The sequence below is a fragment of the Pezoporus wallicus genome, unplaced genomic scaffold (genome assembly GCF_028554395.1).
Source record: "Pezoporus wallicus isolate ANWC-B61680 ecotype Strahan unplaced genomic scaffold, APGP_CSIRO_Pwel_v1 contig_3058, whole genome shotgun sequence".
Classification (NCBI taxonomy): Eukaryota; Metazoa; Chordata; class Aves; order Psittaciformes; family Psittacidae; genus Pezoporus; species Pezoporus wallicus.
Genome location: NW_026641153.1, coordinates 1,970,804 through 2,042,892, shown reverse-complemented (window position 1 = coordinate 2,042,892; position 72,089 = coordinate 1,970,804). Strand labels below are relative to the sequence as shown.

The following is a 72,089-nucleotide window of genomic DNA, read 5'->3' as shown; positions in this document are numbered from 1 at the left end:
GGCCAACATTTTGAGAAAAGACTGTAAGGGGAAGTATAAGGAAACTGGAGTTTTCCTACTGTCAACATATATCCCTAGTTAAGACTGTCATGATGATAATTTTGAGTAGCGTGCATAGCATTTGTGATGATCACCATGAAAATAAATGAATTACTTGAAAGAAGGAGGTGGTATTGTTTTCATCATGAGCATCTTTCTCAAGATGGGAAATGATGTAAACATTCCATATTCACTAAATCATACTGATGCAGTGACTTGCAAGCAAACATGAGATATTTCCACAAGTCATCATAGAATAATACAATCTTAGAATCACAGAATGGTTTGGGTTGGAAGAGACCTTAAAGATCATCTAGTTCTGACACCCCTGCCAGGGGCAGGGACACCTTCCACTAGACTGGGATGCTCCAAGCCCCATCCAACCTGGCCTTGAACACTGCCAAAGATGTGGCAGCGACAGCTTCTCTGGGCAACCTGTGACAGTGTCTCACCAGTCTCATACTAAAGAATTTCTTCCTAATATCTAATCTAAATCTCCCCTATGTCAGTTTAAAGCCTTTCCCTTCAGGGTGGACAGATACTTCAATTACCCTTTTGTGAAGAACAGGAGACAGAGATTGTTAGAAGCTGGAAAATCACAACCTTCTGCTATTCTTTCCAAGTAGGAGGAAGACACTCTGGTGTTCCTTGGGATGATCCCAGAAGAAGTGTCAAGAAGATCTAGTAGGTTTCATGGCAGAGCCCAGAAACTGCAGTGCAAACTACTGCCTCTGTTGGTCACACTGTAATGAAGCAGGGGGGAGGAGAAACTTTGTGTTAATCTATAATCAAATCTGTCATCCCTGCAACAGGAGGTGGACTGGGGACACCTTAAACTGGAAATGAACTGCTTTTAGATGTTCTGGCAGATGCTTGTGCACATTGTAGAGCAACCACCAACTTTCAACACAAATCTGTTTTTTTTCAGGCCAAAGACTACAATTTGCTAAAAGAGAGTATCTCACAAAATTTATACCCAAAGTCTCAGTGTTGTTACTCTTTTACAGAAGTTCCAGAATTTACCGCAGCATAAATAATGCAACTTGCCTTGCTGTGAGGCAAAGCTGGTCTGACAGATTGAAGGCAGTGAGAGGACAGCAAAGGCAAGCACATAGATGGGCAATTGCAGAAGGAATGAATAAACCTCACCTTATGATGCAGAGTTCCTGGAACAAAAGTGGTAGAAGGTAAAGAAAATACTGGGATAAGAACAATCAGAAAAATAAACTGGGCCAGCTTTTGCCTCTGAAGTCTCCATAAGATTTGTTATACCTCCAAGGTGGTATTTTTCAGGTATTCTTTGTGCTAAATGCCAACTCATTTCCAGAGATTTAACAAGTTGCTTCAAACCTGCCATGTCTTTGCCCAGTCTTCAGAGACTTTGCAATGCTGTATGAGTTAGCTTCTGTGCCATACTGTGAAAGCTCTGCTGTAATCACAAAACATTTTTTCCACTGGGAAAAGTGGATCTGGCAATGCATAATCATTAGCTCCCAAAAAATACCCTGCAGAGCAGTGAGAGATTTCCACACACCACATATGTAGCAGCACATGCATGAAGAGCAATCATTTAGTTTGGTTTTGTGGATTAATTTTGTTGTTAACACTGATTTGCGTGTTCAGGTCTACTGCAGAAGAAAATATAATGCTAACTCAAGTATTGTGTACTGTGCAACAGCCAGCCTCATGCGGTGTTAATTGTAAAAACAGTGTCAAACGTCTTCCCCAATACAACTGGCAAGTCAGAAAAGCTAAAAGGCTCTTTTGCCATAAAGTCTACAGGAACCACCAGTGCTCAGTTCTCACTGTAACTCCAGGAGAAACAAAGCAAAAATGGGGAGGATGAGAAGCAAGCAAGACAATAAATGCTTATTTATAGTTCCTTAGCATGGACACGAAATCCAGACTGTCACAATGATTGATTTGTGCTTGGGTTTTTATTGCTGTTCTGGTCTGGAATGGCAGCCTGTATATACCTTTTTTTTAAAAAAGGAGTATTTTTCCTTTTGAATCCTGTGCTGTCAGACATATAACATATACATCTTTAACACTCCTCAGTCTGTACAGCAATTCTTTACATTAGGCTGAAAGTTTTGAAGTGCTTCCTGGAAGAATGACTGGAGGGCAGCATGTCCCTCGCTCAGTGGCATGGCTGACTGCCCCCAGCAGTCTGCAGGGCACACAGGAGGGCTTGGGGACTGAGAGCAGTTGGTGCTGAGGCATTGCCAAAATGAGTGTTTGATATTTGGTGAGAGAAAAACTTCATCCCCAATTTCCATGGATGGCTAAGTGACAAAACCACCTCCAAACTGAGGGTGTTTAGCAGCAGCAGCTTTTTTAGGCTGTACCTGAACTGTGCTCCTGCAGTGCTGACAAACACAAAGTAGTTTTAAACAAATTAAGTTGGTCTCAGAGTCAGCCTGCTCAGATGCAGCCTGCAGTATAGGCACAGCTTTAGACAAATGTTCTGTGTCTCAACAAGATGGAACTGATGTGATGTGCTGTGCTGGAAAATTGGGCAAGTCTCCCACGTATCTTTGAATCAGTTATCCCATCTTCAGGGGAGTTTGCGGGGCTTTCTAACACATCCCAGGCAGAGAGGTACAGACTTACCTCTCTGTACCACAGAGAGCATATAACAACTGATCCTTTGCATGAAATGCTAGCTACAACCGCAAATGGTTGCTACAACCACTACCTACAAATTAGTACTAAGTGCTAAGTATTATCATCTGTTGTTAACACCACTAGAAACTGCAGCAAAATCAGATAGACATGGTAAGTTTCCCATCTGAAGGCCATCCAGGCTTGTAAAGTGTTAGGTGATTTTTGTATCTTTTATTTTGCTGAGCAACACAGGCTTCTCCCCAAAACAGGCTGTTAGATCCATCCGAGCTACTGATCTCCATGCTATGTCCACAATTTTCACTCTGGGTGTTTTGCTGGGGTCACTGTAACAGAACGCATCCAGACAGAGGAAGAATTAAGGATGAGGGAAGCCTGAGGGGAAATAAGTCTGAAGAAATAAGAATGAACATGCAAAAAGTGCTTCTGAGCATAAACAACTGTACAAAAAAAAACTGATGAAAATATTCTTTATGATCAACAGCAGTGTTTAGCAGCTGGGTAACAGAGAGTGTATTCAAGGGAAGCAAAATAGCTGCAAGAAACAGAAGTTACTGGGGATGCATTAGCGAAATCTGGATGTAGGTCCAGAGGTACTTGGTGCAATGATGTCTTGCAGTTTCTGTAAATGTAAAAGACACACAAAAAACAGCTCAGTCCAGTCACATTTGAATAGTCAGAAACACAGGTTGTCTTTAGAAAAAGGGGCATTTGGCATTCACTAAGGACAGTTGAATGAGATTATATGAGACATTTCTCCTTTCATTTCCCTGCTCCCCTGTTTTTTTTAACAAGAATTTGGGAAAAGAAAAAACTTATGTGTGTGTGTGTGTGTGTATATGAAAGAAAAAACATCATGAGAAGTACTACCTTCTTTTACTGCTATGAGGCATTCATTTCAAAGCACTGGGTCTTTCAATCACCCCGTCATTCTTACCCATCTCAGTACATTTGTTTGTTAAGATCACTTCAGAAGTGATGCAGACAGCAGCTAAAAAATAGTTTCAAAATTAAAGAAAAATATCAAAGTATAATTTTATTTTTTTTTAGGGCAGCACTGAATTAAGAGGTGAGAGGAAACTACACATCCTAGGATTTTTTTTATGACCTCACTGTGGTCCTCCTTTCAGCATTCAGGGAATCCTGAACTACTGCAAGTCTGCCGCCGTTGTGGGATTTTCAGAGGGAGAGACAAGCATTTCTCACCATATTTGTGAAGTTCTCTGTGATTGCAGATTGCACAGGCACTCATTTTCACACCACGTGTAAACAAGTTCTTATATATTTCTTAATTAGGTGGCTTTAAACTACACATTAGTTATTTCAAACCAAGTAGCTAAGATAAAAATTATGAGACTGATGAATAAAGCTGAGTTTTCAGGTGAAAATTACTCCAGCAATCAAGGAAATCTACTGTAGTTTACAAAGCTCCAGATAAATTTCTACATCCTTATCTGAGAGCTTCAAATTAATTGCCAGTACTGGTGCTAAAACATCCTGACAATCAGAGAGCTAGTACTAAGGATTAACAACTGCTACTGAAAGTAGCAAAAGTTATAGGAATTCCTTCAAAAATGGGGTCCTATCTTCACCTAGATTGCATCTACAGACTTGCAGATAGTATGCTGTATTTCCTACCTATTGCTAAAGAAATGCAGGAAACTCAGAAAGAGACTGATATTTCCAGCTAAGCAGGTACTGGACATTCCCAATTGACCTCAAGATCTATGCTGACATAATACAGCTTGTACTTAACTGCCAAAGTCTTTAGAGGCTTGTATATATTTTTAAAACGTGTTTTATGGCATAAATGGCTAAATATATAGATTTTTATAGGAGTACATGTGTGTATAGTCTGCTTAGTCTATTATAGTACATACTGAACTAAAACATTACGTACACAGATTGGCTTAGAAGTGCATTCAGATTTCTCTTCAACCATTAACTCCTGCAGGTGTTATTTTCTCTGACATTTTAAAATAAATGGATAAGCAGTTTCTAAGATATCCCTTAATACAGTAAATTGGCACTCTTTTTCTTAATGCAGGATTTTTAGATAACGTTTTCTGGATTAAGGCATAAATTTCATTTGGGGTAAATTTTGTTGCTAAAAATAGCATGAGATTAAGGTGAGTTTTTAGAAAAAGTTAACTGTAATGGGTGTAGATGGAATCATTTTCTTTCTCCAACATTCCTCCAGATTTTCTCTGGACAAATGAAATATCTGGGGATATAAAATAACTGTAAAACCCCATGCTCTCTTAGCACCCTGTTTTCTGTCACGTATATCTGTGCCCTTCCAGTCAGAGGTTCCAATGCTTCAATTCCAAATGTAGTTTTTGTTGTCTTAAAGTGATTTTTTGTTGTCTTAAAGTGATTGGTAGCAGTCAGAAGCCAACAGCTTGATGGAGGTAGCCAGTCAGACAGGCAGAAGATTCAATTGTGATTTTATACCTGGCTGTCAGGTGCTAGGTTTGCTCAGATAAGAAGAAAGGAACTGGTTTGATCCATAGCTGCGTACGTCAACATAACTGTGCTGTAGAAAGGGAAAGGAAGTGAGGCTTCTTTTCACAATGTAAGTATGAGATTGTGGCAAATCATGCAATTCCCCAAATGGTTTGTTTCACACACTTGTGTAAATGTAACTTTTGGCTTCAGAATGAAAGTTTCAACAAATTTCCCCAAAATGGTTTCCAAAGTGTATGGAGATTTAATTGGGTTGAAGTGATGCTGTAAGGGATCCAAATGGCACAAGGGTAGTAGGCTTTTAACTGATTACATTAGTAATTAAAAAAGCCAAATAGAGCTTCATGCTCTTTGGGTCACCAAAATGATTTTTGTCCCTTTCATGTACATAAATTATAAGTAAGGATGAGAAACTTAAGTTAAAAGAAAGACTTTGTACACAGACACAGTTTTAGGTAGGAGTCATTAATTAATGTTTTTTAAATTAAGAAGTAGTTTTAATTATTCAAAGAGCCAAGCAGTGAAACAATTGAGAAGTATGTTATTTTCTTAGAAACTTTTTATATCTTTAGTCTGGATTTGATCCGAGAATTCTGGCAGTGAAAGAAAGACCTCTTTCCCCACTCCTGTCCTCCCAGTTATTTCCTGTATATTCCTTTCAACATCTTCATGGTGAATTTTATCATCCTTATAGCTGAGTCCACTACATCATGAAAAATATTTTCCTTCCTGTTCTTTTAAATAAAGTATTTATCAGTGTGGATATTCTTGGTAGTTAAAATCAAAGTCAGAATCTGAATAAAAAGAAACAAATTTACATTTTGTACTACTTGATTGATGTTATGGGCCAAATTCCACTCTCCTTTTCAGTTGCAGAGTGCAATTAAGAACAGAATTTGGCCTAGTGTGAGCCATCATATTAAGAATATAATTTTCAGAAAAATCAATTCTAAGTGTTCACTAACTTTGTATATAAACAGTTTAGGATTCATGGAAAAGCTATTTTGGGTTAAAATAAAAAATTATTAGGAGTGTAAATAAGCTTACTTCAGTCTCTTTTCAGCAGAAGAGCCACTGTTTGTTTATGCCGATGAACGTTTAAAACTTAGCCATTACTAACTGCTGAATTTTCAGGGCTTTCCCTTTAACAGGATGATTTAGAGAATCCCACATGCACAAGCCTATTAACTGGCGGGTAGATTCTTGCTTGAATTGATTAATCCATTTATCTAACAGAGTCTTTTTGATCCAAGGTGAGAGAACTGCTGAGAAAGAAAATTCAAGATCTAATGAAATTAAGTGTGTACATGGATGACCCTTTCCCAACAGTTTGAAGTAAAATATCAGAAGGTAATGCAGCAGAGTAGAAATTAATGAAATGGAAACCAGAATCACTAAAGCTATTAAGAACAAATAAGATTTTCCTGCAGTGTTCAGCCATGGCAAGCAATGTTAGTGAGGACTCAGACCACAGAGTCAGTTGACAATAATATGAATTTCATGTACAAATGGATCACAGCAGGTAAACAGGGTGATGAATAAGTTTGCAGGCACAATGCCTAGGTAACCACAAACAGGGGCAGTTTGGAAGCATGGATTTTGTGGGTGATTATCTGAACATAACTTGGTTTACGTTTGTTTAGACTTTAAGTTGGGATAAAAGTTTCAGGAAGAATTCCTGCTACAGAAAGTTTTGGAACTTGAATTTTTATTTTTGATTTTTTTTTTCATTTTGTATTTAGAAATTATTTTGAATTTTTATTTTAGAACAGGACAGAATGATGACAAAATGAAAGCAAGAAACCAAAACATTAATTAATATGCGGGTTTCAGAGTAAAAAACCCACCCACCCAACCAACAAAAAAAAACCCAACTAGGTTTGATTTAAATTTGTGATCACAAGTTTCTTCAGTTCTCATTTAAGCCAAAGTGCTAGAGGTGACAGATAAGGTTTTGGTAGTTAAATTAGATACAAGTTTTATTAAATACATGAAAGTGTGGTCTACATCAGCTTAATGTTCAAAGTATCTTAAGTTCAGTGCACATCATGTAGGAGGAGTAAATGTCTTGAAGGCTCCTTAGGGATGGATCGGTTACATGATATATTTTCTGAGGGATGTTACAGAGAGAGATGAATAACCAGGTAAGCCACTGTATTATTTTAAAGCAGTGCTGCAATATATAACATAAATGAGTGGAATATCTATTATTTATAAAATTGGAATGATCTTAAATCTGCTACTATTATTATTATTACCATTATTGTTAATAATATTAATTATGATCATAGCTATATAAAATCTATTAAGAATTACTAACATAATTAGTATTCAGTGCCAGGCTGGATGGGTTTTGATCAATCTGGTCTAGTAGAAGCTGTCCCTGCCTGTTGCAGGGAGGTTGGAACTAGATGAGCTTCAAGGTCTTTTCCAACCCAAACCATTCTATGGTTCTATAATCTACTGCAAATGTCAAGAATTTCCACTTCATTCAGAGGGAAAAAATGACAGAAAAATAAAAAAGGATAAAAGTCACACAGGAGAGTGTTTTCTCAAGGCATGTCTAATCAACATTTAATAAGACTAGAAATTTTAACTTTCCTGTTGATTAGCTATTGGTTTAGAGTGCAAATGACAGTTGCTGCTTGTTTAAATATTACTATTGCAGAGGCTGGGAAAGAGAACTTTAGGGGTGCCATATTTCTGCATAGTTTAAGATCTTTAAATATCAGTGGTTAAGCTGATTAATGCACACATCTGTAAGCTAAATTCTTAGATGCTGTTCTCAGGCTGGCTGAAACCCGAAAGTGTTTTGTATCTACTGAGGAGGTTTAAGATTCCCAGCTCAAAATCCAAAGCACACACATATGCCTAAGGATCTGAATGGAAACATTTGAAACCAGCCTGCTGCCACCAGTGTATTCATGTTCAGGGTTATAGAATTTGCCAACATAAAATAGATTTAATTTATGAGATAGAGTCACATTGTGCACTGTGCAGCCCAAACCACATGATAAACATATGGAGCAGAGTTATATATATTTAATTTATTCTTTTCTTTTTTTGCTTTTTTTTTTCTTATAATTTGTCCTTAGTCTGCTTTCACTTTGTGTGTAGTCTCACCACTTACAATACAACAATCAAGAAATGCACAAACACTTCCAGTAGAATAAGGCATTGGATGAATGCCTCATCACATTATATTCTTGACGATTAAAGTAAAGGAGTAATTGAAATTCCAAGTGATGCCAGTATCTGAGTAAGGTTGAAAAATACTACTCCCTGGCAAAGTGGGAAAATGAAGAACTAACTTAATTTCATTAGATAAAACAAAATTTAAAGTATAATAATTCATAATGTTTTCTTGTCTTGAATGACTTTAGAAAATAAAAAATCTATTTTCCTTTGCAAATAAACTTTTGGACAAGTTACAAGAAAGACTGTTCTAGTTTAATTGACCTTATTCTCTTGCAGCACATAATATTTTTCAAAGGCAAAGACAATCTGATGGGAAGGTGGCACATCATAGGAATTTAAGGATATTTTTCCACAGCTGAATACCTTATGAATCATAGGTTATCTTATCAGACACCATTCTGCTTTTGAGTCCAATTCAAGTTCAAGATATGATCAGGCCATGAAAATCAAAATGTTCTCTCCAGCAGCTGTACTGTGTGTTTGACCGAACCAGAACTTTTTTAAGTTTCATTTGTATCTTGCTTTGTTCTTGCTATGAAAATGATGAGAATATTTTCATATATCAGGCTGAACAAATTACTGAAGCGAGCTTTTTTTCTTTTTTTTTTTTTTCCATTGGAGTGTTTTCTAGCTTGACTGGTGGCCAGAAAAATTCAGACTGCTAAATTAACTGACCACATGCTTTCCAGTGAGAAGCTTACCTTAACTTATTTTACGCTCAAAACCTGTTTTTACAGTCTCTTTCAAGCTTTGATAACAATCTCTAAACCTGAAAAAAACCAAACCCTACCTTATTTCTTATTCCCTCACTGAGATAAAGGTGATCTTTACCTCTACAGTGGTAGCTTCAGAGACTCTCTAACCCATAAGATGAGTCTCAGCAAAAAAAAAAAACATTAGTTTATTAGAGAAAGCTTCACACAGGGAGCAAGCCTTATGAAATGGGTCTGAAAACCTCTTTTCTAGGACAGGAATTTTTAGAAAATAAGAGGCAGCTATAACTAATAAAGCTTGTCTTTAGACTGAAATTCAGACCTTGATCTTTGCAATTGAAGGGCAGTTCTACAGGATCCTTTGCCAGTAATGTTTCCTATTAGATTTTCAAATATAGGATGCTTTGTGTGGATCAGTACTTTGAAGGACAGGGTGATAGACATGTTGATTCACTCTCATTCTCAGTAAAGCACAATGACTGGTAACTTAAGACTTATATGCAAATAATTTACCATTTCTGATATTTGAGACTACCAACAGAGAAAAGGAAATATAACAAAGTATACATATTTAGGAAAAGAAAGCAGTACCTATATTACTTGCACATTCTGTAAAATTGATCTGAATTTCATGGGCTTTTTTCAGTATGATCTGGGGTTAATAGTGAAAGAAATCCTACATTGCAGTCTCTCACAAAAATGCCCATTTTTCAATCAAATCATGTGTACGTTTTGAGGAAATGGTTCAGCATTGATTTAATTTCACTGGTTTCTTTGGTACTCTGGCAGAATTATCATAGAATCATAGAATAGTTAGGGTTGGAAAGGACCTTAAGATCATCTGGTTCCAACCTCCCTGCCATGGGCAGGGACACCTCACACTAAACCATATCACCCAAAGCTTCGTCCAACCTGGTCTTGAACACTGCAAGGGATGGAGCATTCACAACCTCCCTGAGAAACCCATTCCAGTGCCTCACCACCCTCACAGGGAAGAATTTCTTCCTTATATCCAGTCTAAACATCCCCTCTTTAAGTTTTCACCAGTTGCCCCTTGTCCTATCACTACAGTCCCTAATGAAGAGTCCCTCCCCAGCATCCCTATAGGCCCCCTTCAGATACTGGAGGGCTTCTATGAGGTCTCCACACAGCCTTCTCTTCTCCAGGCTGAACAGCCCCAACTTTCTCAGCCTGTCTTCATACAGGAGGTGCTCCAGTCCCCTGATCATCCTCGTGGCCCTCCTCTGGACTTGTTCCAACAGTTCCATGTCCTTTTTATGTTGAGGACACCAGAACTGCACACAATACTCCAGGTGAGGTCTCATGAGAGCAGAGTAGAGGGGCAGGATCACCTCCTTCGACCTGCTGGTCATGCTCCTTTTGATGCTATCCAGGATACATTTGGCTTTCTGGTTTGTGAGCGCACACTGCCAGCTCATGTTCATTTTCTCATCAACCAACATCTCTGGCACATCTAGTTACTGTACTGCCAGATCCTGAAAACATTCTGGAATCTCATACCAGAGGATGCTGAGGCATATTTGTTTTGGGACTGGTGCTGAGCACTAACGGCCTGGCTCTGATCCCTTTGTTATTGAACGATAGAAATAAATTAAGTAGATACAAAATTCATGCTTTCATGCTGTATCTGTCTTCAGTCTTATGACTTCCCTCTACCTCACCACTAAGAGAATAGTGAAGACATTTCTCTACACATGAAATGAAATTATCCTTGTTTCTTTTTTAGAGTTTTTGTAGATTTTTTCTTTTTTAACGTATATATAATTTGCTGAATATTAAATAGTGTTAAAGATAAGTGGTCCTTTTTTTTTCTCACAGTTGATAGAAATATTTTTCTTTCAACAATTTGGATTTATATAGGAAATAATTTGCACTTTTAAGAAATATTTTTCTTCAAACTACTGTTCCAAGAGTGATATTAAGGTTTGAGATTAGAGTAATTCACTATAAATGTTGAAGATAATTGGGAAAATATGTTTAGAAAGACAATCTAGGTCTATATATACAGTGAAGTATGACAACTTATCAAGGTAATGCAATATGTGCAGCTGAGGGAAAAGTTAAGATGAAAGCTTCAGGAATGTGATAGTTTGTTATGCAGGATGTACTAAGTAAGCCCAGTGCATTGTAAAAATATTTAGCCAGAGAAATTACTCACCGTTTGAGTAAATGTTTCCTCTATATTAAAGTAATCTGGAACATAAAAACATTTTCTGGGGTGATTGTAGTATAACAAAGGAGCAAATTAAGGGTAAATTGGTACATAAATGCAAAAAAGTTTATTTCCTTCATCATATCCCAGAAATGTCTGTGGGACGATGGCTCTGTGCTCCCTTTGTTTGTGCAGCAGAAGCTGACTTTTTCTATGTCCCGGAATGGATGTGCTAGTATAAGAGGCAGTGCAGCAAAATAGATTGGGAAAACAGTATTCCCAGAGAATGGGAGAAAATGAAGCTACCGGACTCAGTTAATTTAGTTATTTCTCACAGGCATGCATTGTACTCCGGAAATATGCCACCATTTTACTGTAAACACAGAATAAATCATATCAAGGACTTAGATTAAAGATTGAATAAAAAATATTTTTGTAATGCAGAGCTTCTATTCAAAACTAGTTGTCTTGACTCTGCCAAACCACCCTTCTTGGCTGGTCTGTGCTAGTAAATGTTCAAAATTTAGAACAAAAGTCATATGACAGCAAAAATAAATAGGCAAAATACCCACACAGAAAGGATACACCAGTAACAGTTCATTACACAATGGTTTGATGGTTTGGTGTGTAGCAGCCGAGTGATGGAAGGGGGTTATTCTGCCAGCTGGAAAGAAATGGAAAGAAAGTTTAAAAGCGTGAAAGGGTTTGGTGATGAAGAATTAAGACAGGAAAATGTGGATTGAAACCCAATTGAAAAATCTCTAGTCAGAATAGAAAACTCTTGGATCAGACAACTAACAAAGACAGAGAAGGAGTAGTTAAGGTATTATTATGCAGTTAAAGCTTCAAGATACCATTAACATCAATCAGATTTGTTTCTAGAATAAAATTTTTGTTGATTAACATTAAGAAGTCTAAAAGTTCAAAGGAAAACCTAACCACAAATGGTGTCTCAGATGTCCAGCTGACCAATGAAGACAGGAACTTCTCATACCAAGATTCTTTTTTGCTGTTAGAAAAGTGTAACGTCTGTTGCATGGTAGGATCATTCAAGATAAAATTCTAGTTCTTTAAGCTTTCTAAAAAAAAATTAGAACAGAAAATGAACTTGAAAAGTTTCTCTAGAAGTAAGAAAGTGTTGGGTTTCTTTTCCTGATTTTTGTTTAATTTAACTGTTTAATTCCTTTTGCATATTTTGATGCATGAAAATGTGTTATTTATAGCTTATACTGGCTTGGTTTCTTTTCCTTTTTCTTTTTCTTTTTTCTTTTCTCCTTATTTTATGTCATCAACACCATGGAAGAGGACAAATCCTTCAAATCAAGAAATGATACTAAGTGCAAAGTAAAAGTTGAGTCACTTTGGAGCTCAGTATTCATGAAACAGATACTTTCTTATCCATGAACCATAGATACCTGCCCCAGCTGACTCCCTTTTTAAGCGTTAAGCATAGTCCATAAACTCTATTTCAAAGTTTAAATTTACAATAGACTCCATTCATAAAACTGTCATGGTAGGTTTTCTAAAAGCATTTCACACTGATATGCAGAATGCTTCCAAGCTGAGTGGTTCATACATATCAAAGCTTTCTCCTTTACAGACAGATGGTCAACTTGCCATTGAACTATTGGAGAGAAGGCAGGTGGAGAAGTTTAGCTCAGAAATGCCATACCACAGTGAAACTTGTTCATAAAGAACTGATCTATGTTCTTTGCTCAGCTTTTAGAACTCATTTTAAGAATGTGACCTAACTCTCATCAAATACAGCAGGTGTCGGTAGGAACTGGAAAATGCCATATGTCTGAAAAGGAGCAAAACAACTTGTGAGAGGGAGTGGAAATGCATGACAAAATAAAATAAATTTTTGTCCTATACAATTTCTTTTTTGCTACTGTATTGAAAAATATAACCCATTTCATGCCTTGAAAAAAAATCATGTTGGACTGTTTCTTAACTGATGGAAATTTCTGCAGTTGTGACTTCTGTAGGTCTACAGTGAATCCAGATGAGTTTGTACCATGTTCCTTTATATTACGTAGAGCAGGAGATATATTGTATATGGGGCAAAGTGTATGGGGTGAAGATCACACAATGGCAGTATTCCAGTTCTCCTTTTGCAGAGAATTTCTTTCATTTTATTGGTTTTCTAAGAATTTCCAGTCAATTTCCTTCACATTTTAATGCTTCTTTTGTCTTTTTTTGCAGGGAGGCAAAAATTTTACCAAAAACAAAAAAAAGTTAGAAATCAGAGTAGAGGGGCAGGATCATCTCTTTCAACCTGCAAAATGTCTAAGGTTGGAGAAAAAACTTGAGATCAGCTAGTTCAACCCCATAGAGGTGGGCAGGAATACCTCAGACTAGGCCATATCACTAAAAGTTGTGTCCAACCTGGCCTTGAACATTGCCAGAGATATATATTGCTGCCGAAACCCGGGATTGAACCAGGGACCTTTAGATCTTCAGTCTAACGCTCTCCCAGCTGAGCTATTTCGGCTCCTGAATATAAATAATAGACAATAATTATAGAAACTGAAATTGAAAAAAAGATCATAGAACCATACAAGAGTTACAATTAGAAAGAGCCATAAGATCATCTGGTTCGAATCCTCCTGCCGTGGGCAGGGACACCTCACAGTAGACCAGGTTGCTCAAGGTCCTGTCTGTCCAGCCTGGCTTTGAAGACTTGCAGGGATGGGGCATTCACAGATTCCTTGGGCAGCCTCTTCCAGTGCCTCACCACCGTCACAGGGAAGAATGCAAATGCCTCCATTAGAACCCAGTTTTCTACACATCACAGTGGAAATGCAGTACTTGTATAATGTGGTTTGCCAAATACTATCAACATAACTTTAGAAATTCTAGTGTAGATCAAGACTGTTATTTTTCATCTTCCGTCTGATCAAGTAAAAATAAAGAGCCTCCTTTGGATAGACTACCCACATTGCTGGTCAAAACCAGAGCTGGGAAAAAGCTTGACTTAAACCGGTCTAAATATATTATATTATGACAAAAACCTGATTTATATATTTTGAGTGGGTTTTCTTTTAGATTTAAACTGTAAACTTTGTCATTATAGTTTAGGAGGATTTGATAAGTATGAGAAATTTTATAAACCATAGCCATGTTGAATTATCCCAGATGAATGAGACCTTCACAAGAACACACTTCTGAGAATGAGCGTTAGGGCTCTGCAGGATGCTGTTCCCTTGCCAGGCAAATTGGCATTTGAAAAATGACAATATGGTCATCCATTTCTGATAGGAATGACTGACTCATGATGATTTTTTTCACTTGTGGCTACCAAAATCTCCACTGACAGAAGCCTTTTTTTGTAAAGCCTGTAATAAAATCTGTTTAATTTTGGTATATAATAGACTCCTGTCTCCAGTGTCAAGTGAGGGTCTTAGAGGAACACAAGTTAGACAGTGCTTTTATATTAGCATACTTAACACTCATAGTCACTGTTTTCCCACCTCGGATTAGACTTTCTATGTTACCCATTTTAAAACTTCTAATTCAGATTGGAAATATAGTCATCATACTGGGTTTATCTTACACATTAAGAAAACCAGGATCAGTTTCCTTTCCCCTTTCCCCTTTCCCCCTTTTCCCTTTCTGCTTTCCCTTTCCCCTTTTCCCTTTCCCCTTTCCCCTTTTCCTTTTCCACTTTTCCATTTCCCCTTTCCCCTTTTCCTTTTCCACTTTTCCATTTCCCCTTTCCCTTTCCCCTTTCACTTTCCCCTTTCCCCATTCACTTTCCCCTTTCCCCTTTCACTTTCCCCTTTTCCCTTTCTCGTTTCCCCTTTCACTTTCCCTTTTATCTTTCCCTTTTCCCTTTTCCCTTTTCTGTTTCCCATTTCCCCTTTTCCTTTTCCCTTTCCCCTTCCCCTTTTCCTTTTCCACTTTTCCATTTCCCCTTTCCCCTTTTCCTTTTCCACTTTTCCATTTCCCCTTTCCCTTTCCCCTTTCCCCATTCACTTTCCCCTTTCCCCTTTCACTTTCCCCTTTTCCCTTTCTCGTTTCCCCTTTCACTTTCCCCTTTATCTTTCCCTTTTCCCTTTTCCCTTTTCTGTTTCCCCTTTCCCCTTTCCCCTTTTCCTTCCCTTCCCTTCCCTTCCCTTCCCTTCCCCTCTCCTCCCCTCCCTTGCCCTCCCCTCCCATCCCCTCCCCTCCCCTCCCCTTGACTCACCTTTCCTTTCCTCCCCTTTCCTCCCCTTTCCTCCCCTTTTCTTTCCTCTTTCCTTTCCACAATTTTTCAATAGAATTACTACATTAATAAGCCTGGAGCAAGTTTAATGTTTTGTTGGCACAAATACCTTCAAATCTACATATTTTTTCATTTATCACAATGGCTTTGCCTGCCAGGCATTGGTAGAACATTTCATGGGCAATGTGCACAATTGCTTTTTCTAGAACTTCGCCATAAGCAGTACATTTCCATTTTTCCTCTGATCCGTCTACAAAACCAGTCTAAACTTCTGAAATACAAGTGCATCCTCAGTTTAAAATCGAGGCTTTAGCTGCATTTGTTTATCCTTAAACATAGGGATAAAATGAACACGAATATGTGACTACAAGCTGTCTTCTGATCCTTGAGTTGGTACCTGATTCTACTGTGTTTCACCTCCATAAATCTAAGGGGAAATATTCCACTGAGCCAGACCTCCTGATCTGTTTGTTTTCACATGCCCTCTGCATTTGCCCTATGACAAATCTTAATGAAGGGATAGGGATGCAAAATTATATCAAAAAGTAATGGTACATTTTATTTTAAAATCCTATGTATGCAAAACGGGTGTATCTTACACATTTGTGAGCTTGCTTGCAAGTAATGAGCATTGCCTGCTCATTCTGTCATAAAGCACATCCTACAATACTGTGCTCCATGTAAGTTTTCAACCAAGAAATCCAAAGTGCCAAACTGTAATGTAGAATATGATGCTGCTCTTGTTTAATCTATTGTTTCACTCAGTCAAATGCAAAATTCTTCCCTGAGACCAATATTTTTAATAAAACCAGATTTCACTATGAAAGCAAATGACACAACTAGTTTCCATTCAGCACTGCAATAAAGTGAACAGATGTCAATTAATGGTTAATTGGTCTAAAATGGAGCTGTATTTCAAAATTATTATTTTTTTAACTCTTCATTCCACAAAAATGCCCTCTTGTGGGTTTTTGTTGTTTTGTTTTGCTTTTTCTCCTACCCTTCAATAAAATAGTTTTGAAAACTGAGTGAGAATTGGACTTCGTTCTGAGTTCTGATTTTCCTTCTTTACTGACAAAGGCAGATCACATGCAGGAGTTTTCTCTCACTCACCTTCCTCATCAATTATTCACTGTAGAAGATGTGGAAGTAAATTGTAACTCAAATACCACACTCATTAATCACAGGATGTGTTTTAATTGGGAACATATTTTGACACCTTAAGAAATAGATGGATTAACGAAATATCAGAACTATGGCTGAAAGCTACAGATCAAGAGCACTTTGGCAGAGTAAATTCAGGATTTCACACACTGAGATGTCTCAACTTCATTAGAATTGTTCTCAGTTTTCTCTCCCGCAAATGGAATAGAAAGACTAATGGAAAGACTGTACATTTAACAGAAACTAAAAGGGCTATGAAAAGAATAAAAAGTGGGACAATGCAAATATGTTACTCTGTGAGATTTGTTGCTAAACATTTCACTAAAGATTTGTTTTTTTAATGGTTCTGTTAAGAGTTATTATAATGATTTTGGAGACAAAATCCAGTAAGTAAAGTGTAAAGAGGGAATTTCACCTTCTTTTCTGTATAAATCAGAATTTAACTACCAATGCATCCATAATTTTTTAGGGATGAAAACCCCACAGCTGCCTTCACACAGGCTCTTTGCCTTCCTCCCAGACTAATGGGATAACTGAATAATAGATTGATTCTCTTTGCCATCATATATATTGCCCTGAATCGGCTGTAACTTGTTTTGATAAAAATGTCCATCTTAAGAACTGTGTTTATTTTCTAGTTCATTTTCTTCGGATGCATTTTTATTGATGTATAGGTTTCTTAACTGAACGTACAACAAAGACATAGACCATCTTATGACTTGAATTAGTGTTATTAAAGATGTGAAGTGAAATATTCTAAAATGAGACAAACCTTCTGTATTTCTGTTTTACTTGGATCATCTGTTGTCTCCTAGGAGCCTAGTAAGAAAGCAGCTTAAACATAGCATTGACCTAAATATCAATGCTATGTATAGGATAAATTTTATTTAAACTAAAGCTATAGTAAATCTCCTAGCTTAACAATTTGCAAAAATCTTGAGGTTTGCCAATAAAATTCAGCTGGAAAGAGTGTTCTTCTTTCCTTATCTATTAGCTGTGAGATGTTCCTTATTTATATTCCAAAAAGCACTTGTAATATCATATAGGCTCTGAGCCTCATGCTAGAGTGCACAATCTTATTAGTAGATACGGTCGACTAGGCTACATCCAAACAGTTTAGTCTTTAATTTAAGAGCTGGTAGAATAAATCTAATGGAAAAAAAAAAGACAACCAAAAAAAACCCACAAAAACTAACACCAAAAAAAGACACACACACCCCCCCCCCCCCCCCCCCAAAAAAAAAAAAAAAAACCTAAACCAAACCAAACAAAACCAAACTACTTAGAATAAGAAGGGATATAGTTTAGTGGTGTGCTAGGTTAACGTTTGGACTCCATGATCTTAAATGTCTTCTCCAACATAAACAGTTCTATGACTGAATGATTCTACGATAAAGAACTGGAACATTTTACAAGTTCACAACGCTAGATTAAATCTATATTTACAGGAACTCTCTTCAAGTGCTACAGAAATGGAAGATACTAGCTCAGTAGGTGGCACTATTCCCTCAAAATCAATACGAAGCTTTCTCTTGGACAGGTATCTGGGGCACTGAAGTAGTAAAAGTTTTCTGTCAATGATCTACAGAATTCTGCATCTAATCACTGTAGTGATTAAAGATATTGTGCTTTCAGGAAAAGACGGATAATTTTATCTTGCCAAGTAAATAACAAAGCAGGGAAAGAATAGTATGTAATTTTGTTCTTTTTGTACATATGTTATTCTTTCTCATTTCTTGTCCTAAATTTTTAGGCGTTCCTTCATCTCAGTTAGTTGCTTTCATTAAATAGCCAAATTTAGTGCAAAATATCAAATATATTTTTTCATTAAAGTTTAATGTTCCATTCTCTGATTAATAATACAAAAATATTTAAAATAAAGGCCTTTCTGAGGTCAGACAAAAAAAGAAAACAGTGCAAAACTGACTTTAGCAAAACCTTAGCATAATTTTACCTAAAAAATAATTTGTGTATAGATTTTTTTAAACATATCAATAAAGAAGAATAATCTATTATATTTGTGAAAACGTAGCATTAAAAAAACTTAACACTCACAAAGCACTTCAAAAAGTTAAATCTCTAAGAAAGTCTGGTAAGTGTTAATAGCTGGTAAAAAAATATGTGCTTGAATACATCAGTGGTAGATTCTACTTGTTCCAGTACTGCAGACTTTGTTCAATTAAACTTTCATCAGGTATCTGCATCCAGAATTAGAGTTTGATTTACAAATCGAACAGTTGAAAGCGCGTTTTGTAGACTTTATTGCAAGACCACTTTACAATACTGTTTCATGGTATAATCAAGAAAACATTTCTAATGTTGAAAATAGGATCTCTAACAAGATCTGCACAAACTTCACGATTTGTACGGTGTAATACAAACTTAAGAATGTTATCTCTATGGTACCTAATTTCATAGGTGCTTTCAAAACCTGCTAAAGCTCTCTTAGGCTAATATACCTTCAGATGAAGAGAACTATGACAGATGTTTAATTTCCTTTAAAAAATGAAATAATGAATAATTAAACTAGACAGGTGATTGCAGTAGCTAAACTTTTATTTAAAGCTTACAAACAACTCGGGAAAGATTTCCCAGAAAACATTTTCTGAAATCAAAATGTAAATGATGCTTTTTCTGACTACAGTATCTGCATATCATTGATCTTCTCAGAAGAGATTAATGTTCCTAATTTGGCAGGTTAGTTCTTTGAAGTGCTTTTAGGAAAATAAAGATACATGATAATAAAAGCAACATTGGCATGCTGGATCCTTTAATTGCAGTTGTTTATTTTTCCATTTTGTAATCCAAGCATTCAGGCACTTAACAGTTTACATGCAGATTTTGCTTGTAAAATAAACCATCACATGTGTAACCTATCACACTGAAAGTGAATGAAGGTTTATGGTAACTTTGAGGGTCTTTTATGACATAGAGAAAAGCCCACAACTACCCTGGTGTTACAGATTGTTAACAGTCACTATTTGAATTCTTCTTAATGGATAACACCCAATAACTGTTTTGCTTTCCACTGTGCCTGCAATCCGATATCTGTAAGAAATCTTAAAACTAATAGTTAGCTTAAAATCTTTACTAAAATCTTAAAGAAGAGAATGAACAATAAAGCATTTAGTGTTTCTAAAAGCCATATGCCTTATTTTTAATGTCCTAAAGTTCAAGCTATCCCCAGTTTACAATAGCATTAACTGCTTGAGCTCAAATTTGGCTAAACTGCATAAGGAAAGCAAAAAATGGAATACCCACAGTAACAAGAGTGATGATGACTGTTCCAGCAATGGTTTCAACTTCAGGTCTGAGAAAACAATGTCATGTTTCTGCATACATCAAGTCCACTGTATTCATGGATTAGTATTTTTTTATGACACATTAGAAAATGTGTCAGATCACACATTATTAGAAATGCAATTAGAAATTAAAAATTAGGATTTCTTTTCAAATCTGGCCTATCTTCTTCCCTTTCTGGGTTTAATGCTTGCTATAGAAACATATAAATTTCGTAACAATGGAATGAGACAAAACTTAAAATTGTAATTGATCCTTACTTTTAGTATTAGGTTTCTGAACATCAGGAAGTTTTTTTGGGAAAAAAGAATAAATTATTAGTTGAAAGGGCAAATTTGCAGTCAATCATAATCTTCCAAATCCATGTCAAGCCACTCTTTTCACAGAGCTTAGAAATACATGAAATGCTGTGAAGTCCTTAGCTATGCACTGCCTAAAGTACTGAGGCTTGGTTTGGTTTGAAATCCCAGGAAAGCTTTGTAAAATGAAACAAAATTGAGTAATATATAAAAAAAATATAAGTTTGAGGCACAGGATAGTCTGTCAATATTTTATCATCACACTCTTGTTTAATAAATTATTTCATTTTTCATGTTATTTTCTGGTTTTACTTATCTCTCCAGATATCTCTGTGATAAGTTATTGTTTCTTACTATTTTACTGTCATTTATTTACTAGCCTTGCACCTCATGGTAATGTTTGTTGCCTTTCTCTCAAAATGCTTACACAGATGTTTTCATAACAGTGATGGGATCACCTATGGCTGCCAAGGGATATTGGATACTGAGGGAGATGGTGAAAGTGCTCAGGCAGACATTTTCCATCACTCAGCAGCAGTCCTGGCAGACAGGGGAGATCTCATTTAACTGGAAGTTGGCATATGTTATGCCCATTTAATGAACAGCAGGAGGGAGTATCTTGGAAACTATAGGCCTGTCAGTATGACCTTCGTGCCAGGGAAGGTTATGGAGCAGATCATCTTGACTGCCATCATGTGGCACATACAACTAGGTGATCAGGCCCAGCACAAGTTTATGAAAGGTAGGTCCTCCTTGATTAAAGTGACCTCCTTCTACCGCAAGGTGAACTGGCTGTGGCTGTGGATGTTGTCTACCAAGATTTTATCAAAGCTTTTGACACTGTTTCCCACAGCATTATCTTGAAGAAACTGGCTTTCTCAGAGCTTGGATGGATGTACCCTTTGCTGGGTTAAAAAAACTGGTGGGATGCGTGGTGAACAGAGCTCAATCCAGTTGGCAGATGATCAAAGTGGTGTTCCCCAAGGCTCAGTGTTGGGACCAGTTCTGTTTAATCTTTTTATCAATGATCTGGATGAGCGAATTGAGTGCACCCTCAGTAAGTTAGTAGATGACACCAAGCTGTGTGGACGTGTTGATCTGCTTGAGGGTAGGAAGGCTCTGCAGAGGGATTTGGACAGGCTGGATTGGCGGATGCAGGACAATTGTATGAGGTCACAATAACCCTCACAATTCAGTGCTACAGGCTTGGAAAAGAGTGGCTGGAAAGCTGCTCAGCAGAAAAGGACTTGGGGGTGTTGGTCAACAGCCCAATGGATACGAGCCAGTGTGTGCCCAACGGGCAAGAAGGGCACTCCCAACAGTAAAGATACTGCGGTACTGAAGTGTGTTCCGAGAAGGACAATGAAGCTGGTGAAGGGTCTAGGGCACAAGCTTTCTGAGGAGCAGCTGACAGAAACTGGGATTGTTTAGTCTGGAGAAAAGGAGGCTCAGGGGAGTCCTTATTGCCCGTTACAACTATTTGAAATGCTTTGTAGCAAGATGGGGTTCGATATCTTCTCTCAAGCAACAAGCAACAGGACAAGGGAAAATGGCTTCAGGTTGTGCCTAAATTGCCCCTTATCCTGGGTGTTTAGCTACTGCATTATCCCTCAAAACCCTCTTACGTCCCACTGGGAACACTGAAAGCTTTATAAATAAAAGAAATTCCTCTGCTGACACAAAGGTACTCAGCAACTGAGTCATCTTTTTTGGTTTCTGAAGACTGGCCTTGGTTGATGAGAAAACTGATCTCAGTCTAAATGTAATATTCCAAGCAGTAACTGAAAGTAAGTGCAGGTTCATAAAGTGCTCAATGTAGAATCTTAGTTTGACTCTCAGTGCTTCCTATTGCAATTCCTTTGCATTACATGATTCCACAAATTTGAGGAGAAAACCAGCAAATATTGTAGCAAAGTACAAAAGAAATGTGGTGTTTTTTTGTTTTTTTTTTTGCAGTTCATTTCACAGCACTAAATAAAATTTACATAGGACTTCCAAAACTTGTTAAATGCAAACATTGACTTATTAAGAAGATGCAGACTAGTGGACAATCCTCTTATTTTTGCTGATTCTTTGAATCTAATTGCTTAACAATTATTCTGAGTTTTCTCCATCAAAACAGAATAGCTTTGCTTTTATCCATGGCTACATAGGACTTTAAGTAGAAGGTTTCTTAATTTTTTTAAGTCTTGAACATTAATATTGTAAGAGCTGATAACCTCTTAGACCGTAAATCAGAACCATACCATATGCCTCAGAAAATATTTTAAAACTTGATATTGATAAAAAAGCAGGAGGAAACTGCTCCAATTAAATATATCATCTTGTTGAAAAATCTCATTTTCTGACTAAGGATAAAGGTCTTTGCTAAATTTATGCACTGATTGCTACAAACAGCATGTGTAATTCCATGTGCTGTGCTTCATAAAATTTATGTAAACTACCCATCTATAGCAGATAATGGAAACTCTGTCAGAACAAAACACATCATGAATGGAGTCCAGTGTTGGGAGGCAGTTCAAAGAAATTTTATCTAAGCAAATTGGAATGGGTGATTTCCTTGTAGTTTAACAGTAATTATTAGGCATATGCCAAGTTGCTCAGGAAAACTTACACTACCTTTGAAATGAGGTAACACAAATATCAAACTTTTCTACTTGGGAAAGTTTAGTAGTATGAAAACATTTTTTTTACATGCTGAACCTTTCTTTAAAACCTCTTTGCGCATAATTACTCTTTTCCCATAGGCAGAGACTTTGAGTATTGCTAAATTTAAGCACTATAGTTGGCCTAAAAAACTAAAAAGTCTATCAAATGTCCTCATAATTAAACATCTTAATAAATCCTATACAATCACGTACTTCAAAGACTTAATTCCAAGTACAAGAATGAAAAGCTGCAGCAGTTGGATAAAGAGAAGAAAACCTAAGAAATCTTTTTCTCATCCAGGTCATTATGAGCCACAATTGAATTTATACTTAGGTGATATTTAACACTTTTCTATAATAATTCATGCTGAAGCATACCATAATAATTAGCAAATTTCAAAAACAACCTTTTAAGGAAAAAATTCGACAGCAATGTTTTCATTTCTCCACTATGGTGATGGGAGAATGGACACGATTTATGCAGTACCACATAAGGAGCAATGACAAAACTGTATTTAGAAGTATTGAACCTGATTCTCCACTCCATCAACATGTTTGAATTCCCTAAAACTTAAGAGCATATCAGACCAGTATCTGCCTCTCAGGTCTTTGTAGGATCGACAAGGCATACTTCCACTTTTGGAGTGCTTGCACGCGTTTTCTAGAGTGACTAGAAAAAACCTGTAGCAATTTCAAAAGCAGTTTTGGAATTGTACCACCTGATCAAAGAAGAGTAGTGAGGTCAGAGGTGTTTGTTTAATGTGTGTGGCAATCATTATTAACCAAGAGGAAATATCCTCCCCTCCCCGCCCTCACTCCCAAAATGTGTGCACCCATTCAGCTTGAATTGCAGGATTTCAGTGCTACATCTCACATGAGTTGGATATTTCAAACATTTATGAGCACTGGAAAATATTTAGGAACATAAAAGAAGTTGTTTCTTTAGAGCTGTAGAAACTGTTACACAGACCTCAGGAGCTCTCATATCTTAATTCAAAAGTGTGAGGGACTTGTGTGTCTGTGGATGGGTACAGGAAACGGTGGAGGGGAATTGACACCTATGTTCCATAAATTAGTAAGTAAAGCTTCCGATCTAAATAAGTGGACCCCTCATATCTAGCTGTGAATGCCTATAGTTGAACACATGAAGCCCAAGTTATAGTAGTCTCCTTTTATAGCCTGCAGAGGGAAATTAGTAGCTTGCAGTCCAATTCAAATCAGTCAGAAGAATTCTCTTTCTGAATTTGTCTTTTTTTTTTCTCCATTGGCCACAGAAGGCACACATAATACCTAGCTCAGACTAAAGCATCTAACTTCTGGATGCACAAGTTAAATCCTGGTCAGGTAAAACACTACCCAAACTGTCCACAGATTTTTATGTAACCTATTTGCTTTCTGAAGTGAATTGTTCTGTCTGTGACAGTCACCCAGCAACCGTTAGCAATAAATCTGTTTTAAATCTGTAGTAAAACCTGAAAGAATGAATAATATCTGAAACAGCTTGTAAACATACCTTAAGAAACCCTTTTCCTGCAGCCTTCAGATATCAGGTACTTTCAACACAAGAGCATTTCAGTGATATGGTACTTTGGTAGAAAGATACTGGCTCACCCTCCTTTTTCACATGAAGAGCTAAACTTCAGCAATCTGGAATGTTTTCCAAATGCATTTTATAGCATTTGGATTTGTGCTACTAAAAAACCCTTTCTCATGATGAAGTAATTCCAGCATGAGTAGACAGCATTACCTTCTCTTTCCCAATATATTATTTGATTAATGAAAAACTTTTTTGTGATAGCTTTACAGAATATGTTTTAATAGAAAGAATGAGAAACTCCATCATTATTTCTACACTTTCATCATGCATCGTATTTTCTAATTATGAAACACATTGTGTGATAATAAGAGCAGGCATAACTCCTCTGAAGTCAGTAGTATCAATTCACCTCTGCATAGAATTTGGGCTCACAGCTCTGTAAATCAGAGAGTAAAACCATACTGTTTGACATGATAGTGCAGTTCCCTCTTAGCAGTTACATTGTCTTTAATGTAGGTGTTCCTGCTCCTGGAATTTAATACCAGCTCCAGTTTGCTCTCTGATTTATTTAAGCCTTTCAGGTGCAATGCAGCACAGCCCAACTGCAAACACACACATCTTATAGTATATAAAAGACATTTTATTAAGTCACATAATGTTTGTGTGCAAGCAACCCAGTCTCTTTAAGAGCTTTGTACCTGATAATTCACCCAGTCAGAGCACATGCAACATCTGCTTCTATAAAGATTTAAAACCTCATTCATACAGAGTTTGGATCTCAATGTTCCTAAGAGAAGTTAAAAGCAGAGAAACAGAAAGCTGCATAAGTGCAGAAAATAAAAGCATGTGGGTTTTACAAATAACAGATATTTGTTTGTGAACTTAACACAGACAGGTCTTAATTAGACCAGGCAGAGTTACAAGGCTGAAGTAAACCTTACACAGAATTCTTATGAGAAAGACAGAAACACCATGATTCTAATGTTGATCCGAATTTTCCTGTTCAGGGAAGAATAGCAGCTCTGTCATCTGAGTTGTATAAAATTCAAGAAGACAATATCCAAAAGGCAAAAATGCTACTTTGGTGGCATGTTAATGCTTTAACTTGGGGTGAAAGTATAGTGGCAGGATATTTCTAAGTTTCTCTCTTCATATATTGCCTTGAGGTTTTCCTACTTGTGAAGAGAAAGATTCATTTTACTTTATCTGAAGTTTTCCATTGCTGTAAAAGGCAGAAAAGTCAGAATAGAGGCCTTGTACCTATACATTTTTTACCAAGACTGTTTTTGCCACATCCATATGGCTGAAAATGCCTCTGCTAAGCAGGTGAATTGGGAACTTTCTCCCATAAGGATTGCTTGATAACATGATGACAGATGCATCCTAACCTACATGAATTTCACAAGCACCAGTCTGAACAGCGGGAGAGGGTATAAGAATCAAGATAGTGGGGCAAATATTTCCTTCCAGGACAGCTGCTCCCACTTTGTTCTTTCTCAAAAAGGATATCAGAGGATTAGACAAATGAGAATAACAGGTTCTATCGAACTGTTACTAGTTTCAAGGCCCAGCTTCCTGGGTTTTCTATTTCCTTTTCTTCTAATTCTAGGTAAATACTGATATAAAAAATCCCTCTCTGTGAACTAAAAGTCAAATTAACTTCCAGTGATTCCATTCACTTAATGAAATGGAAAATCATGAAAGCTGAAGGCCTTGTCCTAGGTTCAGAAGTAGCAATCATTTTTCTCCTTCTTAGTAGCTGGTGCAGTGCTGTGTTTTTGACTTTCAGCCTGGGAGCAGCACTGATAACACCGATGTTTTTAGTTGTTGCTCAGTAATGTTTACTCTGACCAAGGACTTTCTGAGCCACATGCTCTGCCAGGGAGGAGGGGAAGCTGGGAGGAAGCAGAGACAGGACACCTGACCCAAACTGACCAAAGAGGTATTCCATACCACAGCACGTCATGCCCAGTATAGAAACTGTGAGCAGTTACCCGGAAGGTCAAGATCACTGCTTGGGTCTGGCTGAGTATCGGTCAGCGGGTGGTGAGCAGTTGTATTCTCTTCCCTTGTTATTTCCCTTACCATTATTATTATTGGTGGTAGCAGTAGTGGTCTCAGGTAGGTCAGGTTCCTTTCCAAATCACATTTCCTCATCAGTCCCACTTTTGACAAATGTTTGCAAAACAAGACTGCTATACAGGTGGCTGTCTGTATCTTAAACATCCCTGGGCTCTGCATAGGCAATATGTGGTTGTTGATGAAGCGAAATGTCAGCAGAATCGTTATCAGTGTATCACTAAAAGACAGAATACAACAACCTATGGTGTTTTGTGACCTTACACATGAAAAGCCAACTGGATTTGGTTCAACCTCGCTCTTATTTTTATCTATGTTTCTACTGCTATGACCTCAAAAGTTAGTGTTGTCCTGCATTTTTTCTGTTTTATCAATGGTTTAGTCTCTTGCTATTTAAACACTAGTCTGCAATTATTTTGGCTAGCACTGCAGGGTAAGTTACTTGACATTCTGTACTAGAATTTCATCAGAACAAGTGGACTGGAGTTTTCAGAAAGTATTCTAGGATTTCTGGTAAAAAAAAAAAAAAAAGGAAAAAAATTAGGACAAATTGTTTCTATCTTTCATCCAAAATGCAGCAAATTGAGATCATCAACTAATTTAAATCAGTAGAACCCTACTGAATTCATTAAAGCTTTTCTGATTCACATCTGTAGACAATCAGCATAATCATGTTGTCACATGTAATATTTAAATTATGCTCTTCTATCCTCCTTAGTTGGACTGAAATAGCTTTCCTGCTCCACAAAAATGCTAATACATTTAGAAATGTCCCATTCCATGTTAGGTCAAGCTTAAAACTGGGCTTTTTTGTATAATGTCTTTGGTTTAGTTACAAGTGGCAAATGAAACTGATTTTTGTGGCACTTTCAAACAATCAAAGTGGTTTTTCTTTTTGGTTGCATAAAATGTTTTCTTTAACTTGCTGAAGAGCAAATTGTTCTGTTCAGTTGTAAGACATTTTAGATAAAAGCAAATGAAAACAAACAAAATGTTTTAAGACATTAGAAGGTTGTATTCCCTGTCCAACTCTGGCAGACAGAATGGGGAGAAAGATTCACATGTCCTGCCTCCCCCACAGGGTAATCCAAGTCATTTTCTATGATCAGTGATATCCAGCTTAACAAAGTTTTATAGAACATAAAATGGCTTCAGATTTTCACTGTTTTCCTCCCTTATTCTTCAAACACTTCCTAACAAAAAGCAGACTTGAATTTTATCCCATACCCCAAGACAGCATAGGAACAGCAGGTTCCTACATCTTTTGAGTTCCTGAGACACTGGACAACTTCCCTCTTAAAAAAATAAGTTTGTTATAGACCACGTAAGATAATTTGGGATGATTCAGAGTTGTCTTGCAATCTTTAAATTTCTGACTACTTACACTCTGTTGTAATCATCTTCCAAAGAGAACAGAATTGCTCAATAAGTTGCAGAACGTGCCTGTGGCAGAGAGATTCAGGTTCAGGCCTCTGCTGTAATGCTGTTTTTCTCATTATACAAAGGGAAATAGCTCAGTTAAAAGATCCCTTTAAAATAAACAGCTTTATTAAAGTAGTCTGAGCACTTCATCATCATCTTAGACTTTATTGGATAGATATACTTAGTGATCTGCTAGCACTTCCATAATTTGGAATAAGTGTTTTTTGCAGTATTTATACACACAGCTAAAACAGGAATTAGAATATCAATGCCATTCCTGCTCCACCAGACTGCTTCAAAACCCTCTGCTATTTCCTACATATTGCATTAAATCAAAGTCTTGTGCAGCTGGAAACTCTTCAAGATTTTGTATGCTAGACAATAACTGGCTGTCCTGTTTTTTCCAGCAGCAAAAGTACTTGCCAAACCAGACTGGCAAGCTTTCAGATCCTGACTGCTGCCCCTAAAGGATCAATGAGCCTCATGCCTGTGCTCCCAGAGAGATAAATCTGCTGCAGAACTTAAAAAATGATGGAATATTTTAGGGCAACTAGCAGCTATCCCAGAACTGTCTCTTGATGTAATCTTGAAGATCCCAGACCTGCTACTTCTCGTGTTTTTAGGGTGTAAATCAACTGTTTGAGGTCAACTAAGTCCAGCAAACAGAGAAAAATAATGTTCTTTTTCCAAATCTAGTTAATGAAATCAGACTGTCTGTATAAGATCCTTACTTTAGAAGAATATAACAATTTGAATAAAAAAAATGCATATGTATGTGTGTGTATATGTATGTAAAGTATATATATGGTTGAGCAACCAAATTAGATGATGTAGGAAAAAAAATCCACGATGAAGTTTAGGATGCTCAGTTCTTATTGTTCTCTGATTCTTATGCTGTTATCCCTTGATTCACTATAAAATTCTCCCAGAAAACAATGTTGAGCACACAGGGGGTTAAGACATGTTGCAGAGACTCCATCCCAGCAGCCTGGCTTTCACTGAGGCCACGTGGCCCTGTTCAAAACAGCAAAGAATTCCAGCTGACCACACCAAGATTGGCAGCAAATGAACAACCTTCTGCTATAGCCACGACTTGATTGCAACAGGACGAGTATAAAGCTCTTAGAGAAATCTTCATTGAGTGTTATTGATTTCCCTTCTCTGTATTGTGATAATATTTTGACTGAACTTCTCACAGGTATTCCTTTTCCTCAGCGCAGTTTCATCAGAGTGATGTAATATAATAGAATCATAGAATGCCATAGGCAGGGACACCTTCCACTACACCAGGTTGCTCCAAACCCCGCCCAACCTGGCTTTGAACACTTCCAGGGATTTGGCAATCACAACTTCTCTAGGCAACCTGTTCCAGTGTCCCACCACCCTCAGTAAAGAATTTATTAACATCTAATCTAAATCTATCCTCTTTCAGTTTAAATCCATTCCCCCTTTTCCTATTGTTATATTGATATTTATATGGATTTTGGCATTTTATTTTACTATATATTGTCTCTTTTTTTTGTTTGGTTTTTTTTTTTTTTGGCAGGCTGGTGACTTCCGTGATTAAAGAACTTTGTGAAACTGATGTAGTTGAGCAGTTTGGGTTGGACCTTTGGGGAGCTTTGAAAGTCATCTAGTACAACCCCTGCTGCCATAAGCAGGGGTATCTTCAGCCGGATCTGGTTATTCAGATCCCCACTCAACCTAACCCAGGGTTGGGTCATCTACTGCCTCTCAGGGCAACTCTCTGGGAAGCTCCAGAGCTTACTCTTTGAAAAAGGTTTTGTCTCTGAATCTTCATTCTCCTTTTTGCATCCTCACTCAATACGTGAAGTTTTTAAGGCACAACATGATGTGCATATTTGTTAAGCAATCGACACAGGACGTATAGGCTAGTGCCAAGGAGGGAATGAAAAAGTGCTTTAGCAGTGTGGTTAGATTCATAGTATCAAATTTTAGCTTTTAAAATCTAAGCTGGTTGTTTAGGCTTCCTGAGGAGTCAGTAGAACAAAAGATGGCCCCATTGGGGGTGATTCATCCTCCATGTATTATACTACTTTAGGCACTGTTTTCTAGGCAAGTACAACTTGATGCTTTGGGTGATTTACCTATACTTCGTATTTTTAATGTTCATTACCCTCAAAAGAAGCTTATAATTTTTTTTTTATAAATCTTTCTATAATTCTTAAGTGAGGTTAGTAAAAAATTACAGTTGAGAGATCAGCTTCTTCTGAGAATTTTATACATATCCATATTCTTAAACTGGGCTTTAACTTTACAGCTAGAGCTCTCATATTATAAATAAGCTGATTTTGATTTGATTTTTGATGCTTAATGAAATACAGACTTCTGAGAAGTTACTTATTTAATCATCAGCTGGAAGTCACACTATGTATATGTGTCTTTTCGCACCTGTAGCCCACTATACACTCTCCCATGATACACATCTTATATTGACAAGAAAAGTAACCACTTTTATTCGATTCTAACCACTGCCAAAATTTGGGAAAAAAACACCAAACTACTGGTTGATTTCCCTAATGTTGTGATTCACTACTCCAGCTTCACCTATATGAAGTAGAAAGCAACATCATTTAATACATACAGTAGATTTTCTGTGGTAGTATCCTCCAGACTGAGCTCAGGGAAACTGTATTGCTTCCTAATGTGTTACAAGAGCTTTAAGTTAAGAAAGCTTTAAGTTTATGAACACTTTGGATGTTCTAAGAATATAAGGACTGTAATAGAGTCGTATAATCTATACCTTCTTACTGTGCTTATTTGCCTATGTGATGCCTGAGGAGTGTGGTCCTTGGAGGAATTTGCTAATATAATTTTTTTTTTCTGTTCTTTTGAAGTCTGACCTGGTTGGAATATATGAAATTGAGTTGCGAAAACAATGGCGAATTTTAGCAGAGCTGATAACTTTGTAACTTGAAAATAGCCATAATGTTCCACACCTCAAGATTGTAATACAAAAGCTAATTACAGCACTCAGTGATGTCTTCACCTCTCTGCTATTTAGGACAAAAGGATAGTGATAAATGAATTATTAAAAGCAGTTATTTCACTGTAACAGGCCATTTAGACATCATTGAGATGGGAAAAAATACAAATATGATTATTTCTCAGAAAACCAAAATTTGAAAAAAAAAAACAAATTTTGTCCACTCTGAGGCTTTTTCAGCTTTGGGAGAAATTAATTTTGACTTGGGCATTTTGAACGGTAATTTTACATAGCTATCACTCCTATTTGATCATAATTTATGAGAAAATTAAAGTAGGGTGATTTGCTGCATATTTTTCTGTCATGCTGTAGTCTAAGACAGCATCTCAATCTTTTTTAAATTAAAGTTTTGCAGTATTATTTGTAACTATTTGTTACTTTGCATATTCTTTGGAAACTAGCATTGAAACTCAGCTCACAGTGTTCAATGACTGAACTACACTTCTTATTTTCTATACATGTTCTCTTTTAACCTATGTATTCTAAAAATTACATTTTAATATGGCAAAAGTAGAAACAAAATAAGAAGACTTTAAACAATAAATTATTGTAAGTAGAAATATTTAGTTGTTGTTTCTTAACTTATGTTTTCTTAGAGTTCTATCTATGACCCACACAGTTCTTCCAGTTAAGCATAAACTCTAGCATCTTTGACCATGTCCTGGGTAGTTTCTCTCCTAGAGCAAACATGGAAAACGTATCAGGAAACTTGATTCTGTTTAAGTTAAAACATTTTAAAGCTGATTCCCATGAACAGTTTGTTCTGCTGGAGAAAGCCATTTAGGTTTCAGCACTCTGTGACCTCCAGGGTAGAACAGGGCTGCAAACTATATGAAACTGAAGTATCCTGCAACTTGACTAGTTAGATAATTTGTCAAGGATGGAACCCAGGCACTTGTTTCTATTTCATAGCTTAATAGGAGTGCACAGAAGTGCAATAGAAAAGGAAAGCACGACTTACATGAAATTTATCTGTAGTTTAACATACCACAATAATTTCTTTGCCATTCCTAAGTATTTTTCACAAATAGAATCACAGAATCATAGGATCATAGAATGGTCTGAGTTGGAAGGGACTTTAAAGATCATCTGGTTATGACACCCCTGCCAGGAGCAGGGACACCTTCCACTAGACCAGGTTGCTCCATGTCCTGTCCAACTTGACCTTAAACACTGCCAGGGATGAGGCAGCCACAAATTCTCTGGGCAACCTGTGCCAGCGCCTCACCACCCCCACAGGGAAGAATTTCTTCCTAACATCTAGTCCAAATCTAACCTTTTTTAGTTCAAAACCTATCACTACATTCCCTTGCTAGAACTCTCTCTCCAGCTTTCTTGCATGCCCACTTCAGACACTGGAAGAATGCTGTAAGGTGTCCCTGGAGCCCTCTCTTCTCCAGGTTGAGCAATCCCAGCTCTCTCATCCTATCTTCATAGGAAAGGTGATCCAGCCGTCAGATCATCTTGGTGACCCTCCTCTGGACACAATCGAACAGGTCCACTTTCTTAAGTTTGGGGCCCAAGTGCTGAATTCAGTACTGCATGCTGTGCTTCAGCAGAGCAGAGCAGAGGGAAAGACTCACCTTAGCCTGCTGGTCATGCTGCTGGTGACACAGTAAAGGATGTATTTGGCTTTCTGGGCTGCAAGTGCAGCACTGACAGTTGATATTGAGCTCCTTGTTAACCAAAACCCCCAAGTCCTTCTCCTCAGTGTTGATCTCAATACCGTTCTCTGTCCAACCTTTGTGCTTGGGATTTCCCTAAACCAGGTGCAGGACCTTGCACTTGGCCTTGCAGAACTTCATTGGCCCACCTCACAAGCATGTCAAGGTCACTCTGGATGGCATCCCTTCCCTCCAGTGTCAACCACACCACACAGCTTGGTGTCATCAGCAAACTTGCTGAAAGTGCGCTCAATCCCACTGTCCATGTTGACAGCAACCATGTTAAACGGCATTAGACCCAATACCAGCTCATGAGAAACGCCACTCATCACTGGTTTCCACTAGGACATTGAGCCATTGACCACAACTCTTGGATTGTGACCATTGTGACCATTCAGCTAATTTCTTATCCACTGAGTGGTCCATTTGTCAGATCCTTTCCTCTCTAGTTGTAGGTCTCCGGGACTTCCTTTTTCCCCTTTTTAAAATCAGGGTTATGTTTCCTCTTTTCCTGTCAGTGGAAACTTCATCGGACTACCATGACTTAGCTGGCGAATGAAGTTGCGGAGGAGCTGGCCATCATATTTGAAAAATAATGGCAGTCAGGTGAAGTTCCCGATGACTGGAAAAAGGGAAATATAACCCCCATTTTCAAGACAGGGAAAATGGATGACTCAGGGAATTACAGACCAGTCAGTCTGACCTCTGTGCCTGGCAAAATCTTGGAGCAGATTCTCCTGGAAGGCATGCTAAGGCACATGAAAAACGACAAGGTTCTTGGTGACAGTTGGCATGGCTTCACTAAGGGGAAATCCTGCCTGAGCAATTTGGTGGCCTTCTATGATGGGGCTACAGAACTGATGGACAGGGGTAGAGCAGTTAATGTCATTTACCTGGACTTGTGTAAAGCGTTCGACACTGTCCCACACGACATCCTTGTCTCTAAATTGGAGAGACATCAATTTGATGGATGGACCACTTGGTGGATAAAGAACTGGCTGGATGGCCGCACAAAAAGAGTTGTGGTCAATGGCCCAATGTCTGGCTGGAGACCAGTAATGAGTGGTGTCCCTCAGGGATCGGTGTTGGGACCAGTCTTATTTAACATCTTCATCACTGACATGGACAGTGGGATTGAGTGCGCCCTCAGCAAGTTTGGCAATGACACCAAGCTGTGTGGTTGGGTTGATACGCTGGAGGGAAGGAATGCCATCCAGAGGGACCTTGACACGCTTGTGAGGTGGGCTGATGCCAACCTCATGAAGTTGAACCATACCAAGTGCAAGGTCCTACAGCTGGGTGGGAGCAATCCCAGGCACAGCTACAGGTTGTGCAGAGAAGAGATTCAGAGCATCCCTGTGGAGAAGGACTTGGGGGTGCTGGTCGATGAGAAAATGAACATGAGCCAGCAGTATGCACTCAGAAACCAGAAAGCCAACCGTATCCTGGGCTGCATCAAAAGGAGCGTGACCAGCAGGTCGAAGGAGGTGATCCTGCCCCTCTACTCTGCTCTTGTGAAACCTCACCTGGAGTATTGTGTGCAGTTCTGGTGTCCTCAACATAAAAAGGACATGGAACTGTTGAAACAAGCCCAGAAGAGGGCCACGAGTATGATCAAGGGACTGGAGCACCTCCCGTATGAAGACAGGCAGAGGAAGTTGGAGCTGTTGAGCCTGGAGAAGAGAAGGCTGTGTGGAGACCTCATAGAAGCCCTCCAGTATCTGAAGGGGGCCTACAGAGATGCTGGGGAGGGACTCTTCATTAGGGACTGTAGTGATAGGACAAGGGGGAACTGGTGAAAACTTAAAGAGGGGATGTTTAGACTGGATATAAGGAAGAAATTCTTCCCTGTGAGGGTGGTGAGACACTGGAATGGGTTGCCGGGGGGGGGTTGTGAATGCTCCATCCCTGGCAGTTTTCAAGACCAGGTTGGACGAGGCCTTGGGTGATACGATTTAGAGTGAGGTGTCCCTGCCCATGGCAGGGGGGTTGGAACTAGATGATCTTAAGGTCCTTTCCAGCCCTAACTATTCTATGCTTCTAGGATTCTATGACTTCTCAGATATGATGGATAGAAGGCAACCAATTCATCTGCCTACTCCCTCAAGCAGTAGTACTAGAAGCATTAGTAGAAGCTTTAGTACAATTAGAAGTAGTTCTCTCAAGAAGTATTAGATTTGCCATTAGCTAGGCATAATTCCCTCAGAAGTTTGTGATCCCTGTTGAAAATTATAAACTAGTGAATATTCAACCCTTTTTAGTCTCTATAGTTAGAAGTGCATTCTTTATAAAAGCACCTAAGTAGAGGAGGAATGCTGGAATTTTCTACTGAAGTGCTTTTATAGCAAATACGCCTTGAGCTGTTATGGATGAAAGGTGTTTGGTAAATTACTTTATGTTACAAATATCTGAAATTGAATGGGTGATTGATTTAATTGCAGTTGTCAGACTGGTTTTAAAAGCATTTTTTTTCTTTTTGTTCTGTTTTTCAGATCTGCAGAACAGTTGGAATCTGAACATAAAGAAAAGAAAGTGTCTGAATATACTAATCACAAAATGTAGCTTCTGGCTAAGAAGACATAATGTCAAGATGAAGTGCTGCATAATTTTCAAACACTCAGTCTGACCAATGCATTCCATTTTTGAATATCAGTACCCCTGTTGTTGTGGTCCCTGCTATTTTCTGAATAGAAACAATCAATAATGGTGGCAGTATGTTGCTTTCATATATACTTAAGTCTAACACAAATAGGAAAATTAGTGACTGGCTTGGTGCTGTAACTTCGAGCTGGGCACCCTGTCCTGACTTGCCAAATTCTATCAGCAACAGGGGGTCCATCTAACTCACTGCCTCCTGTTACATTGAAGCTTGCTGTTCTAGAAGAAAAGCATTTAGAGAAGCACTTGGAATGTGATTTGCTTAAACATGATTCTGTGTTGAAGTACACAAATCAATGCTGCTAGGTCATTAGTGTGCTAATGGTTTTAAAGCTGCGGCATTCAGGGTTAGCTCCACAAGAAAGGCATTCGTTAGATGATCCTAATGCTGACTGCCATTCTGCTAAGCATTTATATAAGTCATGCAGCTACAGAGAAATTTCTTCTAGCAAACTATGTCAGATACAGAAATTTCTGCACAAAGATATCTAAAATATAGCAAGGCACTTTTTTTCAGTTTGAACTTCTCAAAGTCTTCTGAACTCTGACAGTTCTATACTGTGTACAGTAATCACAAGTTTAATGGGTTAGAGGAAACTTCAGGCAATTTACCATGACAAGTCCCGTTCTGTTCCTTTTTCGGCGAATGTTGTAGTGTTTCAAAGAAAGTGGAGCAGCTGTAATAGGAGAAACTGTGAAAAAGCTTAGCCCAGCAGCACAGAATACCCTTCAGCTTGAGTCTCAGGCTTCTAGGATGTTAGAGTACGTGAAGTGAATCTCTAGATGAAGTGCTGTGGATAAATGATATTCCACAAACTACTCAGTCATGATGGCTAAAAAAAAACAAAAAACATTTTCTTGTGAATTCATAATAAATTAAGACTGTGCATGCTGCCAGCAACTGCAGTTCTGGTCACGAGTGGTAACTCATTAACTGAGTAGTTAGTTAGGTTTTTTTTATCATGCATGCCCTAAATGTCTTTCCTGACACCTTTGAAAATACTGGCCTTGCATCACAAATCTCCTAAAACCTGTTTTGAAACACTTACTGATATGAAAGCTCCCCATTGATTTTAATGGGATTTGGATCAGCCCCATGAATAATAGGGAAAAGCTGTTATTTCTTTCATATAGGTTATCACTGGGAAGCAAAGAAAATTCCCTTCATGCACAGTGTGCTTGTATTGCTTGGTCTTTAGCCCTCCTTTAGATGGCATTTTATTGTCTGGTATCAAAGCAGAGTTCAAAAGAAGAGAAACAAAACAAAATGGAAAAGCTCATAGGAAAAAAATTATTGAAGCACAAAATAATCTCAGATTCACTTTTATTTCATCACACAGACTTGCATGTGAAGGAATGTGTGTATTGGCAAAGTCTTGAGCTGTCAGGTTTTTCTAAGTTCCGCATAAAATGCCAAATTACATCAAGAAGCATCAGACACCTTCACAGCTTTAGGTACGATTGAACAGCATTGTTTAAAATGTGTAGGGATCAGAACAGGCCATTGGTAGTTCTCCCAAAAGGGAAAACAGTTTATCTTGTTTCTCAGAGGTCTGCGCCAGAGTTTATTGAAGAGCTCTTCTTGCCTTCAGTGAGATCTGGGTTAAGGCTGTGTGAAACAGTTTAAACTATGCAATAACAGCTATAACAGATTCAGCACAAGCGTTTGAAATAGCCTTATGGATGTGCTCTGCTGTCACTCCTTAAGTAGTTATAACAACAGACATGGAAATTTCTCTTTAATTTGAGATTAAAGATAGAGATACCAAACCAGCTATAGTGACGTACTACTATAATTTCTGCGTCTGTCATTTGAAAGACATGAAAAATTATGTTAATAGGTAAGTAAAAGATGGTAAATGAATGCAAATATACAGAAGTTAATGGTAGCCCAGGAGAAGCTCCAATAAAAGGAAGAGAAAAAAAAAACCAACCATATTTCACTCAAATGCATGAGACAAGAATTCAGTCAGCACTTTATTTACAGTATTCTTTATTTATGTTTAAAAGCTTTCTATTTAACGCAGATTTAAAACAGGGCTTTCTGTACCATATTTCATAATACTGCAGCTTAATCAGCATCACAAAGTGCTATAATGCATTTCTTATGTCAGTGGCTATTCCTGATTCCTACCTGGATATTTTCTAAGGAAAATTCCTATTTAAGCTTCTTTTATTTTACATCAAGACATTTCAGTAAGTAGTTTCTCTCCAGCTCTAAAAGCTATTTGTTTATAATGGAACAAACATATGGTAGGGTGGAGAAGCTAAAGATGCGGGCTTCCCTCCTCCCCTCTCTCCCCACACAGGTGGCTCTCTAATTCCGGACACTATCCTAGAAAGCCAAATTGTTCTGTGTAATGTGCCTACTGATACAGATTTAGGAGCTAGCAACTGTCTCACAAGCTGTTTGCCTGGGGGCAAACAGATTTGCCTTCAAAGGTACCTGTGTGAGTATATATACAAAGCAATCCTGCAAATAGTGAGAAAAGGAAATTAAATCCTTCTGGAAATACTCACTTCTGTCTGTGGCCATACACCTGAGCTGTCCCCCTGTGCAGTGCAGTTGCCACATCGCTGGGGAATGGTAATGCTGTGCTCAGAGCTGGGGCCTGTTGACACTTGTACACACGCCAGCTTCCACTGACGTGCATTAACGTCCGTCCCTGGAGGAACAGGCGGGAGAGCTCAGCACACATCAACAGATGATTCCCAGGATAAAACTAGTGGTGGATGGTCCTGAGCCTGACACCATTGCTGAGACCTGAGGAAGCTTAGGGCCTGTAGGAAGACAGACTTTCATGCCCTGGGGGCGCAATTTTGGTCTTCATTAACTCAGCATTTTGTTTTCTTTCTTACACTTGCTTTATTAACTTTAAAATGTACAGGTGTTTGATGATATGTTATTCATAAAGGATTAGTTAAGATCTCCATCTGGACCTTTCCAAAGCATACAAATCTGGGCTCAACAGAGCAGATGCAGGTGCTGGCTTTCTGAGGCAGAGTAAGCAGCAATCATATCTTTCTTTAGCCCCTCTGGGCCTTTCTAAACACTCATTTCCCTCAGCAGAAATAAGGTTATCCATCTTTGCACCCTAGACCCTTGTAAACAGTGCTGAGCTGCCTAACCCAGAGAGAGCACGTGTTTTCTCACTGCTTTGACCTCATGAGTTTTTTGGATTTTCACGTCTTCTTTAACAAGGAGGTCAGTAAATTGGTGTAGGTAAAAAAACATGTTTGATGTATGTAGATAAACAGGACCAAGGCAGAAGCAAGTGACCTGGCCTGTGAAAATGCAACTTTATAAATTGTTAGAAAGGTCCCAAGCACAGTCTTTGCCTCCATCCTACCTTCTCAAGCAATGTTCGGGTGTGATTTAGGGGAAAGTGTCAGACAGACGCTCTTCCCAGCAGTCTCTCTTTTGAAGAGCAAGGTTATTCCTCTATGTCAGCTAGAGCCATGTCACATCCAATTAATGAATGTCTCACATTATTTACTAACACTGATGTAGCCACAAGTATATTATGTCTTTGTCAGCTTTCTCATGATTCCTAGTCAGTCTTCTCAATTGGTCAAATCTATGGTATGTAAGTCCAAGAAATATGTTAAAAAGGTTAAACAAAACAAAACAAAACAAAACAAAAAAAACCCCACAAAAATAAAGATTAAAGGAAAAAAGAAGAAGAACTAAAAAAAGGCTAAAAAAAAAAAAAAAAAGGCTAAAAAGAAAAAAGTGCCAGGATCTAAGACCCACAGAAGTGGAAAGTCAATCCACACTACAAAACCCAGTCCCTAGCAGCTCAGTAGGAGCCCTGGGTGAAGTTTCATGCAGAAAAAATTAAAAGATAACTGTTGTCTGTAAACATATAATTGACCACATATAAGCCCAAAGTTTTTATTAAAGTTATTATTAAAATTATATTTATTCATCTTTGTACTAAACACCACTATCCTAACAGTTACCTACACTTGAAGGTAACTATATCAGGGTCCAACGCTGTGTAATCAATGGCAAGAGACAAATGCCTCTAGAGGCTGATCTGCAGAACCTGAACTAGCAGCCTGATAATTACCAGAGTGAAATACAATAACTACCTTGTACAGGGCCTTGCAAAATCCTCTCCAAAGTAGGAATTCTTCCCCACTTTTTCTCCCCATGAAGGGCCTTTTTTTTTCCAAAAATCATTTCTGATTTGTGTATAAATCAGGTTTCACCTTCTGCTCCTAATCCGTATTTACGGAATTAGCTCTATACAAATGAAGGCAGTACAGTTTCAGGTGAGGAAAGGAACCTGGAAAAAAGAGATCATTAATAATATTTATTGAAACATTAATTCACAGCAAACACTAATTTGCGGTGAAATGTTCAAGAGTAATTATTGATAAAGAAAGAAAAAGAATCCTTCTCAAAATCTCTGATTGTAGTATCAAGGCCTTATAATCTACCCTGTATATTCTTAAATGACAAAGATATCTTTGTGTGGTTAAAGGTTAAAAGCTGGTAGGTGAAGAAGTTCATTGCTGGACTACACAAAATGTAACTTTTTGTATCTGAATTTTCTCATGAATGTGCTGGAATGTCTTATGCAATGGATACATAAAATTAACAGAGAATTTATATTCAAATAATATTATTAAATTTCTCCCCCCCACACACTTTTTTTTTTTTGAGTGGGATTTTGTATTTCTAGTAATATGTGCAAACACAGATAAAACATCTGACTTTCTTTTTGGCCAGGATACAGACATATGAGTCATGGAAAGCAAGATTTATTGGTCTACCAGAAACTTTTAGTTTAAATTTTCTCCTGTCAAATTCTTTCAAAGAAACTGAATCTGCATGTAATTGCACATAACCATGAAAAGTGCAGCTCACTCTTTGACTAATTCAATTTGAAGCCTTTTTGCTGAGGTTCTGGCCTGTGGCTTTGCTCTAATAGACACAAATCTTGTGTTGATTTAGATAAGTCTCCTGTTTGATTTACTACTTTAATGTATCAGAGATAAACAGCTACAATATACTCCTTGCAGGACTTCAATATATATTCCAATTATTGTCATGTTGCTTCGAAGTGTGAGTTGACACATAGCCTCTTCTAAAAATTGTGCATTGAACCAGACATTTGAACAAGATGTGTTTGAGAACCACAAGAAAATAAGAGTTAAATAATGAGATGGGTGGCTGATCTGTGAAATTGGCATTTCTTTCAGTGGAACTTGAAGGGACAATAAGACCAGTATCACAGAGCAGCAAGAGAAACTCCTAAGACCAGGTTTCTTGCCAAGGGGACAACCCCATTACCATCTACAAATGGAGCTTTGAAAGCTCTGACATCAAGAGGTCAGCCAGGAGTGTCTTGCTTGTAATAGGGGAACTCATCTGCAGGATCCTCGCCCCCCATCTGGACTGAGGCTTACCCTGTTCCAAGCTAAAATCCTGAAAACTCTAGGGAAGCCTGGAACTGCAGATCTCATAATACCTGGAACCTGGCTGAAGGGCAGACAGATTGGCCATTTTGGCTGGGAACTGTCCCTATTTTCCAGGTAGATCTGCCAAACAGACTAAGTATTTCAGTGTTACAGCTCTGTGGAAGATTTGCTTGATGAAAGAGGCTTTGTCTACATTTAAAAGGACCTAGTAATATGGTGCTTTCTATGGAGATATTCAGCCTTCCAGGGAAGTATTAATTTAGACACAGACACCAGTGAATTTAGACACCTCCTCAGTAGTCTAAATCTGTGTTTGTGCATGTCTTCAACAGCATTTTCAATGAGCTAAGTACATACAGGTCTTTCTTCAGCCACATCCCTAACAGAATCCTTGATGGTAACACAATATTGCAAGATATACTAGAAGCATAACTCTTTGGGTCTTCCGCATGTTTGCAGTGTTGGCATTTATGTGGTCAAAGCACTTCCATGGAAGTAAAAGACCTGAATCCAAAACTTTCATAAACCCATGGAGGTTTCAATCCTATTTGTTGACATAGAAAAATAATCACCAGACTAAAAAGTATAAGCATTTAAGAGGTTTCCACAACCTTACACCAACAAGTCATAAACTCAAAAGGAGAAAATTGTTAAAAGGTGCCTGGATCTACTAAAGAACTTAGAGCATTAGCTTGGATTGAAGCAGCAGAGGGTTCTGCTGTGTATTGAGCATCCCATACTTTAAAAGGCCTTTTCTGTTAGCATAATAATGATTTCACTTAGCCTTTTGTTGAAGGAATTTGAATTAAAAAGAGATTAGAATTCTGCCTAGTATAGCAAAGTTATAAGAAACCACTCTGATTTGGGGAACCTCCAAATTTTGTCTGGTTTTGGAATTCTTTGGTTTTTTTTTTGAGGGGGAGGGGGTTATTTCTGCCTTTACTATTGAAGGTACTCTGTTCTCTCTCATTCAGATCCTTAACATCAGGAGGACTTTAAAGCAAACCTGCTATTCAAATATTCACACAGATACCTGTTTGCATGATTGTTCGTCACGTTTTCACATTCTGGAAATACTCTTGTGAACAAATATTTGCTTTTACAACAGTTCTCAAAGGATGAATAAAAGAACTTAGGAACATTATCAAAGCAAATACATGTGGCGCCTTGTACATGAACATTTATGATCACATTTTTGCAGGACAGAGCCAATGCTAATATGGTTTCAGTATGATGTACAAAAGTGAACTTCTGGAGAATCAAAGGTATGCATTTATGAGCAAGCAGCAGAACATCATTGTTCTTGCAGAGTTCCCTGGATGATCTCCTAGCCCTGCTAAACTCTCCTACTTTCTGGCATCAAAAGTCATTTCATATGTGCAGGTATTGCTCCATTCTGTACTTTCATCTTATTTTCAGGACATAAGTTTTCTTTTTTGCTTGGAGTGTTTGTTGAAAGCAAACAGGAATAAAAACTGACATAAACTTTACCCAACAACAGTCCAGTGCAAAGTCACCAAATTCAAGAGAACAACTTGTCCTGATTCAGAGGGCTTCCAGCCAGCTGCTGATGGCCTATACTGTATCTGAAACAGATTAGCGGTACAATTTACAGTGTAAGAACTATGCCAGTTTTCTCTTATCTCTTTTAATAAAGTTGAATGCTCCAGAGGAAATGTTCAAATTCAGATATTAAGTTTCATCCAGACTAAAGGTAAGATCTGAGATCTTGCCTTTGGAGACCGCATACCTAGCCAGTAAAGTTAGAGACACGCTTAATGGATTGTGACATTGCCTAGTCCTGGTAAAGTTTGCCGAATTAAGAAGCCTCCCAGTACTGATACTCTCCTTTGACAGCAGAGGGAGCATTTCATCCAGTAACTCGTTTGTTCTCATATGTTCTCATGCAGATTCCAGCAATATTTAATAAATAAATACATTACTGAACCCAAATATCTCTAATCAGGCAGGTAGCCTGTGGTTGGATAACTGCAAAACAAAGTACAGTAGCTGGAAAAACCACACAATGTAAGAAACCCAAAAGGTGTTAATGGTGGAGGAACTATTCTTTCTTGAGAGATAATTTCCAAAAGAATCCAAATTACTGAAAGAAAATATTTTTTTCCCTACTGGAAAAAAAGAGCATGAGAAAAAAAGGGAGTAAGGAAAATCTCCAAAGCTCAAATTTATTCCCTAAATTTTATTAAGGCCTGGCTTCTCAGAGCTGCCGTGAGTTTTTTCAGACATGTTTCTGTTGAAAACCCAAGCTATTTTATTACTGAATCTGAGCCTTGAGCTGGTGGGGCATAGGGGAGTCTGGCAGTAATGCCAAATTTAAAGTATATGTAATTGGCTTGTAACAAGGTGACCTTTAAGGCCTTTTCCAACCCAAACTGTTCTATGATTCTAAGAAATGGGAGTGAGTCACTGACTTAGTTTCAACCTGCATTAGGGTAACAGGTAAAAAGGGCATTGACAGAACCTAAATGTAGTAGCTCTGATCAGACTATTATGTGAAGTAGCAATTCTTAATTGTAGTTGTTACTTAAGGAGATGTTTCTCAATTTTTCAACAGTATTATATCCCTGTCTCCAGCCATATCTGTTTAGAAAAATAATTACTGAATACATTAGCAAATCTACCCTGTATACTGCAGCTACAGCACTGGCAGTAGTAGCTATTCCATAAGCTTTCCTGACTGGAAAGTTTATTGATCATCTGAGTGATGTTTGTTTCTTTGAATACTCTTTTAATTTTTCCCTTAACCTTTGCTCAGGCAAACTCTAATACTTCAAAAGAAATTTTACTGAATGAAGAACACTTGTCTCGAGGTGAAACTAGTAACTTTGATTCAACTACCCTATGACCTGATTAAAATCAGGCTGCATTCATATGTCAAGCTAAGCTATGAGATTTAAAAATAAACAACTCTCCCTGTAAAATCATTGGGAATTTTGCCTGTTCAGAGGTGATCATAAACATGAAAACAGTTTTAACTGTTCATTAGCTTAGGCTTCAGGCCTGAGTCAAAATCAGGCAACATTTTGAGCAAAACTTGCGCTACAGCCTGTCTTCAAGGGATACATAGTGTTTCAGACGCCAAGGAGAGCTATGGAAGTATATAGTATGATAGGAGATAAAATGCATTTTTAGGGTTTTAAAAACTCCACATTTGATCAGAAATAAGCTGAAAGCAATGTTTGAGCTGAACCTTGCTCTCTGAAAATGAATTGGTACAGTTTGGTTAGAAATTTCATTTAGGGTTCAGGGACTCTTACCCAGTACTTTTTGTAATCAGGCTACTTGATCAGCACAGCTATGGATGAAGATTTAGGTGGGCCTGATACCTCACTGATACCTCAAATCTCTCAGGTTTAAAATTCTCTCTTCTCTTTATTGTATCAGATTTCTTTTTTCTTTTCTTCTTTCACCCTACCCTGGTTTTAATTGAATATGTTCTCTCAGTTCTTATTTCTATTTGAATCCACATTTCCTAAGCATTGAGATGCTTGGCTAGGAACACATTTGAAATGAGGTGGACTTGAACCTGTAAGTACTGTAAATAGAAACAGAAGGTCTCACAAGTATGTTGCAGTGCCGAAAGAACTGTGTGATTTCTGAAATTATGCCTTTTTACAGCAGTTTTATAGGTTCACTAGCCTAACTACTATCATTTTTCATGAAGAAAATTTTCTAAGTAGAAATAACTATGTTCCTGGCAACCGCTTGAACTACTAGAATAAGATAAATATTAAAGATTGCCTTAAAAAAATAAAAAATAAAATATTTTTTATATTTGTTATTTGAATTTTGCAGGCACTTGTAGGACCCCTGTGGCTAACCTTTAATTCCATATTTGTCCATCCCTATTCAAAATGAAGTGTGGAGAGAAGTTGTTTTATTTTGAGTAGGCAATATGCAGACCCTAAAATTTGTGGCAGGCACATGCTGGGTTATTTTTATTAAAGAAACTCCAGAATCCATGGCATTTTATCAAAAATGCTTATCCTTGCACATTCTTAGAGCTAAAATTAAAAGAAACAGGACAATGAAGCCAGCAGCTAAGATACCTGTCTAGAAAGGAGACTACAACGTCCAGCAAGTGGTAGGAACAGGTCCAAGTCCTGTCCTACTTACACCTATTTGATTTAATGGGATTGCACTTGTATAAATGAGAGAAGAGCTTGGTTTGTAAACTTCAAAAGGCTCACAATAGCAAACAGGGGGAAAAAAAGAAATGCAAAAGCAAACAACACCATGTGGAATGAATCTGAGACATCCCATCCCAGTAAGAACACTCAGCAGTCTATTTTATTTATTCAGGTCAAAGGAAGACTGTGAGATATGTAGACTATGTGAGGATAGGGTGTGAAAGTGAAAATGTTCAAATAAAAGCATTACTTTGGCACTACTGCTGAGATTAATGTGGGTTATAAAAAGAGTACATCTGAGACTGGCACTGAAACTCTTGATAACTAAGCAGGTTCACAGGGATGAACTTATTATGACAACCCTAATATTGAGGGTTAAGAAAATATAAAATCAGGTCTTATATTTTCATATGAAGTAATCATGTTTCACTGGAAGGGTTTAATTTAGAGAGAATGATGAGTTTTGAAAGTGAACAGAAATCTGGTTTCTGTTGTTTGGGTTTTTAACAACAACAACAACAATAATAACAGTAATAGAAAAAGCAAAACAAAAATAATAGCAAAGGGAAAAACTTGGCTTTTTCAGTTCAATTTTAAAAAGTACTTAATGGATACTAAGCCTTTATGACCTATATCACCTATGCATAAATGGTCCACACTCCTATTACCTTTTAAGTATGAAAACTGACTCTCTAAGGCTTCTGAAAGCTGAAATGAATTTTTAGGTCAAAGCTGCAGAAAATCTACTTGCTCAGTACAGTGCAGCTCTGTAATCACAGGATCACTCCCTCCTTTTCTGATTGTTGAAGAGCAACTTCTGCTTCTGAAAACCTCCCTAGAGGCTCAGTTACTGGTATGAAGAGTTCAGAGGGGAAGAAAGGTGTCCAAGGCAGAATTGTACTCAAGGAAGTGTCAGTTCCACTTCAGGATTCAGCAATCCTAAAACCATCAGCAGTATGCTCCAAACAATATCTTTCAATGTTCAACTTCTGGTTTTCAGCTGGTTCTTGATGTTTTTTTGTGTTAATGGAGTAAATTATTCCCTTCCAGAGAGCTACTCATTGCATCTGTCACAGTATTTTTACAGGTCAGATGACTCACCTTTTGAGGTTTGTATTTCCTGTGTGTTAATTACAGAGGCAGCCTAGGGTGACTAGCTCAGACACAGTTACTTTAGACATTTTAAGTGGGAGGAATGCCCAGTTTTGACCTCAGGTACTGAAAAATACCTTGTTGAAACATACATAAAATTTACTAATTTGCTTTTCTTTTTCAAGAAAAGTACACAGAAGTATAGCTGACCTGAGTTATTTACTAGTATATGCACAGGTTTTGCTATATTTATCCATTTCTCATTCATTTCTGTGCATGAAACTAATCTAGATGAAGTGGATAATAACCACAGACCAAAAGGGAGGTGCAATTATGTCATGAAGTTTATAGCAACTCGTGAAGAGACAAAAGCCTCTGAAGAGACCTATATAGATAATCCTCCTTATGACTCACAAGCAAGTTGCTTAATCTGAGGAAATACATAGCATGTGTAGAACCTATTTATAATAGGATCATCCTGCAAATATTTTTTAAGTTGTTTCAGCTAACTGAACTTTAAAACCATTTAGAGCCTCTCTGCCAACTGGAGGTTAGAGTAAAGTTCTGTTTATAAGATGGACACTTGTTTTGGCATACAATGCTTGTGTTTATGGAAGAATCTTATAATGATGAATTCTTTTACATTTCTCAAACTATCAGAACATTAATTTCATTGGAATGGGTCCCATCCCTTCCTTCCAGAGAGGTAATAGCTCCAAAACATGTATTACTGGGAATATCTGATTTATCTTCAGGTAGTACAGAAGCTCTTTTTTTAATATTTTGATTTGGAAACACTTTATTCTTTATACTTTACTAAAAATTAATTCAAATGGTAGCAAAAGTCTTTTCTTTGATGCATCAAGGAAAATATCTGTTTCTGTTTCTACACTGAATGCATCTTTTCCTTAAGTTAAGTAGGTACTACACTTGACAAAACAATAATGTGGGAAACTATTTGGAAAATCTTAGTTAAAATTAAGATGTGATATAATTTGAAAATGCTTTGTAAGGTAGTGTAAGTTATGTTAATTTAGTTTCCCTATATTTTCACCTCAGAAATTGGGTAAAAATTAAGGAAAATCCAAAGGAAATTTGTTTTATTAGGTGCTTCCTGGAACAGTAAATTGAAGGAGGGAAAGCTTAGCTAAGTCTAGGGTTATAAAAAAATTATTTAAACATGCCACTCAGATGCTACCCAAAGGGACTAGAGAGGCCTGAGAGGTGAGCTCATGCAAACCTCAAGTTCAACAAGGCTAAGTGCAAGGTCCTACACCTTGGTTGGGGCAATCCTGAGCACAAATACAGGCTGGACACAGACTGGATTGAGAGCAGCCCAGAGGAGGACCCAGGAGTGTTGGTTGATGAGAAAATCAGCATGACCTGGAAGTGTGCTCTTGCAGCCCAGAAAGGGCTTTAGATGCTGGGCTGTGTCAAAAGAAACGTGACCAGCAGGTTAAAGGAAGTGGTCCTGACCCTCTGCTCTTGTGAGACCCCACCTGGAGAACTGCATTCAACTCTGAGGCCCCCAACACAAGAGAGACATGGACCTGTTGGAGAAGGTCCGGAGGAGAGTCATGAAGATGATCAGAGGGCTGGACACCTGCTTCTCTGAAGGCAGGCTGAGCTAGTTAGGTTGGTTCAGCCTGGAGAAGAAAAGGCTCTGGGGAGACTTTAGAGCAGCTTCTAGTGACTAAAGGGGGCCTGCAAGAAAGCTGGAGAGAGACTTCTAACAAGGGGATGAAGTGACAGGACAAGGGGAAGTGGCTTTAAACTGAAAGAAGTTAGATTTAGATCAGATGCTAGGAAGAAGGTCTTTTCTGTGAGGGTGGTGAGGCACTGGCACAGGTTGCCTAGAAAACCTGTGGCTGCCCCATTCCTGGCAGTGTTAAAGGCCGGGCTGGATGGCGCTTGGAGCAACCTGATCTAGTGGAAGGTATCCTTGCCCAACTCAAACCATTCTGTGATTCTATGATATTCTCTATTTAAATAAAGTTAAATAAATGTAATCAGTGAAATTAAATATCCTTCCTGCAAAAATCCCAGAACTACTTAGCCTTTAAAATTTACAAGATGAGACTTTCCATCCACCAGCTTCGCATGAGCTTAAAAGAAAACATCTGCAAAATATGAACTCTTTATTAATAAAATTAGAGCTCTTCCATAGTGCTACTAGACACCTTTTTAGTGAGTCCTATTTTTGTTATTACTCTCTATATTTGCACAATTATCCATGACCCTGAAGACATGTGGAACTGCTGTAAGTTAAAGAAGGTATTTCTTCTGTATTCCTTAATTTTTTTTAGACGTACACACTGGCAATTTTTTTTGCTAGGTATTGTATACACACAATGACTTGGTATTTGCATCATTAATGTATAATTGATTCTTCATTTTCTGACTTATTGGGGGTTTCACTCAATTTTACATTTTTATTAACAATTTTATGTGCAACATTTGTCATGTTTATCTCTTTTAAAATTAAATCTAGCAAAACTTTGGTGAAAGTGTGGGAGAGACAACATGCTAAAAGTACCTTTCTTCCTGCAAGAATTAAATTTTACTACATGCAGACACTTCTACACTGGCATGTATATTACCACCTACTCATGATATGGATGAGGAGGAATAAACATTCCTCTATAAAAAAGTTTGAATTGTCTTTGTTCCTAAGACTGAAGTAATTCTACAGACATTCTAAAATTAATTAGATTAAATCTAGTGTCTCATCTTGACACATAGCTATTATTTATGGTTACAGTTTCATTAAGATTGAGAACAACTGAAATATATCACATTGCCATCATGGGAAGAACAAAAATGTCCCTCTTGGCTTAAAGGATAAATGATGCAATGCTCATTAATATAAGGCCCACGCTACTAACCATGGGTGGAATGTCATCTTCAAGCACTTTGAAATCACGATTATGATCATGATTATTTTTACAGGTTAAAACAGTATGAAGAAACTCATGCTGATTTTGATCATTCCAGACTGGTTAAAACATATTAGTATTCGTGGTCTTCCTGGATCTTTACTTGCCTTCATTCTCTCAGCACTGAAGGGGTAAAACAAGTATATCTGAAAAAAATATTTAGAGCCAGGCATAAAAGAAATGGTTTGGTTACTGCAAGAATAAAAACACATTCTGAGCTCAAGTCTGAATAGAAAACTACTTAGGCTTCTTAGGTAGAAATCTTGAAACAGAGACACAAAGATTATTTGAAATATTTTTTGCCTCTGACTTAAAATAGTCTTGTCCTCCTTGGAGCAAATACCTTGGATAATCTGCTTCTCACTTAAGTTCAGCGGGAGTGACAAGTGGGAAAATAGCATTCAGAAACGAGGTTACATGCAAACTTTATTTTTATATTAAATTAGGGTACCTTTATTCATATCATACTACTTACTTGACCACGTGAGTATCAATATGTATCTTACCTACTAGATGAGGCTGCTCAATTTCAAAGCATCCTCACAAGCAGAAGTCCTTTGAGGCAGACAGCTGAGTAAATAGACAGGAATTGTCTAGCAGACTAACTACTGACTAGTAGACCACTGGTTAGTAGCCACATTTGACCCATGCAAACACATGGGTCAAAGAAAGGGACTCTTTATCAGGGACTGTAGTGATAGGACAAAGTTAAACAGGGAAGATTTAGGTTAGATATGAGGAAGAAATTTACTGTGAGAGTGGTGAAGCACTGGAGTAGGTTGCCCAAAGCAGTGGTAAAAGCTTCATCCCTGTCAGTATTCAAGGCCAGGTTGGAACAGAGCCTTGGGTGACATGATTTAGTGTGCGGTGTCCCTGCCCATGGCAGGGTGGTTGGAACTATATGATCTTAAGGTCTTTTCTAACCCAAACCATTCTATGATTCTATGATTTGATTAATACATGACTTATTGCTCAAGCTGAAAAAAAACTCTTGCCATTTAAAGGGGGCTAAGAACTAAGATAGATATATATGTTCCTTTCTGTGGTATTTTTGTGCATGGCTGGGGCAGAGGGGAGGTATGCCAATAAAAGCTTAGTTTGTTCCATGATCCCAGTCAGACCAAAGGAGGTCACATACAACTTCTGTGTGGCAGTCAGATTTTGGCACTTCAAAATCAAAATAATCTTCCTAATAATCCAGTGCTGGCACCAGCAGAGTATATTCAGGGATCTGCTATGAGTCAAATTGATTAAATGTCTGACAGAGGTAAATGCTGTACCTTCTTAAATGCTGTTAATTGTAGTAGACCTTTCTGTAGCAACAGTCTTTAGTAGCAGATATTTCAGAAATATGCCTGCAAAACAAATTGTGACCACATATCAAACAGGAAAGGAATATCACATGTAACCTGGAAGACTGCCTGGTCTTCCTCCAGTCAAATTTGGACCCCTGCTGCAGCAGAGAACAGAAGCCCCTCTGGTTTGGCATGCTTGTCTGCCTCCATGTTAAAACACAGATTTTTTAACCACACAACTATGACCAAAATTCAAAGGCCCTTTCAATGATTATAACACTTTGTTCTTGTTATACCCTTTTGCTTGACCCAGTGTGTGCTTTATCTTAAATAATTTTCCTACTACTTTCATTTCTTCTTTTTATATATATATATATATTTATGAGTAGAAAATATTTCTTTTATTCTCTTTCTCTGTTAAGAATCTCAGCTCCTTAAGCCTCCTCATATAGGACAGGATCCTTCTTTCCTAATATCCCAGAGATGTGGCTTGAATTCATTTTCTTGAAGACAGAAAATTTTTTGGACATCATAGTCACTCAGTTGTTAGATGGTAATTCCAATCTTCCTCTTTAATGTTGTTGATTCCTGATACCTACTGCTTTACATTAATGTGCTCTTAATCGGGTTTTGATTTTCTAATAAGAACTTTAAATCAGATTCCTCTAAAGTCTATAAACTGATATATTACCTTCAAATCCTTTTTCCAGCTAGACACTATCTTTCTCAATCACTGTCTTTCTTGAGCCATCCCTTTGCTCAACGTTCAGTTCCCCTGCTAATCCCTATCTTCTCCAGTTTCACAAGAAATTTCCTCTGTACCATTGCATGAAATCCTTTACCAAAGTACAGAGAGACAGAAGCTGCAACATTTCTTTTGGCTTGGAAAAGGGTTTCCTTCTCAAAGAAGTTACCTTTTCAAAAATCTCTAAGATTTATCTGTGGGAAACACATGTTGAAGTTTACCTCATTTATTATTGTCTCATGTCTTTAATTATTACCTTCATCCACAGCTTGCTATAATATCTGCATGCAGTTGAGAAACACATCTAAATAGAGCTTCTTTTCTCTTTCACCAGTCCCATTAGACATTACGATTTCTGATATGACTGTTTCATTAAATACTCCTTGGTCCTTGATCTGTGATTTCATAGCCAGTTGTTTTAAAATTATGGAGTGAGTTTATTCTGGCTTCCCAGTTGGGAACATTTTACCTCTTTAGATTTTGCTGCTACTCAAGTGTTGTTTTCATTTTCACATTCTCATTTTCATTTGTGTTTGATTCTGTACACAAACATAATTATTCTCCCTGAAACTTGATGTTAAGTATTCATGTATCTTTGGGTCTATAATGGATTGTCCTAATGTTCAAAGTCAGCATGCTGTATAGCTCTTCTCCCTTTCTGCTCCTGGAGTCCTTGCATGGCAGAAAAATAAAAGTAGTTTTAATTTACTGTAGCAATATGAAAATTCAGTGAAGTACAGGCTAATCTCTGATTAGTGCTAGCTATGAATAATGAGACATTTTGTATTACTTCTCATGCTTTTCTTCTTTGTTAATTCCAGTAATTACAGTTCTTTGCTGCACACATATATATCCAGCCTTAACATCAACTTCAGACATTCTTTCTCCTTCATTTATCCTGAGATCTGAGAGATTTACTCCTGCCTAAATTACTTTATCCAGTACTATCAAAACCTTTGCTTCACAGTCTAATTTTCTGTCTCTGCTGTTTCCACCTCCTCTTCCCTGCTTGTCCTATGGTCTGAATGAACCTAAAAAAAATGTATATTCTGATCACCTCTACATACATTTAATGTTGTTCTTGGCTTCAGCTCTACCAAACATCTTTTCAGCATCTCATCTCCTTTCGTTTGATCTGTCATTTCCATTTTTATTGTCCTATCTTTGTTATCTTTACAGATTAGTTTATTTTTAACCCTTCCTTATTTTTCCCTCACATTTCTCTCCACACATTCAAAGTTTCTTTTCCATTTCATTGTCTTAACTGTAGCTGAAAGATCTGAACTATTTTATTGGTATTAATAATGAAAGTGTAACTGTGATAACTTGAATTACAATACAGGCTAGCTGCCTTAGAGCATTTCTGAAATCACTGGTGGGTTTAAGAGGCCTAGAGTCTGCACTTCCATGTCTGATTTCAGCCATTATCTAAACTAGCCACATTAGAAGCCCTATGTCTAGACTTCCCTAGACTAACACCAGAAAAAAAAAAAAGTTTCTGATTTCTGTATATGTTACAAAGGAAGCACTGCATAATTTTTCTTACCAATGTGTTTCCTTACTCTTCTTCAAGAAGTCATAAATATCACTTAAATTATGTCATTAAGTCAAATGAAGTGAAATATGAAAGTATGCAAAAACTAGTCTCTGTACACAATTTCAGATTAAAAAAAAAGTAATATTTCAAATTTCAGAAATAAACCTATAGACCTTTTCATAATAAAACTTACTTCTCAACCCTAGAAAAGATACAGGAATTAGGAATAACACTGGAGTCAAAGGTTTGTTTCTTCACTCTACATGATATATGTGAAAAACTTTGTCCTGGGTTCAGCAGCAGCAGTCAATTTTTCTCCTTCTTGGTAGCTGGTGCAGTGCTGTGTTTTGACTTTCAGCCTGGCATCAGAGCTAATAACAATGATGTTTTGGTTTGGCCAAGGACTTTGTGAGCCTCATGCTCTGCCAGGGAGGAGGGGAAGCTGGGAGGAAGAAGAGACAGGACACCTGACCCAAACTGGCCAAAGAGGAATTCCATAGCACGTCATGCCCAGGATGTAACTGGGAGTTACCCGGAAGGGCTAGGAGGACTTGAAGGCTGGAGGAGGTATCGGTTGGTGCTTGGTCGGGTTGGGGGGGGTGAGTTATTGGTCGGCTGGTGATAAGGTGTTGTATTCTCTTCCTTTGTTATTCCCTTTAGCATTATTATTATTGGTGGTAGCAGTAGTGATTTGTGTTATGCCTTAGTTACTAAACTGTTCTTATCTCAACCCCTGGGAGTTGCATTCTTTTCGGTTCTACTCTCCGTCCCTCCAGGAGTAGGGGGAAGGAAAGAAAGAGGGAGGAAAGTGGGGGAGTGAGTGAACAAGCTGTCTGGCTGGGTTTAAACCACGACAGACTTGAATATGAAGCACCAAGTAAATAAATTGGCCACGAGGTAATGGATTTTATAATATTTTTTTTTATATAATAAATTTTATCCCCACATTGAACAATTAAGAGAAAACAAATTTCTGAATAGTGTTGAATTAGTACTCCCCATTCAGCCCTGAATGTAATTTTCCATGGTCCAGATGAACGCCCTTGTCACATGTCTATGTCTATAGACATAAATATTTACTTCTTCTCTCTCCTTCCCTCTCTTTGCCTCTGGGAACATGAAATTATTTACAGAAAATGGGACAGGACCACCAACATAAACTACAGTAAACTCATCAAAGAGAAGTCACAAATCATATTCATGTGGTGATTCAAGTACTTGGCCTGAAATACATCAATCTTCTACGTAAGTCCTTACTCACTTAACCAATAGATCGTGGCAATCCTTTCTTCCCAGTTTTGCCTTCCTTCACGTCCTCCTTTCTTATGTTATTCTGGTACTTGTTTTGACAGATATTACCTCTTGTTTTAAGGAAGATTATCCTGAATAAAAGCATTATTGACATGATTATGATACTTTAGGAAGTGTTGGATTTAGGTAAACAGGATTTTCTATTAAAATTCTTTGGTGGGAAATACCCAGCCAGAAATATTATGAATAACTGAATGGGACTATTCTCAATTAAATATCCATACATGATTTCAGACTGGCAATTGGGCTGTTTGGTGTTTGCTAACTTCAGGCAATTCTCTGAAAGATATTAATCAAATCAGTTAAGTGACTATAATTATTAAAAAAAAACAAACAACAAAGTCAAGGTTATGTTGTAAAGCACTCAGATTATGAAAGGTCACAATTACATTTGCACTTGTTATACTGTTCTAGTTGTCCTATATGTATTGATCACTGTGTAGTCTTTAATTACATAATCTTATGTTATTTATTCCACAGTGATCTTTGGGCAGAGAACGGGGAGTGCTCACTTACTGAGCAGCTAATCAAAATTGTGTATACAGTGTGCAGTGTTTGCAATGTAGCCCAAGTTTGCTGCACAAAACGTAGGAGTTGCAATAAATTATTGAATTCAGTATGTGCTTTGTCATGGCATTCCTCACTATGGCATCTAAGCCTTTTTCATTTATTTACTTGTTTTCACAGTGCCCCTGATGAGGTTGTTGGCTGAGGGAATCAGAAGAAGGTCAGAAAACTTGAAGCTGATGCACACAGTAAATAAAACGAATCTATTAATTTAAGGTTTCTATTAGCAAGGTTTTTTTTTAAGCATATACCATGATACAGCACCTTCATTGTTCAAAACACACAAAGTGCATCTTCAAGTACCAGAAAATAAAGGACAAACACAGAGAAATAAATGCAAAGAGCATAACTAGTAACATTCGAGACAAACCTCACTGAAGTAGGTTTCTAACATTGTTGTCTCTGAGACAAATGCATACAACAGGTTTTCAAGGCAAAATTCAACTATGCTTTGTTTTCCCACACTTAACCTTTGTAATTCACTACTCATTTTTCACATCTGAGGGAAGCAAAATTGGGATGAAACATCAGTCTAGAGCTCTGACTGATTTTGTAATGAAATTGACTCAGTGCTCTGACTAAGACATGGCAACTTTTGGAAAACTTAAGTATGTGATTACATGTAAGACTGTGACATATTGAGATTACACAGGAAATGCAAACACTGGAATTCCCTAATTTGGTATTTCCTTATTTTGGAGCACAAATTCTCATGAACGGGACAGGATGAAAGGTCTTTATATTGTTAACGAACTGACTATAAGATGGAAAACTAGTGGTTACTTTTCACAATAATAGGAGATAACCAGTAAAATCCTTCAGAGATCTGTGAAAAAGCTGGTGCTGCTCTATGGAAATTATTTGGAATGGAGGAAAAATGGCAAGTTGACAAAATTTGCAGATGTTTGGGGCACTTAAAGTAAAAGTTGACTGTGAAGATTTGCAGAAAAAACTTGCACCCTAGGTATCTAGGCAAAGAATGTAAGTAAACAGGCATGAAAAAGCAGTCCCAACTTTACTTGTATCAAGAGTAGCTCTGATCTAACTGTAATGATGCTGAAATAAGATACTGAATTATAACAGATGGGAGATATCCTGTGGTTAACAGGAGGAAATCAAAACAAAGAACTTTTGTTATGCCTCTCTAAAAAGTTCAAAGTTGGTTCTTGATACATGGACTTTGATATTGTGTGAAACAGGGAACGGTACAGGAAGAAGACAATCATTTCTTGTTGAGAAGGATGGAAGAGACACCTATCAAAAGCCTGCTCAAAAGCAAGAAAAAAGAAACAAAGAAACCCAAAATATGGAAAGGACCCCTCCATCCTTACTAAGAGATGACTGAAGGACAAGTGATGAAAGTATCATAGAATTATGTAAATTATACATGGAATAGATGCTGAACTGGAAACACCCATTCACTGTCTCTTCAGTGTGAATGACCAAAGGTTCTCAAATTGAACCAGGGCTGGCAGTCGGGTCTTAGATTTAAGACACAGAGGAGAGAGGCTTATCCATATGGATATTTATCCATATGATATAAATTTAAGTACTGGAATTTGCTGCAGATCTCTGTGAATGTTAAAAGCTTATGCAGCTTCAAGGTTAATTTGCATAAGTTCATGGAAGAGAAATCCCTTGAAAGCTGCACCAGAATTCAGAGTCATCACTTCTGGCACAGAAAGTCCTCAGCACATATTAGAAAGTGCTGGAGGGAAGTGTCATACATACGTCCTCTGGTCTTATTTTCTCTCACGCCTATGACCCACTTTGAGTAATAACATACTGTGCTAGAAGAACAGTTCAAATATTGTATTTCTTTTGTTCCTGGTGTGCTTTTGTGTATGAGTTACGTGCAAATGTAATAGAGAACATACAGACACACAAATGTTTGAATATATAAAAAAATGGATAGGCTTTTTTCAAAGTCTTCAGGTAACTAACTCTGACTTGAAAAAAAGATACAAACCAGCAAACAGTTTATTATTCTAAGTCAATTGTGTAGGTGAAGCTTGCCATCATTGTTCACTTTAAGAAACAGTTTTAAGACCAAAAAATCACTCCCTTCTATCAGTCAAAAAAGGTCTCCTGTATATTGGCACAAGTATGTAGTTTCTATGTTGCCTCCTTATTTTCAGCTGTATTTAGACTTTGACATAACTTTGAACCTCTCAGCCATCTGTTAGTTCCTAAACTTGTGCCAATGCTCTCCCTCCATCTACTTGACCTATAGTCTCATAAATTGTAGGTGGGTGCTCATAAACCTTAGACCAAGCAAGGAAGCTGGAATTAGCTCCACCAGCATGACTCCTAAGAAGAGCAGCTCTCCCATGTTTTGTTACCTATGAAAGAAATAAGATTTGGACTGGATATTGTAGCATATGCTTTGACAAACAAATTCATTGGTCCACTGTGATTCTCCTAGCAGGTGCTAAAAGAAACAAAAATTAAGCATCTTTGAATCTTGTTCTTTTTTAAAAAAACAAAGAGTTAAAACACCTTTGGGGTTAGAAAAGGCATAGATAAGATCCTTATTGCATATAAGTTAGTGAATACACTCTGCAGTAAGATTATTTCCAGTTCTAGCAGCTGACAAACTGACCATTTCAATTTAGAGCAACAATTTCCAGTGCTATAATAGAAGCCTAATTTAATGAGGCTCTGAGTCTGTTTTTCTGCCTCTGATTTAAGAAAGAGATGAGATACTATTCTCCAGATGCTTTTAGAGAAGTCAAGAAGTAACTAGGCTAGAAGTAAATGAATCATGAACTTCAGTTCTGTATATTCACATCAGCAGGATCCTACCCAAGAGGAAGCTGTGATTTCCTCTCTTTAAGAGGCCATCTTAAATACAGCTCTGAACTGGTACTGCCAAATGGTTATTGCATAGTCCTTTGGAAACAAATTATTATTTCACATAAACAGACATCTTCAACATGTAATAGGTTTTAAATGCATGCAGATTTTTGGTCACCTAAAAAAAAATATTTTCCAAATGGTTCAAAGTTGAAATCCTATGAAAGGAAATCATTTTTTCTTCTAGCCCTTCTTTGGGCTAGAAACTGCAAAGGTTCATGCTAGCAAATAATTCTGTATAGTAAGTAGATAAAAGACATATAATTACTGGGAATTTTAGTTTTGATGGATATGAGCATGTCAATTTGCAAATCTTTTCCTCAGAGATTCCTATTTTAAAAAAAAAGTATGCATATTATATACATTTTTGCTTACATTTTTAGGATAATTTTACTTTCCATTTCACTTTTTCATTTTATTTTTTTTTGAAGGAAAACTAAAAAGAAACCAAATGAAAACATGTGTCTGTTGCAATAACATGGAAACTGAACAGTGTGATTTCTGTAATAGGAAATAAAAAGAATCATGCACATTTCATAAGTAATTAATTTCTAGTTGAAGATCCACAGTAAAACTGAAATGGAATAATTTGAACAATTCTAAAATGATCATTTGAGGAAAAGAGCTTTATTATTAAAAAAATAATTTTAATAACTTTTCCTTCTGTCATACCAGTTTACAACAGATCTTGCTTGAATTTTTTCATTCTTCTGCTATGTCACAGGCTTTTAGTAGTATTGCCTCTTTTTATTCAGTGAAGTATATATGTAAATTCGGTACATAAGCTGTTTGACTATAGAATACTCTATGTTTGAACTGTCTTGTAAGGAGTTCTACGAGGATGTCTGACCTTTCTGTCACCAGAGGCCATATTTCATATTTGACGGAATTTTTTGAGCATAGTACACCCAACATTTAGTATTTTGTCACAAACATAAAGTCACCGTGCTGCCAGTCCAGGGGTTTCTGGGCTGTTATTCAAGGTCTCTGCAGACTCCTCTGACATCTCTGGATGGTCAAGAGGTGAACAGATATGGAAGCAGAGCAGGGTGTTGATCATACATAGAAAAAACTTGTAAATAACTGAAATAATCCATTCACATGTTATTTTTCTCACCTTAAAATTATCTTGTGATGTCATAATGTTAAGTTAATAAGGACCTTTGATGACTTAGTGATAAAGTATTTAGGCAGATAGACATACAGGAAAGCTCTTCAATCTACTGATGACTGGCCAATACTTGAAAATGCAGATTACTATGCAGTTGCTCCATGTTATGGGCCAGGACCTCTGCACCAGTGACATAGTTTATCTTCTCAGATTTAAAGGCAGCTTAAACTGTCATTTGTGGTGTCTATGCCAGAAAATAATTCCTGCATGATATAATCAGTATATACTCTTCCATCTGTAATCTTACTGGCCAGCAAATACAGAAATATCATTGCAGCAGACCACTGGCTCTGTATTAAGCTAATGCAGACTGCTGGTCTGGGGCCATCAGACATGCTTTGTTTGGACTTGGCTTCCTTTGCTCTAACTTGTTTAGCTTTAACAGCAATTGATTAATGACCAGGTGGCTGTTCTTTAATTTTAGTTAGTTTAGCATTGTATAGTTATGTGGTGCAATCCCTATTGTTAACGATATGGATAGGAACAAATAGTTATGCTATACAAGAGTGAACAACTTCTGTAGTGTAACTATGATTCAGCTTAACAGAGAACAGATCAGGGTGACAGCAGAGGCCTTGAAGATTTGAGCACAGTATGAGGCCAGTGGTCCCGGGGCTATCAGTAACTCACCAGCAATCAGTTACTAAAAAAAAAATGGAAACTTAGGAACTGGAGAAAACTGGATTTAAAGGGAAAAATCAACAAAGAAAAAAATATCTAACGTTTGCAAAGGGGCAAAAGAGCAGGGGGTAAAGCACGTAGGAAAACATAAAAACGTCAGCAGGAAGAAACTGTCACCATTGTGATCCTTCTGTAAAAGAGAAGAATTAACCTACATCATTAACATCACACTCTCCCAGCAAAGATTTCAAGAAGCTCATGCAACCCAATAATTCCCCTTACAGTGCACTGTTGACATTAGGCTCCATTAGTGAGCATTTGAAAAGTGAGCCTAGCAATAGAGATAAAAAGGAGGTTGGTAGTAGAATGTTTATCTAAATAACAACTTTTGAAATATTGCATTGTTATTTTATTTGTTTTCTATTTAGATTGCATTAGCATCAGTGCATCTGTGCTGCTAATAATAAATTTTTATTTCATTCTGGCTCTACAGTTAAAGCTTTCTATTTGGCTAACAGTAAATTCTTGGCTTCAGATAGCAGGCATGGTCCCCTTTTAGCCATAACAAGATCTTAACAGTGCTGAGACAGAGGATATTGACCGCTGGTTTTATACCTCCAGTCCCTAGCTTCTGGAAAGCCAGCTGAGAACTCATGCATCTGTTGCACTTCAGAATAGCTTTAATTTGCTTGGAACTGTTGATTAGACCTGGTCATTGACAAATCCTGGACTCACCAAACCAGATTCCTGGATTATCTTCAGAGCCACACAAAAAACTAAACAACAAATCAACCACAAACCAATTAATTCAAGTTGGACTCAAAAGAGCTCTTCCCTGTAAATTGGTTGTTCTAGAATTTGCAATCCTCATAACATGTGAATCTACTAAATTTGAATTACCTATGCTGTGAAATTGCTTTGAGGTGTTTTTCAGCTTCTCCTGGAAAAAATAACCACAGCCCTCTTTCAGTCTTAGAGTAATATCGCAAAAATTTTTGTTTGCAAAATACAAATGTGTAATTATACATATATATATTTTACATCTGAAATTAATACAAGATGTTGTGGTTAGAACAGTATTATAACTTCTTTATAACAAATTGTACTGAATACTTAGAATACCGAAATACACTTGCAGTCATTTCAAGAGATGATATAAAAGTGATAGGTCATGATCAGTCTCTTGATTAACAATACAATCATGCTTCATCAGCAGCTTAGTAATTTTCTTTCAAGCAACAAGGACTTTTGTGTGGGGGTGTCTTTTCTGAGAAATTTCCATAAGGAAATTGTTTTTAAAGGAGCAATAATGACCTTATTGGACTTTAAAAGATTGCCCATGGTATTTGATAAACATCTTACAGTGGTTTAGTTTGCTCTGAAGTTGTTCTCTTAAACACTGATTTTGTGGACTATTAAAAGAGATTATTGACTTTATCATTTTATATACTTTGACTTTACAATAAATGCTCTTAAGAGTTATATATGCTTCCTGATAAATGTGCTAGGTATGACTCTAGCCTTGCAGTGCTGAAATTTTCCTATTGACTTGAATGAGCTTATATCACTCACAAAGTTGATGAGGAAGAATACATTCATAGTGGATATGTATGGGCTTATTCCACTGAGTCTAAAATCAATATATCTGAATTTTCCCTGAAACTTGAAGGGATAAGAAATGAAAATAATACAATATAATTGCAGAGAAAAAAACAAAGCACCAGAAGAGACAAGTTCATTGTGAAAATAGCAGAAAAAGAAATTGAGTGGAGAAATTACTTGTTTTACCACCTGGATCTTAAATGGGCTCAGTAGTACACACAGCCCACCCCCACCTCCCCCCCAGCAAAAAAAGCTGCCCTTGGAGAAATTTGGTTTTACTTGACATAATAAAAAAATAATGAGGTAAAAATAAAGAGAGTAAGTCTCCAGGCTGAATATCAAAACTCAAGTGACTTGACAACAGACTTAAGGTTTGCACTATGTGGCACTAAGTCAAGTTCTTATTTGCTTTTTAAAGCTTCTTAGGGGAAGCTCTGACAATAGAAAGTTAGACTTAAGAAAGAACAGATTACAGCTGCCTTGGTCCACACCCTGCTTGCACGAGGGAAAAACAAAAGTCAGCAAGGGTTTCCAGCCTATAAACTGCCTCTTTACGGTAAAGAAAATAGAATGGTATGTGATTTTAAGTGTTTTCAAGTGTAGCCCCTCAATTTCCGTTTTGAGATAGCTTCCTCTTGACTATGACAAGTAGGACCAAGATGACTGTGTACTCTGTATAAGGAAGAAAAGTATTAGTTGTGCAGGGTCAAAGAATGAATAAAAATTATTTTTTCATATATGGATTTGGTCCAATATTAATTACATATTTTGGAAAGTTTAACTAGATGTGACAAAAATATATGAGGACTACTGAGTTCCATTTTCTCTGCTAATTCTACTGTGAGGCTACTTGCTCAGCATAAAGAGTGCAACGAAATTCAGTTTCTTTGAAAACATCAAGGTGAAACTGATTGGTTTTGGTAGTGGTTCCCACAACAGAAACCTCTGCTTGTTTATAAGAAAATAGTGATTGCATTCACTGAAAGAAAAGAAAATTTACTAGTAATTAAAGGTTTCTCTGGAACTCACAGGTGTACATCAAAGATCTTCTATTAAGTTCAGTAAGGTGCAGAGACATTACTTTATTGGTAAAAAGTTAAATCTACAGGATGATGCTTTCTGACTTCAATTTTTGCTTGTGTGTTAAAAGTGACATTTTCTAGATTGAGCATAATCCTCCAGAAGAAAAATATGAAATGATAACTTTGCAATTTAGTGGATAAATTTTTCAGCAGTCACTGTTATCATCTGGAAAACATTTCTTTATTTGGTTTGTTTTATTGTGCCTTTTTTTTTTTTTTTACTTCCCTCCCCCCCCCCTTTTTTTTTTTATTTATTTTCTAGAAAGCAGGTTTCTGAAATACAGGTCTTAGTAGGAAAATCTGGAGATGAGCTAAATAAGTTGTTGAGACCACTGACTTGAAAAATGGAAGAAAGAAACTACCATCTCAAATACTGTGACTGTGCTGCAAAAGGGCACTCAGACCAAAACCAGGCCTTAGACTCCATGTACCTCCACATGAGTCTGTGAACTCCGAACACTGAAATTTCACTGCAACTGTATTAGTGGTTTACACAAGTTGTACCTTGTGTTCTTAAAATTCTCTTTCCTAATCACCCCAACCAGTGGTTGATGTGTTGAACATATCTAATCTAGGTGTGTTTGGTTTAGATTTACACTATGTTTTTATTGCACGGGATTGCAAGAATATAGAATAAGAGAGGTATGTAAGATGATCTCTGTAATGCTACTTTGTTATATTATCCTTTGAACACAGTGAAAGGTCACCAAGGGACATGATGGAAAAGAGGTCTGCAATACACAGATGGCGTGATTGATGTATCACGTTTGAATGTAATCTGAAGTACAAGAGATTTAATTTATTCCATGACATACAGTCTAAAGTTTATTTTCAGTTTGATCCGAAATAATGAAAATAATGTTTCCCTTTGCAGCTGCCACTGATTACTGTAATCCACAACGAAATTAAAAGACACAGTGGATCAAATCTAGGTATTGGAAAGATAGCTTGTTTACAGTACAGAAGTACAGGCTAGCATATGCATGAGAAATATGTTAACTATGCTGACTTTTTCCCCCATGCTTCTAGAAAGGAGAGGTTATGATTAATAGCTTAAATACCAACAGTTAGGGCTACTCACCATGCTATCTTATCTCACTGTCTGAAATGGCATGTGGTGTTAATGTGTTAAATATGATATCTTGTTTTTCTTATGACCTGTTTTTTAAGAAGTGACATATGTATGCATACACATATGAAATGTAGACAATCTGTTACTTTCTCGTACAAAGCCTAAAGGTGGGTGAGGTTCTTTCCTTCTAGAACAAAGCCAGGATTGTATGTAGCCTGTAATTTTTCTTGCTCCTCTGGCTATTTTTCCTTCGGAAGATCGCCATCTCTCTATCATAGTAGCAGTTTGGACTAGGAAATATACTCCGTATCATAAGGCCTTTTGGAGTTGGAAATCATAGGGATAAAGAAGGCTCAAACAAGTTCACTCTCTGCTCTGTCCTGTGAAAGGAAGTTTTTTTTGTATTGGATTGACAGGAAGAGACATAAGATTAAATGTGCTTTGAAAAGTCTGTTGAAACACAGTATATATTTAAAGGTGTCATACATAAAGATCAAAGCACATAATTGCTAGCCTTTTGCCAGCCAAAACTGCCACTGAATACTATTTTTGTAAAGACAAAAAGCCCATTTTTCTGTCAGAATCAAAATTTTGGGTCTGGAATATTATTTCCTGCCATTCATTAAGAAATAAACCATGAATCTTCTTCTCCCCATCTAGATTTGTGGTAAGGGTCTGTTGCTCGGGAGAAATTGCAGAGAACTTAGGCACTGCTGTGTGATGTCCCTGACAATAAGCAAGCTTTGTGAGTTATTTGTTCATCATGCTACAGTGCCATACACTTGCTTGAAAGCATTTCATTTTCCTGATGCTTCCTTGGTTATACATTGGTTGGTCACCTTACAAAGGTAATTTCATAAATATCAGTTAGTAATGTATTTATTGTTACAGAATACCTGGTGAGTTTTGGTTTGGTTTGCTTTTGGGAGGAGGGGGTGCCATTTGATAGGCAAATTGGCTTAGACTCTCTAATCTTCACACCAAGAACAGAGGAACAGAATTAATATTTTGCCACAAGCATCCTGTCTTTCCCAGCAGCAGTTCAGATATATGAGTAGGCCATGATCTTCTTCCATTAGGAGATGTATTCACCTTGCAGAACAGTTTTGCTCCACAGAACAGACTTCTCACTTCTTTTCCCCCCCCAGAAATGCTACTTATGGAACAGCACTACAGAAAAAAAAAAAGCCAAACAAAAAAACAAACAAAAACCAGAAAAAAAACCAAAACAACAAAAGAAAACAAAAATTACCTGCCCAATCATCCAGTTATTTTTCAAAATCACAATCAGTTTTAAAACTTGTCATTTTGCATTGGATGAGCCCCAGAAAAATATTCTTTTAGCTTACCTTCTTTTGGGTGAGCCCTTTGGAACATGTTTTCGTGATCAGTAAATCAGTACTGATAGAAACACTGATAAAAACATCAGTTAAATGGACTGCTGGGTTCATCTCAGTGGTGTCAAGTATTGATATCTGTACCCCAGAGCTGATATTGGGGAATGTATTGTTCAGCAACTTCATCAAAATTCTGGATGGTAATTTAGATGACACCCTCAATGAAAGGTTCCGTGATGCCCACTGTGGAAACGGGTGCTTCAATCTACAGGGACTTTAAGGACTGAACCAAAATAAAATTCATCATGAACCAACATAAAATTCATTCTTCATTTGACATGATGAATTGCAAAGCTCTGCACCTGAGGCAGAATAACGCATACCAGACTATATTGAAAGAAGCATGGCAAGCAGATTGAGTATTTCCTCTAGTATTGATGAGACCACTGATACAATACAGTGCCTGGTCTGTGGCCTTCTTATTCCAGAAGCATGTCAAGAAACAGGAGATCATCCAGTGTAGAGCTACAGAGATGCTGAAAGCCAACAGCAGATTTCTTACAAGGTAAAGCTGGGGGAAATGTGCTTATTTAGTCTGAAGAGGAATGCAAGTGACCATCTAAAAGCATGACTGCTTGAAGGCTATAGATAATATTGGAACCAAATTTTCTCAGTAGTAACAGAAACTATAATAAGGGCCACAGACTGCAACTTGGGAGGAACAGACATCAGGAATTTTTCACCAGGACTATCACCCAGGGAGGCTGACAGTTTGGAGATTTTCAAGACGTAGCTATGCAAAGCCATTGGCGACCGGCTTTAATATTGTTAGTCAAGTAGGACTAGATCTACCCCAACAATTCTGTGATTCTGTTATTTATTTTCAAGATGCTTTGTCGTTCTAGCAGAATGTCATCAATATATGGGCCATTGTGCCCCAAGAATTCACCCCAGAACAGTTCTGATTGGAAAAAGAGGTGGCTTATAAAGTATCACATTGCTAATCAAAATTACCTAGATGTCAAGCACTTCTAGAGCAGCTTTTAGTTTGACAGAAGGTTTATAGAGGACCATTTTCACAGATGGAATTGTCAGGATTTGTCCTGCCAAATCAAGACAAGCTGTAGGAATTCTGGCTTGTAGCATTCAGTGAAACATGCAAACATTTAATCTGTCTTACTGCACCCTCACCTGACTATTCTCTTAGGGCAGTTTTCTGAGAGTAAGGAGTGCAATCAGCTCAGCACAAACTTCTAAGTAAGTTCAGTCTGTTATAGTTTAGCACATCCTGCCTCCTCACATACATCTGATGTGAGCCAGAATGCAAAAACAGAGGTGTGGTGATTATAAGAATGTCTCTCTAAGGTATTATAAGGCATAAAGTACAGCCAGAAAACATTCAACATAAAATTATCTCAGTGTTTTGGCTTCCATATTATTTTATAAAATGTGTTTTAACAAAAAATGAGGTACAATTTTTTTCTTTTTTTTTTAAATGCAGCAGTGATTCAGTGCTCAATTGAGAATGTTAAAACAAATGAAATCTTTAGCTTCTGCCAAAGATCAGTGCTCTCCTTCAAAGATCACCGCCAAATGAAGTACTATCTTCATATGAATATTTGCAACAACACTGGAGTTACTAAAAGCTTAAAACTATTTTGGATGGTTTCCCATAAATGTCACACTCAACCTCAGTTAGCTAAAGATTCTGCTCTGAACTTTTTTGTTCTCCTTTCATTTTATTTTTGTCAATAATTATAAGAAAACAACGTGTTTTTTCTAAAACCTTAAAATAAAAAGATAAACTGTAAGAAGTGTTCCTTCTGAAAAAACACCACATACTGACTGCTCATACCCTTTTCACAGACCCAATTATAAATACCAGTGGGCCATAAATGTTAACGGGAAGTGCTGTGAATTGATTGCCATAGCTGAAAGGGGTTTGACTTTGTGAATTACTAGGTGAAGGTTTATGTCCACTGAGGTCAGAAGGGCCCAGATAATGGGCCTGTCTTGTCTAGAATCCCTGACTGAATCAATGGTATGATTGCCTTACTGCCCAACTTAAAATATGCCTGTGAATGTACATTAATGGATAGCAAATACAAGATCTTATTTTTAATAGAATAAAAACTAAAAATTGTAAAATAAATAATAAACCAAGAATTGTAAAAAATAATTAGACTTGACATATTTGATGTCTAGATAATTCTGATTAACAATGTTATACTTTATAAGCCACCTCTTCTTCCAATCAGGAAAGTTTGGGGGTATATTCTTGGATTCTTCTAATAAAAGAAGAATTTTATTATCTGAATTCTCCACAGAAAGTGCAATACTGCCTACTTCAGCTTATTTTTAAACTTCTTCAATTTATAAACACTAAAAATACTGAGGGGTCTTGTTTATTTGTATCTTAGACTTTACTAAGAGGCTGTCCTTGCTCAAGGTGGATCTATTCTGAATATCAGAATTTCTTATACTGTCATACCCATGCTATGAGTGTCAGCTGCTATGAACATTTTATATTCTAATCTGAATACTTGTACAGAAGAAAATATTTGGGCATATCTACATATGTATTAAGTTGCCCCATGTCAAGGACTGTATGATGTCTATGGACATGAAGGTGACTTCAGAACTGCATATGCATAGACACAGGATCTTAAACATGTTTGTGACCACACACTGACTGTCTCTGTCTGACAATAATTCTTTTAATATTGAGTTCAGGCATTCATATCCTGGTGTGACTGCTTATAATAGCAAAATGTTATGCCAAATCAGGACGTCAAAGCAGGGAGAGGATTGAAAGGTCATGGCCTAACTTTCCGAAGCAGTATTTTGGTGATCAACAGTCAGTGCTCAAGAAAGGATTAGGAGATTTAAATTGAGAAAGGCAATAATATGGAAAATAAAAGCTTCCAGAATAAGGGTGAGGGAGAGTGTAAAGTAAGGGGAGTGGGGGAGGTGGAAATGCTGTAGGAATATATCTAAGATAAATTTTCTAAATGGTAGTATGGCATAAATATTTATCTCTTTCTATAACTAAAAGAACAAATTAGCTTCAGTTTCTTTTTTTCTTTTTTACACCAAATGTGAATGTAAAGATAAACACTGAAAAAAAATGACTGTCGGAAAAAATGTATGAAAATCTTAGTTATCATATCTATGGTGATATATGAAAATCTTAGTTATCATATCTATGGTGGAAAGAAAACCGAGAAAGTCTGATTGTGCCAAAAATATGAGACTGGATGTTTTGCATTACAGATGTAAAAAATAAAGTTGGCATGTGCCTATGTACAAGAAAGAAAATACAGGAAATGAATGCATAAAGTTGCTCAATCTTCCATCAGTATTTCACAAATCTGAAGGAAATGCTTTACCACTGTACTAGCATTTTGTAGATCAGACAGTCCATAATAGAAAAGCTTTGAAATGAAAAGCAATGTCATTTACTAAATAAGTGATAACTAACAATTTGTAAATAAGTGGGAAATGAGATAAGTTGCAGTGTATGGTTATGAAAGTCATTAGTTTAATACGCTGAGTGAAATGACAGGTTTTCTAGTCAAAGGAGGTGATAAAGTGTTTTGCCTGAATCTAAAATAGGTAATAAACTGTTGAAAAGGAGAGGTGACAGTGAGTTGTGCTGAATTGGACTGGAAGGGTGTTTTAAAAAGTTCTTCAAGATGTGGTCTTGGGATCAGATAAGAATTTCAGAGATGAGTACAGCACAATGGCCAAGATTACTTGTGAATTTTAGCTACAGAGAATCAAGAAATATTACTGATACTGAAGACAGAGATAACAGATAGTGCTTGGATTTATTTATTTTTAGACTATCTCTTAGGTGTTCTTTTGGACTTATCAATGGAAATGCAGTTGTACATTGCACACTGTGAAGAAGCATAAGACTGTAATGTGACATGAGAAATAACAGTAAAGGAATCAGGACAACAAAGAATAGATTTTACAAAACAATTAAAACTATATGGCTTCTTTAGTCTAGAAGTGTGGAAGGAAGAAAGAATATGATTTGCTGTACAAATATATGTAGGAATTATACACTTGTGTGTGGGAATGATGATCTAGCTAAAAGGTAATAACACACAGGAAAAATGCTCATGTTATGTTTGATTAACACAAAAACTGGTATAAATGAGAGGTTCTAGAACAGCCCACTACCATGCATAGCTAGGGGAAAGATGTTAAGAAGCTCACTGTATCATTGCTTCTATATGGAGACTGAACTTGGGGGGTTTTCTTTTTTACTTGTGTGTTCCTAATGCTACTTACAACTTATTGCGTTGGCTAGAAAAAAACTGTATATATATATTTACTTACTGAATGTGGGTCACTACTACCACAACCCTTTCAGAAAGCATGACTTCATGTGGCAAAACCACTCTGGGACAACGGCTGTAGTCACCTGCAACAAGGTGCTCAGGCATCATCAGTGTACCTTTAATTCTGCTTTCTGGGACTGTTGGTTTGTTTTTTTTTTCCTTCCTCACAGTCACCTGCTTCTTCCTAAATATTTACTACACTGGGTTTGCGACTTTTAGAATGGGCCACTGGCAATGCTTCCAATGAATTGCAGCCACATGGTGTGCTGCAATCATCTTTGGTGATGACAAAACAGGACATGCAAGACACATGGTCATGATTACACCAGAAGTCTTTGCTCTGAACTGTGGAAAAAATTTCCCTCATTTCTCAATTTCCAATAAAACTGACAACAGTCTTCTACCCCCAGTCAGTAGTGTGCAATTAGCTGGGTTCCAGTCACCCTCTCCACTCACCCAAAGCTGACTGCTGAGCCAAATATTTCCACACATTAAGAGAGTCCTTGATTCAAGTGGAATACTTAAGGTATATACAGTTGTTATTATTATGGAGTTTCTTTTCCTATGTCATAGTGACACAGTACAGAGTAAAAATAAAGCAATGTCCAAAAATAATACCTCTGTAATCCATCATGATGAAGGATAAATTAAGAAAACCTTACAGTTACTGTATTTCAGGTCTCAAACCAGTTTGATTTTGTGTACTTCAAGTGGAAACAGAAGGATTTATTTACTTACGACCGTTCATACAGCTGGGTGCTAGACATGACCAAGTCATAGCTGGGCATGATAGACAAGGTGGTGCTTACTGTAGGGTTTTTTTTTTTTGCTCAGTTTTTTCTCTTTTCACCAGTTCTTTAAGCAAACTGTTGTTCTTTTTACTGACTCCTCCAGCCATCTTTTCCTTTGCCTTTCCATTCTCTTTTCTTAACAGCATGGTGAACATTTTAATTTGATTTCTTGAAGAACCAGAGGTTAATTCCCTTGTCTCCTTATCGCCAAGGGACAGTTGACTTCACCCTCTAAACTCAGCTTTTCAATGGTGTAATTCACTTGGCTCACTGTAACTAGGAAAACTCACACCAGCTAATGATTTTGATTTTTCCCATAGCACAGTGACGACTCTCCCTTCATTCCAACCAGAATCTAGGAAAAGTTTGCAACAAGGCAGGAAACTGCAGAAGAGATATTATTAACTATGGCAGACACACAAGCACAAAATGACAGAATGGTTGAGGTTGGGAGGGACCTCTGGGGGGGCCGTAAGGTTCAGCCCCTATGCTCAAGCAGGCCGTCTACACCAGGTTGCCCAGGACCATGTCCAGATGGCTTTTGAATATCAGTCCTATCTGATTATAAATATAACTGGGTTGCAGAGGTTGCTATTTACACCAGCCAGAAGGTACGAAAAGGTAGCAAGAAACAAAATCCTTGAAAATGGTCATTACCTTGTTGGAGGTCTTCAGATTAATGTGTGAAAAAGCTGTTTTAGGAAGGAAAGAGTTAACACTGAAGTACTAGAAGATATTTCGGAGGTAGATGGATTTATGTTGAATTAGAAGTGATCTTCATTCAGAAGTCATCTGCAATTTAGTCTTCCTGAAAGTGTGTACATATATACGTTTGCATATGCATCTATAGAGGGCTCAGATTTTCCTGTTTAATTTTAGTTTGCAAACAGTAGCAGGAAGTTTGACCGCAGTCAATAATCAACTCAAGGCAATGGTTCTTATTACATACTATGAAAAAAATTAACATACAGTAGCTATGACAGATACAAACAAAATGTGTTCCACATTGTGAAAAGATTGTGTGGATGTGGGTGTACAATTATATATGTATGTTACCTTCTCCTTCTGGGACTTCGCACTTGGACTGCACTCCAGGTATTTCATACAACGTTCCATGAAGTTCTTCTGTTCCTCTATATTAATGCATTCAAAATAGCAGATATCAGTTTAAAACCTGGTCCAAAACTATGTTTATAGCACAAAAGGAAGTATTATTCGGAAATAAAGAGGTTTTATATTCATATATTCACAAGTGTATATGTACATGTGTATACTCAGGCACACTCACACACAGGTATTCACAGAATGACACAATATTATAGGTTGAAAGGGACATTTGAGGTAATCTTGTCCAATCACCCTGTTCAAGACAGGTCAGCTAAAGCAGCTTGTCCACAGCTACATCCAGTCAGGCCCCAAGGTTACCTCTGAGGTACACCATTAACAACTGGCCTCAAACTGGAGGAGCTCCGCATGTTTCTTTTGTCTAGTTCTACTTGATAAGTCTAAAGAACAGATAATTTATAATCCCTGCAAAGTTAGCATTTCTCTTCTACACAGTTACTTATCAGTGCTATTTTTGTATTGTTATCTGATCGCAGCATCATGACAATCATCATGACAAGAGTGTTAATCATCCCATAGTCATTGTGGCTTTCCAGTCCTTTTCCACATATCCCTAAATTGATAAGATAGAATAAGGATAGAAAATGAGGGACAGAGCAATTTGGAAAGGTTGTGCTTAAGCTATTGCAGAAGTTTGGAAGGCCTGAACACCCTGGGAACCAAAGTCAGCTGGACTGGAGGGTTTGTGTTCAGGAAACGTGTCAGTGGTCACAGAAACATCCAGTGCTTAGAGGTACCTTAAACTCAAGATCTTTTCTCAATATGTGGAATCACTATGGAAATCCAAACACAGCTGCCTGGTGAGTGACCAGAGAGAACTTTGACAGTTTGAATGCTTTTATCAAACAAAAAGAGAGGCTGCTGTGCTGTGCAGTTCTTGTAGTGTTTTTTCTTGGAATTATAAAGAAATATCATTATGAATTATTTCAAAAAGATGGTTTTGGAAAACAAAACAAAACAACATTAGTTCCCTTCCCAAGCTTGCTTGCTTGCTTGTTTGCTTGTTTCCTTACTCCCTGACATCCTTATTAGATGGTGATGAGCGTAAAATTAACGTTAGGTAATAACTTATTATCTATTATTTAATTTATAATCACTAACAAATAGTTTTGCAGATACCATATTATATATTGTAAGTTTTTGTGGTTTTTTTTAAGGTAACATTTCTTAGCAACACTTTATTTGTTGCCAAGGTATTTTCTTTATATCAGTTGAGCACGGAAAAAGTACTAATCCCCAGTAGTAGGAATCATTAGTGAAACAACATGATTTTTTCATATTTGCTTTACAAATTTTTGAAATGGCAATGAAATTGTTCAGAGTAGTTGACAAGCTCAAGTAGTAGGTTTCCTTGTTACGTCCACACACAAAAGCAGCATAAAACAATATGCATTGTTAACAATGTACAGCTCTGTGACTTTCACAGAGCCATAATTAAGAAAGGAAAATACATAAAATAATAGAAGAAAAAAGATTTCTACAGAGTAAAACACCCTAAATTATACAAAGTAAATATCGTTCCATGAGGAATACTAATTTAGATACCTCAGTAAGAGCTCCTGTTCTAAAACCATAGTTTTAAACTAAGGATATTCAGACTTTTGCACAGATTAACGTTCCAGAAGCATAACAGTTTTCCCTTTTTGCTGTTTTTTAACACTTAGTAGAGTACAAAAGTTATTCTTAACCACAGAATAACCATAAACTGTTAAGAAAAGGCACAGACCAGAAAAATATATGAAGTTTGATATAAAGATTTCTTATGATATTTCTCCCAGAGGAAGTGTAATGCCAAATGATTTTCAAGGAAAAAAATT

The 72,089-nt window shown here is 37.2% G+C and overlaps 1 long non-coding RNA gene and 1 other non-coding gene across 2 annotated transcripts; both read right to left on the bottom strand.

Moving 5' to 3' along the window:
• Nucleotides 1-13,635: 13,635 nt before the first annotated feature.
• On the bottom strand, nucleotides 13,636-13,708 carry TRNAF-GAA (transfer RNA phenylalanine (anticodon GAA)). Its single transcript has one exon. It is a non-coding gene; the product is annotated as a tRNA-Phe (tRNA).
• Nucleotides 13,709-35,902: 22,194 nt separating this feature from the next.
• On the bottom strand, nucleotides 35,903-70,280 carry LOC130606298 (uncharacterized). The gene is made up of 3 exons (XR_008973938.1): nucleotides 70,204-70,280; nucleotides 42,121-42,215; nucleotides 35,903-36,032 (listed from the first exon to the last, which is right to left on the bottom strand). It is a non-coding gene; the product is annotated as an uncharacterized LOC130606298 (long non-coding RNA).
• Nucleotides 70,281-72,089: the final 1,809 nt, after the last annotated feature.